Source organism: Danio aesculapii, chromosome 18, assembly GCF_903798145.1.
Source record: "Danio aesculapii chromosome 18, fDanAes4.1, whole genome shotgun sequence".
Taxonomy (NCBI): Eukaryota; Metazoa; Chordata; class Actinopteri; order Cypriniformes; family Danionidae; genus Danio; species Danio aesculapii.
The window spans coordinates 31,773,331-31,836,267 of record NC_079452.1 but is presented as its reverse complement, the minus strand read 5'-3'; the positions used below and the strand labels follow the sequence as shown (position 1 = coordinate 31,836,267).

Sequence of the window (62,937 nt, the reverse complement as noted above, 5' to 3'; positions counted from 1 at the left end):
TGAACTGCCAACTATTGCAGCCTATGTTTTACACAGCGGATCCCCTTCCAGTTGCAACCCGGTACTGGCAAACACTCATATACTCTCACATTCACACACACACACACACACACACACACACACACACACACACACACACACACACACACACACTACAGCCAGTTTACCTTATTCAGTTCACCTATAGTGCATGTCATTGGACTGTGGGGGAAACCCACGCAAAACTCCACAAAGACATGCCAACTGACTATTTTTGACTTGTTCAAAGTCTATTGAGTACTCTTCAAAAGAAGGTACTTTGAAAAATGGGACTTAAACCAGCAACCTTTTTTCTTTGAGGCGACAGTGCTAACCAGTAAGCCATCGTGTCACCCTGCAAAATAAATATTATTATTCAATTACACTTTTTAGTTTCAAACAAGTCAAATAATTTGAAGAAAGAAATCTATTTAGCTGTAACAAATTACAGGATTTGGTTTAAAATTGGTTTAAATCAAAACTATAATTTGTTAAAAGTATTTGGGAAACGATAAATGCAAAATAAAAATCTACGTTATACCAAAGTAAGAAAATATTTAGTGAAAAGTATAGTGAACAATTTTTTTTATTTTTTACTTTAAAATGTAATTTTTTGTTGTTATTTTTGACCACAATAAATGGTTTTATTTAGATATAAAATTAAATAAATAAAAATATTAAGTTTGAACCAAAGTAATTAAGTCATACTTTGAGAAAACTATCATTTTAGCTGTAACATATTACAGTAACTTTTTTTTTTTACTGGTTCAAATTAAAAAAATGTTCAGTTTAGGAAATCATTGGATTCTCAGCTGTTTGAAACTGGATAATCATCCAGCATGAGCTCAAACAGAAGTTCAGGATTCCTAGAAAACAGAAAAAAACGTGCACATTTTTCATTCATACATTTTGTTTCGGCTTAGTCCCTTATTTATCAGGAATTGCCACAGCGGAATGAACCGCCAACTTATCTAGCATGTGTTTTGCACGGCGGATGCCCTTCCAGCTGCAACCCTGGGAAACATCCATATAGCCAACACACTCGCATTCACACATACACTACATGGCAAATTTAGCTGCTTCAGTTCACCTATAGCGCATGTCTTTGGACTGTGGGAGAAACCGGAGCACCTGGAGGAAACCCACGCCAACACAGGGTGAATGCGCAAACTCCTCCTCAAAAAAAAAAAAAAGACAACTGGCCCAACTGGTGCTCCAAGTGACCTTCTTACTGTGAGTCGACAGCGCCACCCACATGCACATTTTAATACACCAAAATAAGAGTAAAATGGTAAAAGTGACAAAATTTGACTTTCATGATGTCAAGAAACGCTGTAAAATGCAAAATGTACCAAACATTTCAGGCTTTTGTAAATAGAAAAGTTTAGAAATCATGTTAACGAAAGAGAACCATTTCAAATATGGAAATAATGTGATTATGTTGTATTATGTACAAAATAAAAAACTACAAGCTTTTAAATAAAGAAATATAGCATAAACATTAGTTGTGTAATTTTACTGTTGTTAAAAAAAATAAAACCGTATAATAATAATAATAATAATAATAATTGCATTTAGATGCATTTCCCCGATTTATTATGGTCTATTTTTAATTAAATACTACATGATTCGCGTCCAGTAATAATAATAATATACTAATTTGGTTAGTGATATTTTTTCTGTAATTTGGCCATTCAATCCATTCATGACAGCGATTTTATTCCATAGACCATACATAAAGACTGTCAAAACATCGCCACCGATGTCACACGCGAAGGTCCATTTGTTCTGAGGTAAAGCCAATTCTCTTGTCATTAATAAAGATCTAATTTATAACCGAGTTAAAGCGGTGTAAATCTAGTCAAAATGATGCTCAAGTCTGAGTACAGTATGTAACAACTAATAAAAGTAACATCTCGCCACATCAGCTGCCAATTATGGAATAAAATCGCTGTCATAAGATTTACACCTATTTTATAACTGAGTTAAAGCGATCTATAATAACAAGAGAATTGGCTTTGCCTCGCAAAACAAATGAACCATCGCTCGTGAATTTGGTGGCGATGTTTTTGACAGTCTTTATGTATGGTCTATGGAATAAAATCGCTGTCATGAATGGATTATATAGCCAATTTACAGAAAAAAAATATCACTAACCAAATTATTATATTGTTACTAGACACAAAGCATGCAGTATTTAATTAAAAATAGACCAGAATAAATTGGGGAAATACATCTAATTGCAATTATTATTCTTCTTCTTCTTCTTCTTCTTCTTATTATTATTATTATTATTATTATTATTATTGGTATTATTATAAATATTATTATTACTACTACTACTATTATTATTACTATTATTATTATTATTATTATTGGTATTATTATTATTATTATTATTATTATTATTATTATTATTATTATTATTATTATTATTATTATTATTATAAGCCTAAATCGGAGTTTTGTTTCTCCACGGTGCGTGTTTGTCGTAGCACAGCGACCCCTGCTGGACTTTCTGTCGTTCAACTTAGTTTACTAGTAGGCCTACAAGATAGTTTAAGTAGGCTTCAAGACAACATAATTTATTTTAAATACCACAACTAATAATAATGCTAATTATGTGGACTGACAAAAACGAAGATACAACCTTACAAATAGCCAAAGCGCCTAAATAAATTTCAGGAGGGAGATAAATCTGAAATGTTTGTATTTGATGTTTGGTTATTTTCCCCTATACTGTTTTGTGTTATGTAGTGCTCTTGTACAGTGTCTATTAATTTTTGCTTTCCCCCATTGTCTACCCTTTCTGTCTTATTGTTTTATTGTTGACTATTGATTGTAAAGTGCCCTTAAGCCCATGCGAAAATTCTATATTTAGTAAGTTGCCTTTATTTGTCTCTGTAGGGAAATTTTATTTGCAGCATACACTCACAGAGACATCTGACATTTCACATTTGGCATTTATATAAATAAATCATATAAAAACATGGTACCTCTACTCTAAATATCCAGTCTACTGGCCATCAACTGATAGGGAGAAGCTGAGGGAGAAGCAGGAAGTAGGAGTGTAAATGATAATTTACATCTGGGTACACAATATTGATGACCTGATGGTAACAATGCGAAGGTGTATGATAAAGGGTGTCTCTCATCATTGACAATCATGACAGCCTTATTTAGTACTCTTTCTTTGTATATAATATCATTGCTTTTTAGTTTTATTCCCAACAACTTACTGGCTGTCGTTACCACCTTCCCCAGTGACCTCTTCTGGGCCTCAGAAGGATTTCCAAACCAACAGATCACACAAAATGTTGCAATACTTTTGATAAAAGCACTATAAAACATGATCAAAGCACTATAAAACATGATCAACTATGTGTTATCAACATTAAAAGGCAACAGTTTCTTTAAGAAGTTATTGTCTTTTAATGTTGACATGATAGAAATAAAATATATTATTATTATCATTATATATTATGCAAACATGGGAACAGAAACCAATATCATTGCATCAGAAATATTATTAGCCCCCCTGAATTATTAGCCCCTCTGTTTATTTGTTCCCAAATTTCTGTTTAACGAAGAGCCATTTTTTCAACACATTTCTAAACATAATAGTTTTAATAACTCATCTCTAATAACTGATTTATTTTATCTTTGTCATGATGACAGTAAATAATATTTGACTAGATGTTTTTCAAGACACTTCTGTACAGCCTAAAGTGACATTTAAAGACTTAACTAATTAGGTTAACTAGGCAGGTTAGGGTAATTAGGCAAGTTATTGTATAACGATGGTTTGTTCTGTAGACTATCGGAAAAAAAATAGCTGAAAGGGGCTAATAATTTTGACTTTAAAAGAGTTCATAAAAATTTAAAACTACTTTTATTCTAGCTGAAATCAAACAAATAAGACTTTCTCAAGAAGAAAAAATATTATCAGACATACCGTGAAAATTTTATTGCTCTGTTAAACATCATTTAGGAAATACTTAAAAAAGAAAAGAAAAAAATCAAAGGGGCGCTAATAATTCTGACGTCAACTGTGTGTGTATATATATATATAATTTAAACTGAACAACAAAAAAATCTGAAATAAATATAATTATGTGCATTTGGATTTAAAGAAATTTAGATAGTAATATATATTTATCAATACACTTTACATTTTACATCTTTACATATATTTTATATGGTCATAAAAAGCATTTAACATATAAAGCATAAAAACAAGCTAATGCGAAAATGAAAACAAAGGACAAACAGTAGAATAAAATTTAAACATAAAACTAATTCTAAATAATACAAATAAAATAAATAATACTAAACAGGCACCGCAGCAGTAATCTTTCTTTTGTTAAAGTTAGAAATATGGCGTATTTTGCATGAAGTTTATTGCACATATTATGACAGCATGACAATAAATAAATATATTAAAAAGTACAAAACACTAAAATACAAAAATAAAATTAGATACTATGCTAAAAAATGCAGAAATAAAAGCAGAAATAATTAAAAAAAACGTAAAAATAGATTTTTTTTTTCAGCAAACATACATAGAAAATGGGTGGATACTTTCTATTTTCAGACTATTTCTTGCGTTATTCCACCAGGTGGAGACAAGCTTGCAATGACCGACAGGAATCATGCATGAGAAGATTATTTTGGTTACTGTAACAGCACTGACTTCCTATAACGAGAACATGCATATACTATATATCTTTATTTTTGTTTAAATTAGTGGTTAGCACTGTCGCTTCACAGTAAGAAGGTTGCCGCTTCGAGACCCAGCTGGGTGAGTTGGCATTTCTGTGCGGAGTTTGCATGTTCTCCCCGTATTGGTGTGGGTTTCCTCCGGGTCCTCCGGTTTCCCCCACAGTCCAAAGACATGCACTATAGGTGAATTGAATAAACCATAGTGTATGTGTGTGAATGAGTGTTTGGGTGTTTCCCACTGCTAGGTTGCAGCTGGGAGGGTTATTTTTCCCAAGGAAAATTAATGAATGAAATTGTATTATTTTGCATTCACTGAAAAATGTATTCATGGATTTCATCAATAATTTTTCAGTGGTTGCAGTAAATTGATTTGATCTAGTTTGGTTGAACATACTTGATTGAACTTGGTTCATTTTATTTAGTTACCTTAGAAAATGTAATTTCACTCCATATTTGTCACAGTCTGTCATCTTCGTTGTGTATTGTTGTTCCATGCATGTGTTTGTTGTGTCTGTGTTGTGCTGTGTTATGTCATGCGATATCCAATGTGCAGTGCTCCCATGTGCTTGTGTGTATTGAGAGTGGGGAGAACCTGGCCTGTCTGTGGCAATAATCATGTAATTTTTACTTTGTTTGTTTGTTTGTTTTTATTTTTTTTATTTACTTAAAGTGTTCAAATTATCTACACTTCAAAATATATAGTTAAAAACAGTTTAAATGTAATTTTAAATATGAATCCAAGGGGCAGCACGGTGGCGCAGTGGGTAGCGCAATCACCTCACAGCAATAAGGTCACCGGTTCAAGCCCCGGCTGAGTCAGTTGGCATTTCTGTGTTCCCGTGTTGGTGTAGGTTTTGCTGGGGCTCTGGTTTCCCCCCACAAATCCAAAGACTTATGGTAGGTCAATTGGGTAAGCTAAATTGTCTGTAGTATATGTGTGTGAATGGGAGTGTACTGTATGGATGCTTCCCAGTGATGGGTTGCAGCTGGAAGAGCGCTGTGTAAAACATATGCTGGATAAGTTGGCGGTTCATTCCGCTGTGGCGACCTCAAATTAGTAAAGGGACTAAGCCGAAAAGAAAATGAATGAGTCAATGAATATTAACCCAACTTTTCTTTTTGTCCAGTTTTGACCCCCATTTTAGTAAACCAACCAAGCATATCTTCAATCTTTAATTTTAAACTAAACAAAATGTGAATTGACAGTATGAGAGATCCTTATTCAAAAACACAACCGTTTTAAACTCATATTTATGAATTACTTCATGGATGTGGAAAGCCATTGCTAATATTCACTCATTTTCCTTCGTCTTAGTCCCTTATTTATTAGGCATTACCACAGTGGAATGAACAGCCAGCTATTCTGGCTTATGTTTTACACAGCGGATGCCCTTCCAGCCGCAACCCAGTACTGGAAAACAGCTATACATTCATACGCGCACTTTACGGCTAATTTAGTTTAGTTTAAATTTAGTTTCAATTCTTTTTGCCATCGCCACTCATGAATGTTTGAATTGACATGCGCGAGGTTATCATAGAAATGTAAGTTGCTTGCCCTTTATTGATGTAACGATTCAAGTCAAACCACAGCATCACATATGCGCATTGGTTAAAAAGTACATTTATTGTAAACTGAGTTCTTATTCATTTTGCTGTAGAAAATACAATATAAAGGGAATTGTAATTGTATTTTCAATAGGAAACTGATTTCTACAGTTATAATTTTTAACTTTATAATATTATTGAAGAGAGACCGCTGGAGAGCCACGTATTTTTAGTCAAAGAGCCACATGTGGCTCCCGAGCTATAGGTTCCCTACCCCTGACCTATATGTTCGGACTGCAGGGGAAACTGGAGCACCTGGGAGCCAACACGGGGAGAACATGCAAACTCCACACAGAAATGCCAACTGACCCAGCAGGGACTCGAACCAGCGACCTTCCTGCTGTGAGGCGACAGTGCTAACCACTGAGCCACCATGCCGCCACCATTGCTAACAAAACAATTTAAAATATCTGCTATGCTTAAGATAAAAAGTAAAACACATTCAAGAAAGGAGAAAATTCACAATCCACAAAGCAGAAATTTCAGATGATCTGACTGTTAATCATACTAAAAGAAGCCAGTCTGCAATGATAGAAATGAAAATTAGGCCATCATTTACTCATCCTTAAGTCTTTTCAGATCTATATAATAATACTTTATCTCTTGCCAATGCAAAAGATATTAATTGTAATGATGCACTCTCAGAAATATAGATTTGAGAGCGGTCACTACCTTTTTCTTTCCAAAAGATACACATTTGTACTGTATATAGGCTCCTTAGTACCTTCAAATTTCAAGGGGTTTATATTTACAAGTTTACCAATTTAGGTAATTGAAAATCTAAGACCCCACTGACAGCTTTTGAACCTTTATTTCTGAACGTGTATAGAGATATTGTATCTTAATGGGACCTTCTGGTTAAATAAATATTCTTAATCACTTTGCATTTTCAAGGAAAAAATTTCATTCATTCATTCATTCATTTTTCTTCAGTTTAGTACACATTGGAATTCACCACAAGCTCTTCCAGCATATGTTTTACAGAGCGGATGCCTTTCCAGTCCCAACCCATACTGGGAATCCCATACACACCAATTCACACTCACTCATACACTAAGGCCAATTTAGTTCACCTGTACCGCATGTGTTTGGACTGTGGGGTAAACCGGAACACCCAGAGGAAACCCACGCCAACATGAGAAGAACATTCACTCTCCACACAGAAATGCCAACTGGCCCATCTGGAACTTGAACCAGCGACCTTCTTGCAGTGAGGCGATAGTGCTAACCACTGAGCCACAGTGCCACACCGCCAAAAATTTCAATGGAAGTAAATGGAATATCCCAAATATCTCCTTCTGTGGTCAAACCAAAAAAGAACAGGTCGAGCAGGTTTGTGAACACATTTCAGATCAACCTCTTTAATTCAGGGTTAAACCCTCTGAGATTTTTAATTGCCAGCATAAAAGAAAGGATTTCTTGGCTTTTCTCTGCTCGTGAGTCAGCTTTAATTCAGTATTGTTAAGCTTGAAGAGTATTGTTTACTCGCTTTCCTCACATTTCCTTCAAGGAATTTCCCAAATGATGTTTTATATGTCTAATAATATTTTTTTCTCTAGAGAAAGTCTTATTTGTTTTATTTCAGCTATAATAAAAGCAGTTTTTAATTCTTTTGAAACCATTTTAAGGGTCAAAATTATTAGCCCCTTTAAACTATATATTTTCGATAGTCTACAGAACAAACCATCGTTATACAATAACTTTCCTAATTACCCTAACCTGCCTAGTTAACCTAATTAACCTAGTTAAGCATTTAAATGTCACTTTAAGCTGTATAGAAGTGTCTTGAAAAATATCTAGTCAAATATTATTTACTGTCATCATGGCAAAGATAAATAAATCAGTTATTAGAGATGAGTTATTAAAACTATTATGTTTAGAAATGTGTTGAAAAAAAATCTTCTCTCCGTTAAAGAGAAATTGGGGGAAAAATAAACAAGGGGGCTAATAATTCTGACTTCAACTGTATATATATGTATATATATATATATATATATATATATATATATATATATATATATATATATATATATATATATATATATATATATACCCATAATATTTCAGAGTACACAGAAAAAAAATATTCAAAGATAATTCCTTGGATTTACTCAATTTTTTTTACATTAAGTGGTTGTAAACAATTTATTTGGGCTGAATTTAAACAAACAAATTAAGTTGAACATTGCTTAATTTAATTTGTTTGTTTAAATTCAACACAAATAAATTGTTTGCAACACTATTTCAGTGTATACAATATTTAAAGTATACAATAAATGCTATGTATGCATTTAAAGGATAGAGATTGTTTTATACACTGACAAAATTACAAACAATTGTAAGTGCTGTAAAAGAGCTGTTTCATTATCACCCACTTGTCAGATTATAACCACTGTAAAACCCGATAAGGTAACACAAACCGTTTAAGCAAATCGATTGCAGCAACCCATTTAAGTTCAAAAACAAATCCTAATGATTACTGTGAACTTACTCCATATGAGTAAATGAAGCAATTTGAGCACAGTAAAACCCAATAAATGAAGAGAATTCAAACCAACGGAGTACTGTAAAACCTAATAAGTAAGGCAACTCAAACCATTTGAGTTAATGAATCTATATGAGTACTGTGAACTTACTCCATTTAAGTTGAAGTGATGAGGTATTTAATTACCTCATTACTTTCAACACTGAGTTCAAAACTCTTTTCAAGTGAGTAGAATTATCTTTCAGTTCAGTTTGAGTTAACTACAGTAGGTGAGAGTTCAAAGTGGCTATTACCGCCGGGGCTTATACCGCCGCCGTTTGAAATAAATGCTGCTCTGTTTTTAGTGTAGGACCGCAGTTTGTGAAAAAGCCGCCAGGGGGCGCAAAGGGACGGGATGCGAACGGAAAGAAATAGCCTTTACAGCAGCTTTAAATATGCTACTGTGCTTGTAAATGATATTAAACAATAAGTCAAAGCATTATAAGTCCTTCATTAATCATTTAAAATTTGTTAACACACTTTATTGTAAACTTTTTAAGTGCAAAGAGGACTCGTTTTGGAATTGAAGAAATAAAAGACAACTAACATGACACACACATTCAATACAAATAAGTAGTCTTAAATAAATAAATAAAGCAGTCTTTTAGCCTGCTTTTAGTGTTTGCCGTTTTGATAGGACTAAGACAAGACTTTTTCATTTATGTTTTTATTTATGTTTTTATTTACATTTTCGTTGTTGATTATATTTTACTATCTTATTTTATGTCTGAATTATTGTACATAATAATAAACGAATAATGAAAATAAATTAATAATGAAAATATGCCTAAATAAATAATTTATTTAAAGATATTGCGGCGAAACACTGAGAAACGGTCAGGGGCATGGTCTAAAGAGCTTAAGTTGAATGCTGCTTCATCAAAAGCAAAAAAAAATAAATTGACCTACCTTAAGCAGATCACTAAAAGTATAATAAAAATAATTTTTTGCTCTCTCTCTCGCTCTCTCTCTCTCTCTCTCTCTCTCTCTCTCTCTCTCTCTCTCTCGCTCTCTCTCTCTCTCTCTCTCTCTCTCTCCTCTCTCTCTCTCTCTCTCTCTCTCTCTCTATATATATATATATATATATATATATATATATATATATATATATATATAATTATGTAATTATTTAATAATATATAATTATAAATATATTCTTAATAAACTTCCCAGCCACAAATATTAAAAAAACACAACTTGTATTAAAACTGGGCGAGGATTAGAAAGAATAAGATGCTTGTTATATAATTTAAAATGTTATTCCTCTTGTCCAATTTCTTTATGCACATTTTTTCACTCGCTACTCTGCCAGGAACTTCGCCGCTAGAGAGCACCTTCAAAAATCTCAATCTCATGGCTCATTCTTCACGAATATAGAATTAAAATAATGGCGCGTTTGGTTCATTGTGCATTCCGCAGGTGCAACCAACAAGAATTGTGCATTTTAGTTTAACTTTTTGAGTGTTAAAAGCAGTTCGGTGTTAGTTTTTATTTAAATTTATCAAGCCGAAACTAAACAGCGCATTCTCTCCGCCTCCTCGTTCATAACCTGCGGGACCGGGACGCAAGGCAAGGCTGAAGCAGGCAATAGAGAAACTCCGTCATTCATCATAATCTTTCTTAGCTGATGTTTCGGAGTCGAAAGAATATATTAAAGAGAAATGTTCTTTTAACAGTCCCTATATATTTAATCTTTTTCTTTCTTTTTTTCCTGTCATTTCTCTTCAGCAAATTATATTTTTTAAAGCTGCTTGATTCTTTTAAAACCGAAACCAGAGCCCGTCAATTGGTGTTTTTCCATAAGATACGTTTATCCTACGATAATTTATCCTCTGATCCTTTTGCATAAAGGTTTAAAAAAAAAAAACAGGTCACTTAAATACTTTCGATGTGCTAAAATATTTGTTAAACGAATGTTATTTTAAAAAAGCATATGCACATATTACAATTGTAAAATAGTCTAAAATGCATGGTCTAATCAGAAATAAAGGAAATTAGTTATATTTAATGCATAAAATAGGCTAGCCTTTTTATAAATTGAGTTTAATTGATTTGAAACTTTTAATTGCATTTTAACGTCCTGTATAAATAAAAAAAAAGTTGCATCAGATTGACGAAAAAACGAATATTAATACCTGCAAACAGGGCCACGGTTACTTTTTTTTCACTGACTGGCATGACTGGCAAACGCGTCAGAAAAAAAAAACTGCTGAATCTCTGCGAATATTTGGTTAACTTATAAAACAAATGTCTGGTTTAGTGATGTTAGTAATGCATAGAAAATGCAAAGCAGAATTCTCCTGAGCTCATTAAACCACTGATGACAGCGACGGAATCACTGGCCCACCACGTTCTTACGAACATATTTTATTTATTAAAGGTATTATTTCATTGACCTGAACATAACCATTTAAAATATAATTACTAACCCGTCGTCTAAAGCAGGCAACACTCTATTCAGCTATTTTCTGTGTTTTTACTCAATCATTGGTTATGCAGACCACTTTGACTAAAATATCAAAAAGTTCAAACGCTTTGATTAAACTAAAGCGAAACTGAGCTATCAATGGATGTTTGTCGTAAAGATTGATAATATAGGCTGCTCTTTTTTTTTTGATCATACAGTTAGCAAAGATTCAATATTCGAAACTGAATATTTCACTTTTATTTTATTTATATTACTATTGTATTTAACAGACCAGTTTGTGTTTTGGCCGCGGCATATAGCGGATCCTGAGGCACATCGCTTCACCTCAAAGTTTATTAGTTATTCTTGTTTATTTTGTAAATAACTGACCGACAAAAACTAAGGTACAAATTGTACAAAACAAAATTCGTTCAAAGAATATTTTTCTTCCGACGAAAATATATATAATTAATATATATTTTTGTGCGTCTCCATCCGCTACACTGTGCAGTGTTTGTTTTGCTCCACGGGAAAAAGGATTTAATTAATGCTCCCGTAATTGCTGCTACACAAACCCCTGTGATATATTAGCTACATATTTTTATAAATGTCTTTACACAAAATTACTATATGCTAAAGCCAACTTTAAATAAGTCAAAATATTTGCGATTGTTGACTCATCACCGTGGTCACAGCATGCGCGTCAGTTAGCTTCTGTAAAAAAAAGACATTTGACCAGCCTTTTAGCAAAGCCTATATTATTATACTGATATTCCTGTGCCAGTTTGACACTGTACATTAAACTGAGAATAGTTTAACTACTTCACAACACTCCATCACCTGAACTCAGCGCGAGGGCAAAGGAGAAAAGTGCAGCGCTGAGGTAAAATCATATTCTCAAGTCATAATCTTTAAAATAATTATACATTAGAAATAAAAGTATTCTTATTATTATACATTATTTTTATATACATATTATTATTCTTATATACATATTATTATTCTTCTAAATAATCTTAAATGTAACTGGAAAACAATGTTAAGACAACTGGAGTGATGCTAAGATCATTTAAGAAATTACTTTTGCATAAATATTAATTTCATTTTAATGAAATTCTATTGACAATTCAAATAAATACAGACTTGACACATGGCAGATAATTAGGTTTGTTAAGCCTTACCTCCCTGACTCGTCATCCCTCCTTTTTGCTTCATACAAAAAATCTATCAGGAGGCATGCTTAGTAAGATTACCATCATATTGTTTAAACTTTAGTTTTGTCCACTTGCAACACAAAAACAGCTGTTATGCTGGTTTTACAACGCATGAGCGGCGCGTAACAAGCAGGTAGCCGTCTTTTTTGGCATGCATGTTTACTACCGGGACTCTCAGAGCAGCGCCTGCAAAAGGCGCGCCTGTTCTTTGCGCACACGCGGAGATGCCTCAGTTTGCTTATTGATTTAAAAACTTGATATTATTTATTAATGTGTTATTAATGTGTTTTTGTGTTCTTCGTCTTGTACGTCGCCGTGTTATTGTGCGTCAACGTCACGTTTATCTGTCCTTAAGCGCGCATATAGTCGAACATTTCTGCTCGACATCGGTAGAAACAAACTTCACAAGTTAAACTCCGCGGACACTGATGAGCTGCAAGGTCTCGGCTTGCTCCGGATGCCTACCCATCCTCCGACCCCCACCTCACCACCTCGCCCTTAATGGAGGCGCTTCGAGCGGCGCGAGAGGAAGCAGAAGAGGGGTAAGCGCGGGGGTATCCGAACAAGGCTAGCGGCTAACCCCCACAAACCCGCTATCCCCTCCATCATTCTAGCGAACGTACGCTCGCTAGACAACAAACTGGACTACATCCGTCTACTTCGTTCATCACATAGGACTGTAAAGGACTGTTGTGCTTTTGTGTTGACGGAAACTGCACATTAGTGAGCAGCAGACAGCCCACCCCGATGCTTTTCTCATCCTGGCAGGGGACTTTAACCATGCAGACCTAAAGTGTTTCCCAAAATACAACAACACATAGACTTTCCAACACGGGGCAATAACACACTGGACACCACACAGAGAGGAGCTTACAAAGCCTTCCCCCTCCCCCACCTTGGTGGACCACTTAACTGTCATGCTAATGCCTGCTTACAGACCGATCGTTAAAGTCACCAAACCGGTTTGCAAGGAGATACAAGTGTGGCCAGAAGGTTCTTCAGAGGCTTTACAAGACTGCTTCAATACCACAGACTGGGATATGTTCAAACAGGCTGCCACTTACAACAACACCACTGACCTCCAGGAGTATGCTGAGACTGTTACAGCCTACATAAACAAATGCACTGAGGATGCCAAAAAATCACAGCAGCGTCTCTACTTCCTCCGCAAACTCAAAAGAGCAAGAGCACCAGCCCCAATCATGTACACCTTCTACAGAGGCACTATTGAGAGCGTCCTGACCAGCTGCATCACTGTGTGGTTTGGAACCTGCAATGCATCCTGCAGGAAAACACTTCAACGCATAGTGAGAACAGCTGAGAAGATCGTTGGTGTCTCTCTCCCCTCCCTTCAGGACATTTACAGCACACGTCTTACCCGTAAAGCCCTCTGCATAACAGCAGATGCCACCCACCCAATGCACAACTTCTTCAGTCTGCTGCCATCAGGGAGGAGACTGCGCAGTCTCCAGGCCAGGACCAACAGACTGAAAGGCAGCTTCATCCATCAGGCTGTCAGGAAGCTGAACTCTCTCCCAGCTCTGCTCCCCACTCCCTCCCCACGCACCTCCTCCACTCGCACCTCTGGACTCTGACACACATACATACATACACATACACATACACACACACACACACACACACACACACACACACACACACACACACACACATTAATTTATATATATTTGGTTGACAATAAATAAATAAAAGAAAGAATTAATGAATGAATTCTACAGTCTGCTTGTGCCTCTATGTTTGTTAGAGTTACTGGAGACATCCAGTAAGACACAGTCAAATATTCAGTCCAAATGCACTGGAGAGACCTGAAACATGTTAATTTTTCCTTATTGGCTATATGACATTTAGATGTTGCATATTATTCTGTGGTCTTAAGGAGAGTGTTAAGTATTTCAGCACATAAGAGCAAATATAGCTTATAGCCCATTTCGTTGCGCTCGGCAGCTTTTCACTAATAAAGATTAGATTTTTTATATATAGATTAGATTCAACTTTATTGTCATTACACATGTACAAGTACAAGGCAACGAAATGCAGTTTAGGTCTAACCAGCAGTGCAATAGCAGCAAGTGCAGGATACAGGTATAAGTTATAAAGTGCAGTTATAGAAAAACTATGGTGATATTTACAGATGGATGTACTATGAACATTATATACAGGTTGTATTAGCTATGAACAGATTTACAATAAATGAATATATGTACATGATACTATTAATAGCAGAGGTGTGCAGATAGATAAACATAATTATAAATGTCCATGTGCAGTGGGTGTGTACAGTTCAGATAAGTGAATCAGTGCAATGAATATGTGCAAACTTTAAATGTGCAAATGTTAAATAGTGCAGTGATTGTGAGGAGTATAAGTTAGAGGAGTGTGGGGGGTGTATTGGGGGGGCAAAAGAGTCAGTGAGGGGCAGAGTTCAAAAGGGAGACAGCTCTGGGGAAAAAGCTGTTCCTCAGTCTGCTGGTTTTTGTCCGGGGGGGCCTGAAGCGTCTGCCGGAAGGCAGGAGAGAAAACAGTCTGTGAGCAGGGTGAGAGGAGTCCTTAAGAATACTGCGTGCTCGGCGCAGACAGTGTTTCTTCTGGATGTCCTCTATGGCTGGCAGTGTAGTCCCTGTGATGCGTTGGGCAGTTTTCACCACCCGCTGCAGTGCCTTACGCTCAGCAACAGAGCAGCTTCCATACCAGACTGTGACGCAGTTGGTCAGGATAAAGCTCTTCATGTAAATTTCATTTTTCAGTTTTAGCACGTCATATAAAAACATCGCCCTTGCGCCCTCATTTATGATATCCTGCCGCCGGGCCTGCTATAGCGAAACTTTATTGTTTGAGAAGAAACAAAAACGGAAACTGTGCATGAAAACCTGGCTGGGAAGACGGCGATAACATGAATTTTCTGTTCTTCAACGAGAAAAAAAAAATCACACACACGACACAATGACGGCGTTAATTATACAACGCAGTGTTTACGATCATATTAACAACTAACATTAATATCAATAACTCCTCTCGCTTTAGACTTTACCTTTTAGAGCTTGTTCTTGTCGGCGCAATATAAGTTTATTGCATGTATAGCTACGAATCAGATTATGAAGAATGATTAAGAGCATGCTTATCCTTTATTTCATCCTTTTCGTAAGGTGTTTTATTTATTTATTTATTTATTTATTTATTTATTTATTTATAATTTTTAAAATAATGATGACAATATTCACTGTCTAAGCATTCCTCGGTATACTACCAACAAATTACGCCCCTGTACCCAAGTAGCCTACCTAAGTTAATTTACATTTCATGTAAAAATTTAGAAATCAAAAAAGACCAAAGTATTATGCTAAATATCCGTACAAACGAACATGTTTGTTGTTTAACTTTCGTTGATAAAACAACACAATACAGCCTATAATAATGTAGGCTAGTTAAATAGAAATAACTTTAACTGCTTGAAACAGTAAACGTTACATTTTAGAAACTTCACAAATACTAATCAATAATAATATAAATAGTAACGAAGAACAAAAATATTAGCCTAGGCTTATAACAACATAAGTCAGATGTTAAAAAAACTGCGTCTCTCCGCCTTTTGTTTTCTATTCATATTTTAAATTCTTTGCCAGAAAAACTAACATGTTGACTTTGTTCGGTTTAAGCGGAGACTTATTTGAGATTACAATGTTTCCAGCAGCACTGAGACGTGTGCCTGCAGCGCATGCAGATACTTTTTCGCAACCGTGGCAAAGAGGGTATCTTGCTCCGCCGCCTGCATTTCTCGGAAACCAGCTCTACATTGCGGAGCGGCGCGTTCTCAACTACCAAATATGCTGCTCTATTTCTCATCAACGTCTACTATTTATCAGTTTCTCTTTTGTATTTGGCCATTTTTGAAAAGGCCTCTCTGCCATACCTGGCTGGACTAGCTGGGCATTTGCGTTCAGTAGATGACACCGGAACTGGCTCCGCATTTCATGGGCTGGGTGACATGACCGCAGCTCTGGAGGTTCGACGTGTTTGTCCATTTAACACTTATTTTTCTAAACAAGCCCAACAAATAGCTTCATCCTAATTATTGATTCGCCTTTCTCGTTCGCCACGAATATAATAAGTAATATAAGTAATATAAGTTTTCCAGCGAGGTTCATGGCTGAACTTGAACTTGCTGTATCACGTCTAAGTTAACGTTATATTCATAAATGTATAGGCTACTTGGCAACAAAACAGAAAACGTGTGTTCTAGAGTGATTGTCATCACGGTGACCGTCACAGCCCTTACATATGACATTGCATACATGTTTTATAAGCTATAAAATGAAAGCCTCAGTTTGGTGCGGAGTTATCATTATAGCAAAATCAAGAAAATCTTTGGATTTGTTTGATTCGTAGATTGTAGGCTATTTTAAAAGCTGATATTATATAAGAACTATTAATAACTGTAATTTTCAAAAAAATAAAATAAAATAAATAAAAAAGGGGTTTGTTGGTTGTAGCCCATCCTAAATCATCAACAGCCTGCTTTTTTAAGTTTATAAAGCGGCTCCAGACAGCACAGAGGTGATTCGCTGGTTAATGTCACCTCTGTGTGAAACTGTGACCAGAAATATCCTTCTTTCAATTTGCTTCTTTGGCAAAATGCGTCTGTAGAAACGTGTGTTTGCATGTGTTACCATCCAACGAGTTAACAAATATTTGTTGTACATTTAGTGGCCGATCACAAAGCGCACGCCTTTACGTTCCAAAAACGCGCGGCGCACCGCGCTGCCTTTTATGGTTGACAAAAAAAAAAGAAGCCCTGCACTCTTTTGTATGTCACTAGAAAACGACTGAATCAGCTGGTGTGCGCGAGTCGAGTTGCTGTCGATGTTATAATTGTAATTTTAATAATATTGTGATATTCAAGATCTATAAATACAACTCTGGATAACTTGAAACAGCGACCACAAGTACTCTCCTCCATCTTTAAAAGTTTGCTATACTCACATTGACAACCCAAACCCCGCTGTCACCTCAACAGAAACCCTGCAGTGCTTTCATTTGACTGAACAATGAAACAGAAGTAACACGCTTTTCCGCTCGAGCACACAGCACACAACGGCAAAACTTGAAGCGCGCTGAGCGAGCATAAGATCATGTTTATTACTAAGAAAACTAAATCAAAATTATATTTTAATTGAACACATCTGATCACATAAGGTACGCACAGAAAAGTCTGTTTAGTGTTGTGGAAAGGCAAAGCTGAATATCTGTGGTTAAACTGCCACCCAGCGGTCAAAAGCTGCTGGCGCACCAAGTACCGCTGTCGCCGCGGTATGAATGGCGCCATAAGGAACACATTGAAGTAGTAACATCTGTACACTCATTTCATTTGATAAAGTTGACTGTTGGGTTTTACAGTGACATTAAAACTACTAATGAGTTTTCATTCACATTTAGAATAAAAATGTCATTCAGATCTCTTTTCGTCTAAAAATAACAAAAATATTTTCAAATATGTTTAGAGAAATTGTAATCCCGAATATTTGGAACAAACATTATCAGACCTTTATATAATAAGACAAATATTAACCTTGCAATCAAACATATAGTAAATAAACCCGGACAACTGAAAACTGGAACTTTAACGCAAATCGTAAAACTTTTGTTTTTAGAATTCATTGATGAATAAAAAGTTCAAAAGAATAATTCAGAAATATTTGGTAATATTTTTCATTTACTGTGACTATTATCTAATCATTTCAATGTGTTCTTGCTTAATAAAACCCTATTCATTTAAAAAAAAACATTTGTACGGGTGTTGTACTTAATGCAATATATTTTAGGTTGCAAAATTATCTATACTCTCATGCAAATCATGCAAAAACTGGCTAGAAAACATAGGAAATAACAATGTTGGCAAATATTTCCATGTTTTTAGTCACTTTTTTCATGATTTTTTGAGAGTATAGATAATTTTGCAACTTAAAAATATATATTGCGTTGAGTACACTACCATTTCTTAAGTTTCTAGTTTCTTAAATAAATCAATAAGGTTTAATAAGGAAGAAAATAGCTATAGTAAACAAAAAACATTACAAAATATGTACAGTTAAAGTCAGAATTATTAGCCCATCCCCCCTTTCTGTTTTTAAATAATTCCCAAATGATGTTTAACAGAGCAAGGAAATTTTCACAGTATGTCTAATAATATTTTTTTCTCTGGAGAAAGTCTTATTTGTTTTATTTTAGCTAGAATAAAAGCAGTTTTTAATTTTTTAAAAAACATTTTAAGGTCAAAATTATTAGCCCCTTAATTTTTTCAATAGTCTACTGAACAAACCATCATTATACAATAACTTGCCTAATTACCCTATCCTGCCTAGTTAACCTAATTACTCTAGTTAAGCCTTTAAATGTCACTTTAAGCTGTATAGAAGTGTCTTGAAAAATATCTAGTCAAATATTATTTACTGTCATCATGGCAAAGATAAAATAAATCAGTTATTAGAGATGAGTTAATAAAACTATTGTTTAGAAATGTGTTGTATCTCCGTTAAACATAAATTGGGAGGCTAATAATTCTGACTTCAACTGTATATATTATAGAAGGGTATTATAGAATTAGAATATATATAATTTTGCAACCTAAAAGTATATTGCTTTAAGTACACTACCATTCAAAAGTTTTACAATAGATTAATGGGGTTTATTAAGCAAGAACACATTGAATTGATTACATAAATAGTTATAGTAAACAAAAAAATACAAAAGATTTCTGTCTCAGACACACGGCCCTCCCATTAAAACCAACATCTTTTGACTGACATGAACTTTGACCAATCACAGCAATGGAATGTTGCCGAGGGGCGGGATTTCCTTCTGTTTCAGGCAGCGCTGGAGGATCTTCTGCAGCTCTAGGTGACACGTAATGAAAGGTGCGATTAGGCCTCTCTAAAACTAAGGTAATTAGTTAAAAAAGACTGCTTTTCATTATGTAGACAACTTCAGAGAGTGCGGACTAAACACGAGAACCGAATTTAACCGGATACGTTACTTTTCTAACTGCTGAACGTCTTTGGAAAACTTGGAAAACTTGAGGTAATGTTCGTTTACTTAGCCGCTGTCCGGGAATATAATGTTTCATGAGGAATTTCGGAGTGGAAAGCGTTGTTTCTTTGCTGAAGAGTGAAGATAAATTAATTCCCGGGAAAGTTTGTGTGGAGAGCAGGAGACCAGGGATAATGGGCAACGGCGCGTGCTCCAGGAAGCAGAAGAAGATTTTCCAGTCTCTTTTTCTGGTCACGGTGGTTTTTGCCATGATCTATGGAGGGATGATGTCTTATGAGATGCACAAACAGCTGAAGAGGACAGAAGAGCTGGCCGTCAAATATCAGCAGCACCAGGAGTCACTTTCGGCTCAGCTTCAAGGTACGGTAAAAACACACTTCGTCGTGATGACGTCACACTGCAAGAAATTCTTACCTCATTCTTACCACGTCTTTCTTACCTCAGTGTTAGACTTACTGATGTTTTTTCCATTTATTCTGATGCTCATGGATGTATTTTGTGCCTGAATTTATATTCAGGTAATGCTCAAGTACTTGCAAAAAAGTTGACCACACTTTACAATAAGGTTTTATCAGTTATTGTCTTTGCTAACATGAACTAATAATGAACAATACTTGTACAGCATTTATTAATCATAGTTCAACATTTACTAATGCATTATTAAAATCCAAATTCATGCTTGTTAACGTGAATGCACCGTGAGATAACATGAACTAACAGCTGTATTTTCATTAACTAACGTTTGCTAGCATAAACAAATACTGTAATCAGTGAATTGTTTATTTATTTACATTATATATATATATATATATATATATATATATATATATATATATATATATATATATATATATATATATATAAATAAATAAATAAATAAATAAATACACACACACACACACACACACACACATATATATATATGTGTGTGTGTGTGTGTGTGTTTATTATAGATGTATAGATATGTAATTTTACTTGTAAAATATGTCTTTTTTTTTTTTTTTTAAAAAAGCCTCTGTATTGTTCCCTAGAAAACAGTGTTGCCCACAACAATATTCGACCACAATGACCACATTTTGTGATTTACTTTATGTGTTATTGTTCTAAATTAAATTTTGGATATTTTTTATATTTTCTAATATTTTTTTGTATTATTTTTTTATTATTATTGTATTATGTATTAATTATTTTATTAATTATCCTCCTCTCCTGATCATTTCAAAAGACTCCTGTTGGGCCCCCTGGACCCCAGTTTGAAAACTACTTGTTTAGTGGCAAAATAAGAATATAGCTTATCGTGTCTTATTTTAAATTAGTGTCAAATGTAGCACCTGGTGGTGCAGAGTCTTTCAGAGTTCAGTTCCACTTCATGTCACATACCTGTAGTTTCCAAATAAGCCTGAAGGACTGGAATAGCTGGATCAGGTACTTTAAATTCTGCATTGCCATAGATTTCCAGTTGAGTGAAAAGTTTTGCATAAAGTTGACAATTTTGTCAAATGATCTCTTTTTACAAAGATTTGGAAAAAATGTGAATTTAGTCAATTCAATTTCAAATGCAGTACCTAGTGAGGCAATTTCGGGCACAGCCCATGTGTCTGAGCATATTGTAACACAGCAAAAAGATTTTTTTGTAACAGAAACAGTGGTGGTGTGTTTTGACGACACAGGAGTTGCGACTAGTGCAGCTGAGAAGGCCTTTCTTTCTTTCTTTCTTTCTTTCTTTCTTTCTTTCTTTCTTTCTTCTTTGCAATTAAGCTAAAAATATGAATAAATTAGACTGGATAAAGTGACCATAATATCCCCAATTACCTTACCCCCCCCCCCCTCGAATAAAAAAAAGAATAATTATTTGATTATTTGTCTATTTTAATAATGCTGTATGTATCTATTTCAGAGGCAACCCTGTTTTTCAAGCGACCCCATTCAGGGAAATAGTTTTAACAGTAAATAAAAGGCTAGTTTGATTGGTAAAACAAAGAATCGATAGTATCTAATTTAATAATTAAATCTAATGCCTTGTATGTAATGTGTTGATAGTGCTGTTTCATATGTACACAGCAGGGTTCAACGCTAAGAATTTTTTCTACTGGCCCGATCAGGTCAGTGGTTCAGATTTTTACTTCCCCTGCTAAAATTTCCATGGCCCTACCAAAAAAATAAGTTAATAGCTATTTCTTAGCCACATATTTTAAATAATATGTCAAAAGCCAAACATAATTGTCATACACTTTTTATTCAGCATAACTTTTCTTTAAATACAACTGACAATTAGAAATAAAATACAATTGTGATTTAAAAGATTATATATATATATAAGCGAAAATGTGCACTTTAATTTTAAAACCCACAGACATGGTCACCAAATATAAATCCCTAAAAGTAAGACTTTCTAATACAAAGCCTCATTTCTGTTGTCAAGTTTTGTAAAAATCTATCTATTCAATTAATCAATCTATTAAATGTTGGCTACTTATGTATTAAAGGATTAAATTATAGAGAGAAGTAACAGATGAACCGAAACTGCAGTCAGATCATGAAGCAGATCAATGTCGATTTTAAAAATGAAAAATTAACAAACAATAGGCCTAATACTAAATATTATAAGTCTGTCAAGTTTCCTAATGGATAAACAGCACTCTGTAATGTTTCTGCATGCTTTCACTTTCGCATTTAACATGCAACGCACATTTGCGACAGTATGGTGTTCCCTTTACTACACTGGGGCGTTAGGGCCCACGCAGACCACAGGTTGAGCGCCCCTTGGTGGCCTCACCAACACCACTTCCAACAGCAACCTTTCCCATGTGGTCACCCATCCAGGTACTGACCAGGATCAGCCCTGCTTGGCTTCAGTGTGTAAAAGTGGAGGAGGGGCGGGACAATACCACACAACTGTCAACAAATAATCTGCCAAAGATTTCTAACTTGTAACAGTACAGTGGGGGGAAACGCTCACAAACGTAGTGTCTTTAATTGTTTCTACTGCACAAAACCGCTTGAGTGGACACGCAGCCTTATTCTGAACAATATGGTGAATATGAATACACAAATAATGAAATGCATTGATTGCAGGAAACTTAAAAAATGCAAATCAAACAAATCCACCTAGTAGTTTTTGATGCTTTCACACATTAAGGTGTATTTTAAACAGATCTAGACAGAAATATTTGACTGTTCCTGTATCTTGAGTTGAAGTATCGAGAAGTGATTGATTGTCTCTGTGTGCAGCTACTGTAGTGAATCCCTGCACCCACTGTTTTTTTTTTTTTTTTAACCCAGAACATTTTATTGACTTATTTCATCCTGTGCCTTAAATCACAGTTTTGCATTTTTTTGTCCCGCAGAGAGGGGCTTCGCTATCCCAGCTCAATATGCTCGCTGCAGAAAGGCTGAAGCAATGCATTTAGAGTAAATACACAGAAAGCAGACCTGTGTTAAACTGTTGCCAATGATAGACCGCTCTGGATTAAACTAGAGTGTGTCACATTTCTAGCCTTTGTCCGAGTTCTTTTCTAATGTTTGGAGTTTCTCTGGGTTTATGTGTGCATATTCTTGAGCAAACAAATTTGTGTTTAATCAAGTGTCGCATAAATTTACTGAATACACACATCTGCTGTACATTTCAGTACATCAGAGTTGTTTGAGTTTCCTTTGAGTCTTCAGGTTTATTATTTATTCGCTTAAAGGCTCAAATGCAGCAATTTTTCTTCTTTTTAATACAATGGATGATTCTCAGTGCATGTTAGCTGATATTGTGCTGTTGCAATTAAATGATGACGACAAGTTAGACTGTATTAAAATCTGAATTTAAATGCTTGGGGTTTAGCAAGCTTTTTTATTATTGTTTTTTTTGTTATATATTTTTTTTATTAGTAAAAAATGTTTTATTAATATATTAAATACACTTTTTTTTATATTTTATGTAAAGAATCAATGTTTTTAAATCTTATTTTTTCTTGTTAAATATTAATTTATTAGCCATTTATAATAAATAGTTTTATATTTATATTGCTCAGATGATTTTATTTTTGGTAACACTATAATAATTTCACACTATGAATCATCTATTAAGCATTAGCAAATAGTGAATTCATTATCTGTTTAGCATTAACTCTACATTAATAAACGTTAGTGAGCAGTTTATAAATACAGCTAAATTGCTGTAATCCTGACTTATAAGCATCTGAATTCACTATTTGCTATTGCTTAATAAATGATTCATGGTGTGCAGTTAATATAAAGTGTTTTAAATGCATTGACATAATATATGCATAAATTAGATTTCTTTGTTGTTGTTATTATTATTAATTATTATTATTGTGACAGTCGTTTATTATAAATAGTTTTAAATTTATAGTATTTATATAACTACATGATTATGTACAGAATTATATAAATATACCAGTTGGTATATAAATGTCCTAGCATAACTAAATATCCATATAACCTAGTATATAGGTTTCTTCAGCCAACTAGCTCTAATAAATAAATGTGATTTTATTTATTTTTAATTAGTTCATTTATTTTAGTTGACACAAACTTCACAGCCTCCTTTTATCTGTAATACATCTCTATCATGTTTATGTAATGATGATTGTAATGAGAGGATACAGAATGAGACTTCCGGATCAGTGCCCCCCGTCCCCTTACATCTCTGTAGAAGTACAATTAGAGGAAAAACCAACATGCTGGATGAAGACAAATATAAGAAGGAACAGATCTGTCAGGCTTCGTTTCCTGTGGCATTTCAGTATTTGGAGGAGGGCCGCTGTTATACTCATTCACAGCTCCAGTTACGGATAAAAAGTCAGTGCACACCGAGAGCAGACAGGTCAACCTTTCAATCTGATGCCATTAGAGAGAAATTAAAAGGGCCGGATGTAGTACTCAACGGGTCAGTGGATCACACACTGGGAAAGTTCTCAAAAACAGCTTCGTTCACTTCACATTCTGACAGGTGCTGCAAAAGTTTCAGGTTGTTTGGAGATTTTTTTGTTTATTGGTTAATAGCGTTTTGATATTTTTTTTTTAGCATTTGCATGTTAACAGGATGCTAATCTGTTAGACTGAGAGCAGGTCACTTGGTGCGCGACGAGCCATCTTACCTCACCTATCTCTTTCCTCCACACTGTCCCATGATGACAATCACACATATGCATTTTTAGGCAGTAAATAAATAATATTTAATATTTAATACTTGTCTCCTATATAAGTGCATTGTTTTTTAAGGCGGTATAACGGTTGTCACGATCATCAGCGATCTACTACCTGAGATCACTGGTAAACACACTTACTTTCACATGAACTACAAATCGGCCATGTAATGGACTACAACACCCAGTCATGCAACCAAGCGGCAACCTCCCGCTCTCCCTCGGGAGGCCAATACGGAAGTAACAGAAACTGCAATTCATCAAAATTCCGCTAGTCCTGGCTCCATAATAGAGCAAAGTGCAATTGAGCCCACTGTTAGAATGGCCAACTTTACAGCAGAAAAAAAGGTGTTTACAGCCTGGTACAAAGAACGATGTTGGTTCATATAGCTATTATTACCCTCCATGACAACTGTGAGTGGGGTGAATTTTTTTACAACTCATCCATTTCCTTTATATTAGGTTATTTTAAGTTTGCATAATTAAGGGCGTGGCCACTTGAGTGACAGCTAGGTCTCGCCGGTCGCCGTCACTTCACCTCAGCTGAATCCGGCAGATTAGCCACTGATCTCGGCATATTCATCGTATTTTTGTGTTGTTTTATGTGGCTTTACACAGTCAGCTGCATTTTGGACTTATTTCTTACAATTATCAGATGATATGGGATGCTGTGTGCATTTAATTGTGCTCACAAACCGTTCACGTGGCCTCGTTTCCCATGTGAGTAAAGTTATATACTTGTATACCATCTCTATAAATGTATTTGTTTTATTTAAGATCATTTATCATTAATATTTTTCTTTAGACCCGTAAAGCACTCCAGAATGTGACAGATTGATTAGCTGTAGGCTCTAGAACAGTCATCTGAAGCGTTGTCATACAGTGTTGTGCTGGATTTTATCAATAGTCTTGCAATTACTAACACACACACACTATATCTGAAGCGTTTGGAAGTAATTCGCGTTTTCCTCCTGTAGAAAAACATCATAAGAACAATGTTTAGTGGCTCACTGTATTACTACAGTGTTTTTAAAAGTCTAAACACTTTATTGATATAGTGTACAGCCAAGCACATGTGGTCAGAACACAAACGAGTCGCGGGTAATAAAGTATTAAGCGTTTCTCCCAAAGTAAAGTCTGTCTGTCAGGTCTAAGCAAAGTGCCAGCAGGTGTCTGTAGCTCCGCCCACTTTCCGCCTCTTTGCCCTTGTTTGGTATCCCGCCGTGGGTGCGATGACGCGCGAACAAAATGGCGACGGTTGGCCGCGCCTACTTGTAGCTTCTTTTGCAGTGTTCAGAAACCTATGGGTGACGTCACGGATACTCCGTCCATATATTTTACAGTCTATGCATGCAACACACACACAAACAACCGGTTCCAGGTCAAGACTGATTACAACCTCACAGTTGAAGCTGCTCACGGATCACTGATTACTTGGATTATAAGAACACCTCTCAAACACACAGTTGTTGCTGAGTCATGTCTACTGTTTTAGTGACACTACAACGCGTTTTCCTTTGTCTTGTTTTGCCGTGTTTTGATCCTTGCCTTGTTTATCTGTGTATTCCTGTCTGCCGCCTGCCTTGTGACCATCTGCCTGTTCATTTGACTACGACTCTGGTTTGCCTCATACATCTGTTTGCCCTTGTGTTGACCATTGCTTACCTGACCTCGCTAATAAACCTGCATGTGGATCCGCACCGCTGTTGTCAGTGTCACATCCCTGGTTACAACGGTATTGAAACTGATACTGTTGCTATTTTTAGATCCCGCGGTATACCGTATTAACGTATTACCACCCAAGCCTAATAACCATTTACATTTAGACAGATGTTTTTGGATACTGTTTCACGTCTCATTCTGATCCTGAGTAATTATTCTGAAATAGTCAGTTAAATGGTGCTGTGTGTAAGTTTTTGACTCTTCTAAAGCATAAAAATACCATAATATGTTTGCATATATTTCAGAAACATGCTAAGTGAACATTCTTGAAAAACAATGCTGAAAAACAATGCTGAAGTCAGATATTCTGCTTTGAAAATGTGCATTACATGCTGGAATGACTGTCTTTGTTTTGGTCATTTAACCCACCCAATGTCAGTTTAGCCGATTATATTTCAGCTCCCTGGGTTGTCTTGATGGAAAACCGCGTATTTCATTCATTCAGAAAGATTCTGAAATCATGCGTCTGTGACTGAAATGCGACCTCTGGTGGACAGTAACAGACTCTGAAATGAGACGCAGATTCAGAGTTTCACATGAGGCTATTATTTAGCAAATAATATAAATATTATGAACGTAAACATTCGGTGAGCAGGTTACATTGTAACCCCATGTCCTAACAACATGCTTCGTGATGAGATTTAATACATATTAAACTGCTTTAACATTAATAAATGTGCATGCTGAATCACTGTTGTGTGTTGGCGTAGACTCACAGTTCTAAAGTTCAATTTCTGATGGTTTATTTTATTTTCAAGATCTGAGGTGAACTATCTGCTGCTGCTTTCAGTAGTATGGCAATAAATGTCATGTAAAATGGCATTGAAACTCACATTATTAACATTTAACACTGAATAAAGCACATGAGGTGTACCTGAGGTGATCATTGTCAGTTTTCTGTTGAGCTGCGAGAAATAGCAACCGTTTCCAATTTATCAATTCGAGGTGTTAGTTAGGACAAAACTCCTTTTAATATGTAAAAAAATTTCTTCTATCGGGTGCCGTTGCTTTTATTTAGAACACAATTTAAATCAATCGGTCATGTCATCAATCTGGCAACCTGCGCTTGCATTTGTTTTGATCCAGGAGTGCAATACCTAGTTTGACACCCAGTGGTTGAACTAGGTGTTGCATGCCTGGTTCAAAACTCAGGCAGGCGCAGGTTTCCAGATTGATGACACCAACATATCAGTCATTCAGCATGTACATTTAAGTGTTTAAGAGGTTTAATATGTATTAAATGGATTATAAATCTTACCATTTCTTGAGTGAGTGCATATTCTGTGCTTCTGAATGGCTGTATTTAAACTTTTGTCGTGTTTCGTCTGGTGCAAACATCCGAATTGCTTATCACAGCAAATCTTGTCACATAGCCTGTTGTTAGGACACGGGGTTAAAATGTAACCTTCTCACTGAATGTTTAAGTTTGCTAATAAATAACCTCCTAATATGGAACTCTGAATCTGCGTCTCATTTCGGAGGCTGCTACTGTCCACCAGAGGTCACATTTTTGGTCACAGATGCATACTTCGAGAGCCTTTCTGACTAAATGAATGAAATATGCTAAATGAAGAATATTCCATAAAGGCAACCCGGGGTGCTGAAATATAACCGGCATTGGGCGGATTAAAAGAACCAAAACAAAGACAGACGTTCCGGCACGTAACACACATTTTCAAAGCAGAATATCGGACTTCAGCATTGTTTTAAGATAAACAGGAATGTTCACTTAGCATGTTTCTGAAATATCTGCAAACATATATTATGGTATTTTTACACTTTAAAAGAGTCAAAAACTTACATACAGCACCTTTAATAAAATTCGTTTTGGTATTGGTCAAGTATTGGTATTTTAGTGTAATTTATAATACATTCTAGATTTTATTAATGTTTAACATTGTTTTTATTTTTATATCATTATGTTTTTACTTTAATTTAAGAAAATAATATTCTTATTGTTATTTGTTTGCTTTAGTTTTTAAGTTTCAAGTTAAAGTTTATGAAAGTGAGAAATAATTTTATATTAAACAAGATTTATTATTATTATTATTATTATTATTATTATTATTATTATTATTAGTAGTAGTAGTAGTAGTAGTAGTAGTAGTAGTAGTAAATATCATTAATGTAAGTAACAAAATAGTTTTTAGTTTTATTCCGTTAGTTAACTATAATAGCCCTGGTTTCAAAGTACACTGACTGACAACACAATGCTCATGGTGCCATACACTGGGAGAAAAAACACCACCCGGATATAAACATCCAGCTAAAAAACAAATGTTTGCATTTGCAACTGTAGCTTAAAAAGAACCAAGAAATATACAGATGAAATCTAAATAAGCTGTCGTGGCACAGACCTTTCATAGACTTACCAGTAAGATTAAACTATGTCTGCCTGGTAATACTAAATTGTATTATATTTTTAAATCATCTTGCTGATATTGGGTAGAACAAGATGGCTTGAAAGATTGAGACAACACTTGCATATTTAAAAAGTTAGTAAATGCTGTATTTTGGGGCTTAAATAATGTATCAATGTTGTAATATGTCATTCTTGTTCTAAATATGCCTGACAAGATGCTATAAAAACTATTGTCAGTTGCACTCAATGACATTTTAATACATCTTCTGTAAATTATACTAGGCCCAATTCTATTTCTTACCTCCACCCCTTAAACAGAGTGTAAAGGGGAAGGGCTTCAAATTTACCCCTAAAAATGTGACACCACCCCAACACCTGCATATCTCATATGTTATCACAAGCTCTTACTTCATACAAGATAATAATAATAGTAATAGTAATACATTTTTATTTGTATAGCACTTTTCCTACATACATGCAACTCAAAGCACATTCATTCACTTATTTTCCTTTTGGCTTAGTACCTTATTCATGAACCGACAACTATTTTGGCATGTTTTACGCAGTGGATGCCCTTCCAGCTGCAACCCAGTACTGGGAAACACCCACTCACACTCATACACTACGGGCAATTTAGTTTACCCAATTCACCTATAGCGCATGTCTTTGGACTGTGGGGGAAACCGGAGCACCCGGATGCAACCCATGCCAACATGGGGAGAACATGCAAACTCCCACAGAAATGCCAACTGGTCCATCCAGGGCTCGAACCAGCGACCTTCTTGCTCTAAGGCGACAGTGCTAACCACTGAACCACTGTGCTGTATTTGGTTCCATTGCATTCAGAATCGATTTCATTTAAAATGTTAGTTAAGCACATCTATCTGGATCTTTTATTCATCATTATGTATATATGTATATGTATATGTATATGTGTATATATATATATATATATATATATATATATATATATATATATATATATATATATATATATATATATATATATATATATATATATATATATATATATATATATATATATATAATATGGATAAACAAATAAAAAATAAAACAAATATATAGACAAATGGAGCAAAATAAACAGCAAATACTGTATATACTCAGAAAAATGCTAACATGTATTTACACACACACAATACAGCACATGTCTGTATACATGCACACACACACTGTACATGCATACAGACAAGATTGACGATGGCGCCTGCTGTAGTTATTCCAGTTGAGTGGCTCACAGTTATTTTTTGGTTGTTATCTTCAGGAAATCATTGAAAGCAACAATATCATGTTATCATGTTTTATAACTGTATTGTGTATTTACACAGTGGCCATATTCATGCATGTAAACACAAGAAAACAACATTAACATTATTTCAGATACTGTATAAAGCTCATTCACAGCCACTAGACTTTTCTGTGTCATCGAGTGACCGATTTGAAAGTATGTTGTGGGACTGCTATACAGGAGTTATTATTAGAGATTATAGATAGCAAAATTTAATTATTTTGTATTTATTTGATTCGATTTTTTTATTTTTTTTTTAAAGCATGACTGTAACACATGAACGCTGTTATGAATGTATTAAAACATATGCTTGTTTGTTGTAAAAATTCGTAATAATGTAAAAAAATACTTATATTTGTGCATCTTCTTACTTGTGTGTACAGCCATGTTTTTCATACCCCTTGGTTTCTAATGTGGTCCTGGAAAATCTAATTTTCAAGGGCTATCTAGCCTTTTCCTTTAGCCCTTGCTTACCCTTATAACAATTGCAGTTTTTACATGTATTCATATAAAATACCAATCCCAAATTTCTCTCTCTGTCTCTCAGTGGTGTACGAGCATCGCTCAAGGTTGGAGAAGTCTCTTCAGAAGGAGCGAATTGACCATAAAAAAGCCAAAGAAGGCAAGTTCCTTTTTAACAAATGACCGCATCACTGACTTGATACTAATGGCATCCATGATGGATAAACTGGTACAACCCAAAAGAGCTGGATTATGCCAAGATAGTAATACAATATGATCAGTGTTGGGTAAAGTTACTTTTAAAAGTTATATACTACAATCTTTATCATATTTAAAAATCTTAATCTTAGAAAAAACAAAAAAAAAAAAAAGGTAAACAAAACCTCAACGCAAAGTTAACAGCACACACTGGTCACTTTATTAGGTACACCTGTCCAACTGCTCATTAATGCAAATTTCTAATCAGCCAATCACATGGCAGCAACTCAATGCATTTAGGCATGTAGACATGGTCAAGACGATCAGCTGCAGTTCAAACCGAGCATCAGAATGGGGAAGAAAGGTGATTTAAGTGACTTTGAATGTGGCATAGTTGTTGGTGCCAGACGGGCTGGTCAGAGTATATCTGAAACTGCTGATCTACTGGGATTTTCACGCACAACTATCTCTAGGGTAGATTATTGTTGCTGGCCATGTCCATCTCTTTATGACCACAGTGTACCCATCTTGTGATGGCTACTTCCAGCAGAATAACGCGCCTTGTAAAAAGCGCAAATAATCTCAAACTGGTTTCTTGAACATGACAATGAGTTCACTGTACTCAAATGGCCTCCACAGTCACCAGACCTCAATCCAATAGAGCACCTTTGGGATGTGATGGGACGGGAGATTCACATGATGGATGTGCATCTATGCCATAATGGATTAAGGCAGTTCTGGAGGCAAAAAAGGGTCTAACCGGGTACTAGTAAGGTGTTTCTAATAAAGTGGCCGATGAGTGTACGTTCTCATTACTTTCCTTAAAAAGTAACTATGGAACATGTTTAGTTGCTTTTTAAGAAAATAAGTGAGTTAAGATTGTAATATATTACATTTGTTCAGATTTTCTATTGCAAAAAAACACTATTACAAAACAAATTGTTTTCTCTTGCTAAATTTTAGTTTTTAATAACTAAAAACGCAAGAAAGTGAAATGGAAGCAAACTACTGAATACTAATATTATACCATAACTATATATTTAAAAATATTGTCATCAAATATTGATGAAAGTACACTACCTGGCAAAAATTGGATTTTTCTGATGAATCATCTTTTGAACTGCATCCCAATCATCACAAATACTGCAGAAGACCTATTGGAACTCACATGACCAAAGATTCTTACAGAAATCAGTGAAGTTTGGTGTAGAAAAAATCATGGTTTGGGCTTACATTCAGTATGGGGGTGTGCGAGAGATCTGCAGAGCGGATGGCAACATCAACAGCCTGAGGTATCAAGACATTTGTGCTGACCATTACATTACAAACCACAGAAAAGAGCAAATTCTTCAGCAGGATAGCGCTCCTTCTCATAATTCAGCCTCCACATCAAAGTTCCTGAAAGCAAAGAAGGTCAAGGTGCTCCAAGATTGGCCAGCCCAGTCACCAGACATGAGCATTATTGAGCATGTCTGGGGTAAGATGAAGGAGGCATTGAAGATGAATCTAAAGAATGAATCTTGATGAACTCTGGGAGTCCTGCAAGAACTCTTTCTTTGCCTTTCCAAATGACTTGGATGAATAATAAGTGATTTAAGTCAATGCAGAGATGTACTGATTCAGTCCTCTAAGCTCAACCTCAATATTGATTCTTTTTCTACTGCACCATGACTTTATATTCTATGCTGTGCATTATTTCTGTTGAGTGACAAGACTTTTGTCTAAGCAAAGTCAGACCTTACTGTCCTAATGAAATAGTTAAAAATCAAGGCATGATCATATTTTATTTTGACCTTTTTCAGGTAGTGTACAATTAAGCAGTATAAAAATGATATAAATAATAATAATAATAATTGTACTGTCAGAATTTCAGAAAATCAGGCGGGCAAGTTTACTCTGTTTCTTTCCAGTTAAAGATGTTTACTGAATTCTTAAGCAGCATAACTATAAACTCTTGTCAGAAAACGGTTGCTCCGTCTTTTTCACTTTTCAATTTCATAATATAACTTAAAACATTCCAGTAAATGTGGATCAAACGATTACAAAGGAGTAGGAGTGAAATCACCAAATCTGCACATCATACCAACAAGTGTAAACTGTACATGAATTTGAGCACTATAATAAATTATATTAAAACAAATTATGGCTCTTACAATAATAATTAAAAATTATAATAATAAATGAACAGGTGGCAGAGTGCATTTCATAAATAGAGTAGTATATTACTTAAGTCACCTTACCCAACACTGTCTAAGGTTAACTGAACACATGAATGCATGAATGTTGTTGTGATGGGAACAAAATAATAGCATGCAATAGATCTTTAATTAGCAGAAACACTGTTGCATTAGCCTCTTATGTAATACATGCCATGACCTTTTTCCCCCTCACAGATTTTCTTGTGTATAAAATAGAGGCCCAACAGTCTCTCAACAAAGAAAAGGTAATTTGTTTGAAGACTTTATTTTGATTTTCACTGAATAAAAACTTCTTAGGCATTAAGCTTTCCTCTGTTATATGTGTTTTGAGACACTTGCCCTGCAGTCAGATATCATCTGTTTGCTTGTACGTGTGAATGGCTCACGTGTTTCCTCTATATCCTGGTCTGTGTGCCATGGCATTTCAAAGTATAATGGTGCCATGTTTACTGAATGATCTGGTTTGTTTTGTGTTTGTTTGCAGCAAGATTCGAGTGTCAGGTTTAATTCTTTGCATTCCCAGCACCAGATTTTGAAGGTCAGTTGGAAAATCATGTTTATTTTTAAAGTTAAGTTTGACTTTTCCTCTGAAAGTGGTCAAAGATTGTTATGCTGGCTTGAGTAAACCAATATGCTTGTTCTCCGATGGTTATGGCAATGGCGATTCATGCCAAAATATTGTTAAAACATGTTAGAAACTACTTATGTATGTTGAAAATGCTAGAAACATGTTACAAATATTTAGTCATGTGGTAAAACATGTTAAAAACTCTGTATGCTAATGCTAATTCACCATTAACCAAATTTCTAATATGCAAACAGTATGTTTATTCATGCTAACGATGTTAAAAACGTGTTCGTAACACAGTAGTTCATGCTAGCAACATGGTAAAACTTGTTTGTTGCGTGTTAAACATGTTCAAATGTGCTAACAACATTTTAACTAAAACAAAACATGTTAGTAACATGCATAATAGCGTGCTAATTTAAGATAATTATGTCTGTAATCATGTTAGCAGTGTGCTAAAACATGCTAGGAATGTTTTTCTCAAGCTAACATAATTTTTAGCCATATGATGGAAACATTGTAAACATGTTAGCAGCAAAGTAATTCACATTAATGCTAAAACATGTTAAAACATTTTGACTATGTGCTAATTCATGTTGATAAGATATTTAATCATGCTAACAGTGTGCCAAAACATTAACCAAATGTCTATTAAAACTGAAAAGAGTGTTTATTCATGCTAGCAATGTTAAAAACATGTTCATAACATAGTAGTTCATGCTAGCAGCATGGCAAAACTTGTTTGTTGCATGTTAAACCATGTTTAACTTTGTATTAAAACAAAACATGTTAGAACCATGCTTAACGGCTTGCTGATTTAAGATTGTAATGTCATTAATCATGCTAGCAGTGTGCCAAAACATGCTAGGAATGTGCTAAAAGTATAAATCTTTCTGTCTTTCTTTCAGCCTACTTTAATCCAAGTTACACGTATAACTTGCAAATGTTTTCTTTAACTAACATAATTTTTAGCCATGTGATGAAACATTGTAAACATGCTAGTAGTACTTAGTTAAAATGTTTTAAGCATGCTAATTCATGTTGATAAGATGTTTAATCAAGCTAACAGTGTGCTAAACATTAACCAAATGCTTAATGTGAAAACAGTATGTTAAATCATGGTAGCAATTTTAAAAACATGTTCATAACATAGGTTCATTCTGGCAACATGGTAAAACTTAGTAAAAGTTAGTTGCATGTTAAAAAATGTTTAAATGTGCTAACGACAGTTTAACTATGTACTAAAACAAAACATGTTGGAAGCATGTATAACGGAATGCTAATTTAAGTTGGTAAGACCTTTAATCATGATAGCAGTGTGCCAAAACATGTCAGAAATATGCTAAAAGTATAAATCGGTCTGTCCATCTTCCAGTCTGCTTTACTCCAATTTAAAAGAATAGCTTACAAAGCCAACATAAATTTTAAGCCATGTGATGAAACATTGTAAAGACATACTAGCTTAAATCAATGACAAAGTGTGTTAGCTGCATGCTAAAACATGTTAAAACATTTTAACCTAAGTACTTATATGGTCTTCTGAAAACAGTCACAGACTATCATGCTGGTTTAAGTAAACCAGTATGCTTGTTGTTTTTAGACCAAATTTTAAAAAGTATTTCCTCTAAGAGACTTCAAGCTTTTAGCAACATGGTAATTCATGGTAAATTATTGTTAAAAGATGTCAGAAACTGCTTGTATATGTTAAAAATCCTAGAAACATATTAAAGCCTTAGCTGTGTGGTAAAACGTGTTAAAATGTGGTAGCAGCATGTTAAATATTGTAAAAGACATGCTAGCAAAATGCTAATTCACATTAACCAAATGTCTAACATGCAAACAGTATGTTTATTCATGCTAGCAATGTAAAAACATGTTCATAACATAGTAGTTTGTGCTAGCAACACGGTAAAACTTGTTCGTTGCATGTTAGTGATGAATCATTGTAAACATGCTAGCAGCATGCCAATTCACATTAACACTAAAACTTGTTAGTTGCATGCTCAAACATGTTTAATACATGGTTAAAATGTTTTAACTATGTTTAGTACATAGTTAAAATGTTTTAACATGTTGTAAGCATGCTAATTCGTGTCTGTAAGATGTTTAATTATGCTAACAGTGTCAAAACATGCTAGAATATGCTAAAAGTATAAATCTGTATGTTTTTCTTTTAGCCTACTTTACAAATTAAAATGTAAGATTACGAAAGTTTTCTGAAGCCAGATAATTTGTTAGCCATATGATAAAACATTGTAAAGACATGTTAGCAGCGCGCTAATTCACATTAATGCTAAAACATGTTAGTTGCATGCTAAAACATGTTAAAACAGTTTAAATATGTAAAACATGTTATAAGCATTTAACATTCAGCATTTAACAAGCATAATTCATGTTGATAAGATATTTATTCATGCTAACAGTGTGTCAAAACATGCTAGAAATATGCTAAAGTTATACAGTACATCTTACAAAAACACTTCAAACAAGCAGTTTTCTCAAGCCAACATAAATGTTTGCTTCAAACAAACTTTACTATCCAGTTCACTGTTGTCTCTGTATGTTTATCATTAGAACCAGCATGACGATTTAAAAAAGCAGTATTACGAGCTGCAAGAGCGCCACCAGCTACAAGGAGATGAGCACAACAAGGCATTAGAGGAACATAAACAGAAGCTCGACCAACTTCATCTGAACAAGGAGTCTGAGATTTCCAAGCTTAAAGGTGTCATGTTTTTTCTTAGTAACAGTCTGTCATCCATCAATAGGCAAGACTAGCATCATGATGGTGTGATTTGCATAGGCTAACAGCACTTCTAGGGATTTTAAAGTCTAGTTTGACCTGTACTTCCAGGTTCTCACAGTGTTTTTGCTTCCGACTGGGATCTGTTTAGTGAAATTACATGATGAAAGCAAATAAGCTGACTCTCCTTTTCTTTTTCTTCTCTAGAGAGTTCATATAACCTGCGTGAGGAGAACAAGCAGCTGAGAAAAGCTCATCAAGACATTTATGTGCAGCTTCAGGATACCAGGGTAATGCTGAACAGTGCTTTAGTCGCAAAAAATTCACATTTAAATCATGTCAATAAATAAATAAAATACATATATACACTACCTGACAAAAGTCTTGTCGTCGATCCCAGTTGTAAGAACAACAAATAATAACTTGACTTCTAGTTGATCATTTGGAAAAGTGGCAGAAGGTAGATTTTTCCGATAAATCATCTTTTGAACTGCATCACAATCATCACAAATACTGCAGAAGACCTATAGGAACCCGCATGGTCCCAAGATTCTTATAGAAATCAGTCAAGTTTGGTGAAGGAAAAATCATGGTTTGGGGTTACATTCAGTATGGGGGAGTGCAGGAGATCTGCATAGTGGATGGCAACATCAACAGCTTGAGGTATCAAGACATTTGTGCTGCCCATTACATGACCAACCACAGCAGAGGGCAAATTCTTCTGTAGGATAGCGCTCCTTCTCATACTTCAGCCTCCACTTCAAAGTTCCTGAAAGCAAAGAAGGTCAAGGTGCTTCAGGATTGGCCAGCCCAGTCACCAGACATGAACATTATTGAGCATGTCTGGGGTAAAATGAAGGAGGAGGCATTGAAGATGAGCCCAAAGAATCTTGATGAACTGCAAGAACGCTTTCGTTGCCATTCCAGATGACATTATTAGTAAGTGATTTGAGTCATTGCAGAGATGTATGGATTCAGTCCTCCAAGCTCATGATGGAGTCAGACACAATATTAATTCTGTTTCCACTGCACCATGACTTTATATTCTATACTGTAGATTATTTCCGTTGAGTGACAAGACTTTAGTCTAAGAAAAGTCAGACCTTACTGTCCTAATTAAATAATTAAAAATCAAGGCATGATCATATTTTATTTTGGTAAAATAAGCATAATCTAGAGGCCTTTGCCTTTCATATAAGCCACTTCCGATATGAAATGATTAACAAGAAGTCGAGTTATTATTTGGATAGGCGACAAGACTTTTGTCAGGTAGTGTATAGACGCAGATATGATTTTTATTAATTTATTGACATGATTTAAATGTAGATTTTATTGCCACTATAAACTACACGTACAAATTCTGAATGTATTATTCTGAATAATTAGATTTTAGAAAAAACATTAACATTTTATTTTATTTCAGGTGATAAAAATGATTTTTAACAGTTTTCATGATATTCACCCAATTAAAACTCCCATTTAACCTAATGTCCATGATCTTATTTCAGATGAGTCTAATGTGTTTATGATCGTAATATAATATAATATTAACATAATATAGTTTTATCACACTATCTGTACTAATCTAGTCAGTGTGTGGTTGTCCTGAATGTTTGCCTGTGATGGTTCCTCTTGTAGCAACAGCACAAGAACTTAAAATCTGCCCATGACCAGCTTGTGTTGACCCTGGAGGACCACAAGAGTGCGCTAGCTGCAGCCCAGGTTAGGGTGTGAGTGTGTGTGTCTGTGTGAATGTGCACACTTTAAGTAGCTGCCGGAGTGTGTGTTTGCTCTGCATGATATCCACTGACTGATCAAATGCATGCAGTGCATGTTCTGCAAGAAAGACCAGTCCAGTTTCACATAGCTTTTGTAAGAAGCATGCAAATGGCAGATAATTATTTGAGCGCTCAGATTACAACAGTATGCAAATAACATTTCAGGGTTAACCCTGTTTTTTGTAGAATATGAAGAATTATTTTGCTGAAAACGTGGTAAACATTAGCGGGAAATGTATTAATGATCATTTATCTTTTGCAGTGTTTTGCTATGATGATGAATTTTCAAAATTATATCTTTTTTATTTAATAGATACAAGTACAGTTAGATAATCACAATTTAATTAATACTAGCTCAGGATGCTGTCTCATAGTCAGCTTTACGTACATGTGCTTTATTATGTGCACTCAGAAACCATATATGTGGAGTTTAAACTGATAAGCTTTTAATCTTTTACAGGGCATTCATTGAAATGCTCATTTGAAAAATCAAGGGGTAGTACTCCGGCTTAGTACAAGATTAATTAAATTTTATGAATTCAAACTATAAATAAGTATTGCAGTCATTAGCTACGTTTCCATCCACCTATTTTTATGCACATTTTGTATATGCACATAAATAGTTGATGGAAACGCCAAGATTTTTGATTTAAAAATAGATTTTTTTTTTACCTCATAACTCTTTGTACCATAATGTTTTAATTACTTTCCTTTCAGTAACATTTGTTCTCCATTTATTTACTGCAGAGGATACTGATTGTTTAAATTATTATTATTATTGTATTATTAGATGTATTAAATTCTAATCATTATTAGATGGGATGACAAATCTTTTCCAACTGGGATATTCGAAAAAAAAAAATCCTTAGCATTTAACCTTGAATAAGTCTAAAATTTCATTCATAATGGTCTTAAAAAGGTCTTAAATTTAACTTGGTGAAACCAGCAGAAACCCTTGATGGTAACCCTTTTACCGCACAAATTCCAGCATGCGCATTAAAAAAAGTCTTGTGATTTTGTTATAAGAGATCATGTGATGATAAAAATGTGTGTGAATGGACAAACCAGCAGGCTGAGCACAATGTAAAACATCTGAAATGTTGTTTTGGTCATTCTAAAATGTCAGTTTTAGTGTTATTATATTATTAATTACATCCAGAATTTTCAAGAGCATCTGTGCTCCGTGTCTCATGCCTTCTGAACCGCAAGTAATTTATTAAATAAAGAAAAGATTCACGCAGCTTCTCATACCGTAGCAAATTCCTTTTATTGTTTAGATTTGGCGCCAGTTAATCAGGAAGTGACGATTTTGTTCTCTTCGACTCGTTAGATGGAAATGCTGCTTTATTCGCACGTCCTTTATATGATATTTCAGTTTTGCACATAAATTTAAATAGCATTTTTAAATGGAAACATAGCTAATGTCAATGAAGTTGGCATATATCAGTGGTCCCCAACCTTTTTTAATCACCACGGACCGGTCAATGCTTAACAATTTTATCGAGGCCCAGGGGGTGGGGAGGGAGTTGTACGTAGATTGCGAAGTGAACTGTTTTCTCAGAGGCTGATAAGCTGACAAAACATTGCTGCAACTCTGATACAAGGTGAATTTATAGAGAAAATAAAAAAGCACTGAAGTTTGATTGAGATAAGTCTGCCGAAATGTGTATATTACATACAAAATATGCAACTGATCGGTCAGTTCTTCTCACGTGACTCGCGGTGTGCTCGTGGCTGAGGATGTTTTCAACTGGGTGTGCCTGGACTTCTATGAAAACTTCTATGAGAACTTCTTTCTACTAGAACTTCTATGTTAAGCTGCTTTGACCCAATCTACATGAATTGAATTGAATTGAATTGAATTAGAAGGCACAAGCACGTAACTTCCAATTTGCGCCCACAAGCCGCACACCTTTATTGAAAATAATGAACTTAAGACGCGATATGTGAGTCATTTGTAATTTCCAGCGGTTAATCTTCTTGCACAGACATGCTGGATTCACCTGATTTGTTGACAGATGGGTTGCAAATCCATTACTTGGCAGTTCATGGGTCCTTCACTGGGCCTTTTCCTCTTAGCAAAGAAACTTTCCAAAGACGTCTGTTTCCTACTCATTTTGCTGCTTGTGGGTTAAATTTTTGCGCTCAGGTGACCGAGATGTAACCTAGAGAATACGGTCATTTTTCAAAATAAAAGATTGTTTATTATACGAAGACTTGTATAATAAATAAATTGTAAATAATTAATGATTTCTTGTGCGTCCTCGTACCAATTGATCCATGGACCGGTACCAGTTCGTAGATCGGGGATTGGGGACCACTGCCATTCATGGTTTTTCAGTCGATGAAGGGTTTTAAAACACTTGCTCCACCTTCTTCTGGAAACAGGGCGGAGAGCAGGAGCTCATTTGCATTTAAATTAAAACAACTTTGTTTACTTCTGCCCAAAATGAGGCATTCACAGCATGATACAATAATAAATGTGTTATTTGAACTCCGATTTCACAGACATTCTTCAGAAACATGAACGTTTTATTAGATTTTCTAAAAAAGTGTAATATTACTTTTTATAAAGTTGAAATAATTTGCACTTAGTATGGGAAAGTTGAATAAAGTTTGTAAAATATTGATTTTTAGACCTTTTTTTTACTTTTATTTCCCTTAGAACTCATTACATTACTGCAATAATAATGAGATGTAAACATATTAATCATTAAAATTAGAATTTTTTTAGTCATTCATTTTCTTTTGGCTTAGTCCCTTATTTGTCAAGGGTCGCCACAGCGGAATGAACCGCCAACTGTTCCAACATATGTTTTCGCAGCTGATGCCCTTTTAGCCACAACCCAGTACTGGAAAACACCCATACGTTCTCGCATTCACACACATACACTCATACACTATGGCCAACTTAGTTTATTCAATTCACTTGTAGCGCATGTCTTTGGACTGTGGGGGAAACCGGAGCACTCGGAGGAAACCCACGCCAACACGGAGAGAACTTACAAACTCCACACAGAAATGCTAACTGGCCCACCAGGACTTGAACCTTTTTGCTATGAGGTGACAGTGCTAACCACTGTGCCACCATGCCACCCCTAATATGTATATAATTCATTTGATATTAATTAGTAATTGGCTAAACGTTATATACATATAATAAATGATTTCTTATTACATTATTACAGTATTTTATTCAGGTTGTTACTTTATAGAGTGTTGTACTGTTACCCCATTAACATTAATTGCAACAGTGAAACTTTTTGTGCAGTTTGTGCTGGGATTGTCATTTATATGGCATCTAACATCCCAAGCCAGTTGCTATGTAGGAATCGGGGCATGTACTAGGTGAAAAAAAAAACGCTATTAAAACGTTAACCCAGAAATCATGTTATTTTCTGCACAGCACTGCATATGAGTTATGCTGCAGAAATGCTGCGTGTGTGTGTGAAAGCAGCACATAATCTTGCTGATGCGGTAATGCTGCAGTGCCGCTGTCTCAAACAAGCCAAAGCCTGAATTTCAAGTCCGGTCGCAATCCACAAGGACATTATGATCTCTTGCACACATTCACTCTCTATCTCTCTCGTTTCTACAGAGCTTCTTGGCCTTGTTTAGTATGCTAAAATGTGCATGACTCTGATAAGCCATACATGCTGAACCTCCCGTTAACTGTGGCTGTGTGAAAGCAGATGTACAGATGCTCATTAATTAGGACTGTCTCTATCTGCTTTCTCAGGATGATAGAGAAGGATGCTGGAAGGCAGTGAGTTTAGTGTGCGTGTGTGTGTCTGTGTTTGTTCTACTTTCAAACCAACACATATAGAGTGATATTTTCCTTTTATATGCTTTCATATAACACTTGGTACTCGCACAAAAAAGTAAAAACATCATAATCATAGATGGTAAATTATAGCGAAGGAGGTGCCTGAATTTAAATGGTTTTAGTTTTGCAATTAATTTAAAACAATGATTAAATTTATTAAATAAAATATTAAATGCATTTTCCCTAACTTTAAAAGTTTTAACCATAAAAAATTATAACCATGTATTTATTAATATTGTATAAAATAAATACACAAATATTTTAAAGGTGCTGTATGAAAGTTTTTGACTTTTCTAAAGCATAAAAATTCCACAATATGTTTGCAGATATTTAAGAAACATGCTAATTGAACATTCTTGTTTATCTTAAAAACAATCCTGAAGTCAGATATTCTGCTTTGAAAATGTGCGTTACGTGTTGGATCGTCTGTCTTTGTTTTGGTCATCTGACCCACCCTATGCCACTTTAGCCAATTATATTTCAGCACCTTGGGTTGCCTTTGTGAAAAAAACTGTGTATTTCATTCATTCTGTCTGAAAAGCTCTCAAAGTGTGTGTCCGTGACCAAAATGCATCCTTTTGTGGACAGGAGCAGCCTCTGAAATGAGACGCAAATTCAGAATTCCACATGAGGTGGTTATTAATTAGCAAATAATATTAAAATTACGAATGTAAACATTCGGTGAGCAGGTTACTTTGTTAACCCAGTGTCCTAACAGCACGCTACGTGAGGAGATAAGCAGTGATAAGTAATTTAGCAGATTGCACCAGACGAAACACGACAGAAATTTAAATACAGCCATTCAGAAGCACAGAAAAGTGCACTCACTGCACTCTAGCAAAATAATAAGATTTATAATCTAATTAATTCATATTAAACCTCTTTAACATTATTAATGTAGATGCTGAATCACTGATATGTGTTGGCTTGCACCGAATCACAGTTCTAAAGCTCAATTTCAGATGGTTTATTTTATTTTCAAGATCTGAGGTGAACTATCTGCTGCTGCTTTCAGTAGTATGGCAAAAATGTCATGTAAAATGGCATTCAAACTCACATTATTAGCATTTAACAATGAATAAAGCACATGAGATGTACCTGAGATGTTCATTGTCAGTTTTCTGTTGTTCAGCTGCAAGAAATACAAGCTATTACATACAAGCTATATATACTATTACATTTCAAAAATATAAATTTCAGTTGTTGGTTAGGACAAAAACCACTTTTAATATAGAAAATATTACCCCTATGGTGTGCCGTTGCTTTTAGTTACAACACTGTTTCAATCAGCCTTAAATCAGCCTTTAGGCTCGATGGTCAGGCACACTCCTGTTGGTGTCATCAATCTGGCAACCAGGCATGCAATATCTAGTTCAACCACTGGGTGTCAAACTTACATACTGCACCTTTTAAATGTGACTGTAAATATAGCATATATAGTATAAATATATACATTAATAAATTTTTTGTTTTAGATTTTACTGAAATATTGCTTTAGCAACTAACGGAAATAAAATGCATTCATTTCATAAGTAATTATTATTTACATTTTATGCTTTTAATTTTTATAATCCTAACTTTAAGTTTTGGCTAATATGACTAACTTATATTAGTGAGTTAAATCTGTTTCAAATAATAAAGCTTTTAAACTTTTTTTTATTTTAAAAATGTATATCAAAATTTAAATAATTAAATGTAACATTCAATTAGCTTTCTAGTTTGTCAAATAAATGCATAGGTAATTTATTTAGCTCTTCATATAGATGTTTCTGGTTTTCTTTCATTGTGTATATCCCTAATCACTTATCTACTGCCTTACAGCATGTCTACGGTTTATTTCAGCTTGCTATGTTTGTTGCCTGTTTGACCTTTAACCACCAAACATCTTCAGTATAACTTTTCACTAGTGTAAATTAAGCTTTTATTCTGATTGTACTGATTCAGTGGTTCTCACTGGGTTCCAGGTACAGGTGGATGAATATAAACAACTGAAAGAAACGCTTGATAAGATGCCCAGTCTGAGAAACGCAGCAGGACAGCCTCAGCCACCTGGACAGCCTATCCAGAACAAGAACGCAGATGAACAACACCAACCCAAGCAAGAGGTAATACACCCTTTTCACATTTCCAGTAGGGCTGCACAACATTGCATTCAGATGCCAAAAACTCTCCAAACACTCACTTTCCTGACAAATGATTATAAAAAAATAAATGCATGAACAGATTGAGAATCAAATGGTTCAGTTTATGATGTCCTCACATTCATTCATTCATTTTCCTACGACTTACTCCCTTATTTATCTGGGGTCACTACAGCGGAATGAACCGCTAACTTATTCAGCATATGTTTTATGCAGTGGATGCCCTTCTAGCCACAACTCAGCATTGGGAAACACTACTCGCACTGATTCACAGTCATACACTACGGCCAATTTAGTTCACTCAATTCACCTATAGTGCATGTCTTTGGGCTGTGGGTGAAACTGGAGCACCCGGGGTAAACCCACACCAACACGGGGAGAACAAGCAAACTCCACACAGAAATGCCAACTGTTCCATCCGGAACTTGAACCAGTGAACTTCTTGCACTGAGGCGACAGTGCTAACCACTGAGCCAGCATGCCACATTTGATTCCATTACATTCTGAATCAATTTCGTTCAAAATGTTAGTTGAACGCATCTGTCTGGATCTTTCCTCCGTCAGGTGGTAAAACATGAGGAGGTGGAGGAGCCTCAGTTGCACCACCAGGAGGAGGATGGAGAGATGGGCGGAGCAGAGGAGAGGAGGAGAGAGCTGGCAGAGGAGGAGATGGAGCAGGCCGGACAACCTCAGAAACTGGAGGAGGAGTTTGATGGAGTGCATAATGAAGTGGAGGAAGAGGAGGAGGAGCCACAGGCCGGCCAACCAGATGAAAACGCACTCGAGAAGGAGCGACATCATGCTCAAGAGGTCTGAACGCTAATGAGATGCTGACAAATTATCAGTACACTTGTATTGGCTACATTATTCTTACAAAATAATGCAGTTACTTATTTGTTTTATTTATTTATTTATTAAGTTTGCGTGTTAATGAAATGTATTAATGTTTTGAAAGAATATGCTCAACAAGCTTGCGTTAATCTAACAAAAAAAAAGTATCAGCTGTAATTATGTGAAATGTCATTAGAATAAAAAAAATATTCTTTTTTTAATAAAGGATATAATACAAAGCTGAATTTTCAGTATAATTTTTCTAGTTTTCAGCATCACATTATCCTGTAGATCATTCTAACATGCTGATTTGCTGCTTTTTTTTGGTCAGTTGTTCATGTTAACTCATAGTGCATTTACTAATGCTAACAAACATGAATTTATATTTAAAAAAAATGCATTAGTAGTTTTAAACTGAGTAAAAATGAACTATGATTAGTACTGTAAATTCAGTACAAGTATTGTTCATTGTTAGTAAATGCATTAACAATAACTAATGAAACCTTATTGTAAAGTGTGACAATTATGTTTATATCATTTTGTTTTTGTCATGAAAATAACCAATGAAACTGGCATGGCAATTAAGTAAGGGATTATGTACATCCAGGAGGTTAATAAAGTCAGACAGGCTTATCAGCTGTTGTATAAGCCCGAAGGCTTTCATTCTGCAACCACCGGGAGACTTGCCACAAAACGTAAAAATTAGACACAGAAAATTGCTCCAAGTCATAATACACAAAGCTGACAAACAAAATGGCTGAATGGAGCATACACTAACCTACGTATTCAGTCACAAGATGGTGCCAAACAGCACTGAAATGATAGACTAAAAAATTTGGACGTAGTATCTATGATGTCATCCCTAGCGACAAGTGGGCATGGCCAACCGTCGCCATTTTGTTCACGCGTCATCGCTCCGACTGAGGGTAACAAACAAGGGCTAAGAGGCTGAGTGTGAGCAGACCTTCAGATGCCTGCTAGCATTTTGCTTAGACGGGCTTTTCTTTGGGAGAAATGCTTAATACTTCATTACCTGCAACTCTTTTTGTGTTCTGACCACATGTGCTTTGTTGTATATTATATCAATAAAGTGTTTAGACTTTTAAAAACACTGCTGTAATACATTAAGCCACTAAACATTGTTCTTATGACGTTTTTTTTTTACTGGAAGAAAATGCTAAGTACTTTCAAATGCTTTGATTATGGTCTGTGTTAGTAAACGCTATTTATGAAATCCAGGCATAACACTGTATGACAATGTTTCCAGATGACTGTTTATCCTACAGTCTATAGCCTACAACTAATCAATTTGTCAGATTTTAGAGTGCATTCAAGTTCTAAAGAAAATTATAAATGATCTTAAATAAAACAAATACATTAATAGAGATGATATACAAGTAGGCCTATAAAAATTTCACTCACCTGGGAAATGGAGACCACTTGAATGGTTTGTGAGCACAATGAAGTGCGCACATCATGCCATATTATCGGATAATTGTAAGAAATAATTCCAAAAAAAAAAACTGACTGTAAAGCCACTTTAAACAAAACAAAAATATGATGTACAGTTGAAGTTAGAATTATTAGCCCCCCTAAATATTCAGCCCCCTTGTTTATTTTTTCCCCAATTTCTGTTTAATGGAGAGAAGATTTTTTCAACACATTTCTAAACATAATAGTTTTAATAACTCATCTCTAATAACTGATTTATTTTATCTTTGCCATGATGACAGTAAATAATATTTGACTAGATATTTTTCAAGACACTTCTATACAGCTTAAAGTGACATTTAAATGCTTAACTAGGTTAATTAGGTTAACTAGGCATGTTAGGGTAATTTCCCAAGTTATTGTATAAAAATGGTTTGTTCTGCAGACCAGGGGTTTTCAAACTTTTAGGACACATGCCCATCCCCCCACCCCAAGTTTGTCCTATTTCACTCGACGTGGGGTATCAATAAAAACAACACTCTTCCACCAGTCCTTCATATTTGCGTCAAATACCCCAGTTTGTCACAGGGGCATGAATGAAATGTTCATGAGTGAAAGTTAAACTGCCGAACTGCAGTTAAAGTGAAGAAATTGAAGATGAAGCACCCAAAATTACATGAGACGTGAATAGCCTGGTGAAGCAACATTTAAAAAGCACTTCACGTAATTATTGTCTCATTCAGATTAAGGCAAATAACTAGATCACAGATGTCCATGTAAACTTAGTCAGTAGTGTTTTCAAAGTAAGTAAAAGATCCAGATGGGCATCCTGCTGATTTGATTCAGAAGGGCACTTTTTTTGTCAGACGGCTCACCAGTTTGACTTTCATTCATCCACCGTCATCAGTTTTAAAAATCACCCGCTCCATTTTATTTGTATATATTTTACTGGAACGCATAAACTCTACAAATGCCTGATAGTTAGCTGTGGAGCTAACGTTAATCATATTATTCCCTCTAGTAAACGCATAAAAATCGCCATCATATTTTACTCGAGTGCACGCCTCAATGTCTCGCGCCGCCCTTAATAGGTGCTGGCGCGCCCCACAGTTTGAAAACCCCTGCTGTAGACTATCGAAAAAATATAGTTTAAAGGGGCTAATAATTTTGACCCTAAAATAGTTTTTAAAAATTAAAAACTGCTTTTATTTTAGCCGAAATGAAACCAATAAGACTTTTTTTACTAAAAAAATATTATCAGACATACTGTGAAAATTTCTTTGTGCTGTTAAACACCATTTGGGAAATATTTAAAGTTCATAAAAAAATGTAAAGTGGGGCTAATAATTCTGACTTCAACTGCCGAGTTCAGCTGGATTCAGCTGAGGTGAAGTGACGGCGACCAGCGAGACCTAGCTGTCACTCAAGTGGCCATGTCCTTAATTATGCAGACTTAATAAAACTTAATATAAATAAAACGGATGAGTTATAAAAAAAATTCACCCCCTCACAGTTGTCATGAAGGGTAATATTAACTATATTCACAAAAACCGTTTTATGTACCAGGCTGTAAACACCTTTTTTTCTGCTGTATAGTTGGTCATTTTAACATTGGGGTTAAATGTGCTCTATTATGGAGCCCCAGGACTAGCGGAATTTCGATGAATTGCAGTTTCAGTTATTTCCATATCAGCTTCACGAGGGAGAGTGGGATGTTGCCGCTTGACTGAAACAGACAAGCAGATAAATATGGGTATGAGCGTATTCGCTGACAGTCGAGATAATTGAAAGTACCCAGATGAGCCTGTGTTGTTAGTTTCAGCAGTGTTTATGTGGAAATAACACATCTTGGAATATTGTGACTGACCAAATCAAAATCAAGTGTTCCAGAGAGCCGTTCACAATTTTTATATATATATATATATATATATATATATATATATATATATATATATATATATATATATATATATATATATATATATATATATATATATATATATATATATATATATATATATATATATATATAGTTTTTTTTATCTTGGCCATTCCTGCATCATCCTTTAACATTAACTCCATGCTCTGTTTTTGTCCTGTTGTTTGTCCTTCCCTCTTCTGCTCTTCCCGCAGGTGGCACCAGCTGAGGGTCAAGCGCAGGTGGAGCGGGTGAAGTCTGCTTATGAACAGCAGCAGGAGCAGCAGCGTCTGGCAGCACAGCTGGCGGAGGAGCGCAGACAGCTGCATCTGCGTCAGGAGGCCCTGCAGAAACAGCAGCTGCAGCAGCAGAAGGAGAGAGAGGAACGATTACGCCTGCAGAGAGAGAGAGAGGAGCAGCTGAACCGAGAGGCAGATCTCAAAGAGCAAAAACTCAAGCAAGAGATGCTCCGGTCAGAAATACTGCTAGTTATTTATTAAGTTATTAGCTACTCAATCTCCTGGTCCTCGTTGCCTCATGCTATTCAGTTCATTTTTATCTTTATAGCGCTTTTACAATGGAATATATTCCAGGCTGATATAAGCTTGGAATATACTTTATTAATCGGTGTCTGTTTATTTATTAGGAAAAAGGCACAATATGAAAACGTGGATGCTGATATAGTCCAGGGAGAAGAAGAGGCACAGCTAGCTGAAGAGAAAGGTGGCGCTTCATTGGTTTTGACTTCATAAGAATGCCGTTTTCATTTTTATTTTTGAGTGTTTTAATATCAGTGGATGATTTTCATGTGTTTCTGTCATTTGTAGAGGAGAACGCACTAAATGAAGATCCAAGGCAAGGTGAAGAGTACAACATTCACCATGAGCCGAAGGTATTTTACCTTATGTTGTTATAAACACATACATGCACCTATGTTCATATGAATAGGGCTTGAAAATGACATTTTTTTTCAAGTAGTGGATGTGCTCCTAAGTTTGAAAAATGTAGGAGTGCATTAAAAGTGGGGCAATAAAGTATATATTATATATAATAAATACAAATATTTTTTCTCAAGATCATTTATACAGTCTTTTACAATCATTTATTTATTTTCTTTTCAGCTTAGTCCCTTTATTAATCCGGGGTTGCCACAGCGCAAAAAACTTATTCAGCATATGTTTTACGCAGCGGATGCCCTTCCAGCTGCAACCCATCTCTGGGAAACATCCATACACCCTCATTCACACTCATACACTATGGACAATTTAGCCTACCCAATTCACCTGTACCACATGTCTTTGGTCTTTGGGGAAACCAGAGCACCCGGAGGAAACCCACGCTAACGCAGGGAGAACATGCAAACTCCGCACAGAAATGCCAACTTACCCAGCTGAGGCTCGAACCAGCGACCTTCTTGCTTTGTGGCGTTCGTGCTACCCACTGTGTATGAGTGTGAATGAGTGTTCATGTTCATGTGAGTGAGTTTCCCAGAGATGGGTCACAGCAGGAAGGGCATCCACTGCGGAAAGCAGGTGCTGGTTCATTCCGCTGTGGTGACCCTGGATTAATAAAGGGACTAAGGTGACAAGAAAATGAATGAATGAACCTTCAAATTCTTCTTGGGTCATTTTCATTCTCTAAAAGTTAAACGATGGATTGTCATTTGGAGTGATGCAAGACTTTGTGACTTAACACACATAGGCACAAAAAACTGGATATGAGTTTGTGTATGTGTCTGTGTGTGTTTGTGTTTTTAAAGCAGTTTAGACATTTATTATTTGATCTCAAAATGCATTCAAATCTGTGCAAATATCAATTTAAAAAAAATCTAAAAAGTCACATTTTTGGCATCTTGATTAGTCAAAAATGAGACTTTTAAATGTTTTTTTAAACACGTGAAGAGTTCAGATGCAAAAGCCGCCAAACACCACTTCCGCCAAAAAGCAAATGCATAAGGCACATATTGTACATGTTCAACAAATATTTTGGCTTCAAATCATCCAAATCGCAGTGTCAGCACATTCAGAAATGACCGTTTATTTGTAAAAGCCTCTAAACGGCACTTGCTTTTGACAGCAAAAGCCGCTATATCCCGAGAACCAATTAGAAGGCGCGAATCGAATCATATGTTTTTAATGTAATTGCACGCTGAGACCCCGGGTTTATGAGTTTTATTCCGCTTCTGATTTCGATTTTAAAAGATGGAGTTTGATGAACAGCATGAGCCTGTCCGACTGTCAGTGAATGGCAAATGAAAACACCCCTTACCTCCAAACTCTGTGCATTATAAGAAAAAGAAAACCCAATGTACAGTCGGAAGTGTAGCATGCATTCATAACGTTTTTTTTGCCCAGTGACGCTACTTTGAATGAGTCCGATTTACTATACATTAAACGCCAACTCTGTTTCACAAAAGACGAAGTTAAAATGCTGTTCTTTTATCCCACATGGATGCTATGAGGATAAACAAGAGACAAAAAAGAGACCAAGACATTTAGTATGGTGAGGATAAATGAATGACAGCTTCTACAAGTGTTTGAGAGGCATCCCCTTTTAGCCCAGTGGGCCTACCTTGTGTTTTATTTACTAATTTAAGCTATTTTTAAAAGATATATATAATGTATAAAACTATAGATTATTTATATTTCTTCATATTACCTATACATGTGATAAGTTTATTTATATTATTGGACAATGCACAGATATTGGTGTTTCACTATGTTTTTTACACTATATTATTTGAATTTACCAAGCTTAGTTTACAATGTTTGCAATGTTTACATTGTTCTACTTGCATTAAATCTAAATCCTGAATATCAGAAAGGACAACAGATTGTTAAGATATAATTAATGTCAATTTATTTAATGTTATTGATTAATGCACTTACTTGACAGATTTCATTCATTAATTTTCCTTCATCTTTGTTCCTGGTTTATCAGGGGTTACCACAGCGGAATGAACTGCCACTTACTTAACAGATTTATGCATTTAATGTGGTTTGTGTTTTTATGTTTGGAAAAATAATCTCATTGCATCTTTAGTGATTTTTCAACTAATTGCACCGTCTTGTCCCAATAGGTGGATTTAGAGGTTTTTGCATAAAAAGCACAAGTGGATTTAGCTGGTTTTGACGCAAAAAAATCTACCTTCTTAAAAACCAAAGAATTGTCTAAAGTGACATTTATGAAAAAGGGATATTTTATTTAATATTTAATACCCTTTTTTTAATTATCTATAAAATGAAACTTCTAAACCTAATCAGAGGAGCCTGATAGAAAATGCTCGTTTACAAAAAAGAGGCCTGATGGATTTTGCATCTGAACTCTTCATATATATTTTTAATTAGCAGTTCACACACAAACTTTCCATTCCAAAGAGACAGTCCAAATAAAGCCAGCTTGTCTAAACATGCTTACTGATGATTAATATAAGAAGGTAATGTACATATATATAGAACATTTATTATGCATTGCCACACAACCAAAGCACTTTACAATTAATTTATTATTTTGACAGTGACCAGCAGGCATAGGCTGCTATGATGATATGATAACCGTAGATGAAAATATCACGTTATTGTGATTACTGCTCTAAAATATGTTATTTTATTAAATGTCTTGGTGAAAAACAACATTTTCCCCCATTGAACATAATATATTTTAGTTTAAGAATTATTTAAAATATTTTGGAACCGTAAATATTTCAGGCTAAATATTTTAAATAAATCATTGACTTCTGCTTTCTTCATTAGTTTCAAAAACACAGATTTCTTTAAAACTTGAAAAGGCATCTTTGGATATTTTTCTTTTCTTTGGATATAAAATAAGCCTGTTCAAGTCTGTAGCATGTTTGCATGTTAATTTATAAATGATTTGTTTTTTCAGATATTTGCTGAATCATGCACTGATCAATAGCTTTTAATGCAGAGATACTGTTGCCCTAAAAAATGAAATACAATTGTTTGAAAAAAAAACTTGCATATAGTGTAGGAATGGTAAAGCAGAACATTTCAGCAGTTTTAAAACATTGACTTTTCCAAACTTCAGTAAACCTTGAAACCAGTTTTCATCCCATGCATAGCGACCAGTAGAAGCAGAAGTTGATCCAGAGGACGACCCCAACAACCAGGGTGAGGATGAGTTTGAGGAGGCAGAGCAGCAGCATCATCATGAGGAGGAGGAGGAAGAGCCAGTACCTGTCGGCCACCCGGACATGCACGCACATGCAGAGAATCAGCACCAGCCACCCGCAGAAGAGCAACTGGTGGTAAATGACAACTTATTTGCAGATGATACCATAATACTCCATTAAAAGTTTTAAATCTATATGCATAGAGTTGAAGTTAGAATTAAAAGCCCTCCTGAATTATTAGGCCCAATTTCTGTTTAATGGAAAAATATTTATTTCAACACACTTCTAAACATAATAATTTTAATAACTCATCTCTAATAACTGATTTATTTTATCTTTGTCATGATGACAGTAAATAATATTTGACTAGATATTTTTCAAGACACTTCTATACAGCTTAAAGTGACATTTAAAGGCTTAACTAGGTTAATTAGGCAAGTTAGGGTAATTAGTTATTGTATAACGATGGTTTGTTCTGTAGAAATTCGAAAAAATATATTGCTTAAGAGTGCTAATAGTATTGACCTTAAAAACTGCTTTTATACTAGCTGAAATAAAACAAATAAGACTTTTCTCCACAAGAAAAGAATATTATAAGAGATACTGTGGAAAAATTCCTTGCACTTTTAAACAACATTCAGGAAATATTTGAATAAGAAATTCACCGGAGGGCTAATAAACTGTATATGATGGCATATGATGATATGAGGGTATATGATGGTAGTCCAATGAGACTTCTCTTTTGGATGGAGCTGTATGGATCTTTTTTTTAGGCAAGGCAAGTTTATTTATATAGCACATTTCATGCACAATAGTAATTCAAAGTGCTTTACATAAACAATAATAAAAGAAACAAGAATTAAAAGAATTAAAAATGATTTAAAAACAGATTAAAATGTGTTAAAACGGGTGATAAAAGAACGAAAAAGGAAAAGACATAATAGTGCAATATTTTATCTGTTTATTAAACTTGCAGAAATATCAGGATAGTTTTACAGAAAAAAAGAAACAAATATTATTCCCAACCCTTCTCTCATAAGCAAAATGAAATTACAATTACACAAAGAATAAAATAAAAAATGGAAAAGACATCAAAATAAATAAAAAATTAAACAGCATAGTGTCAATTATGTATAAAATATATTTTGGATCGTATACATTTAGAGAGAACCCATGTACAATGTACACATGCACAGTTAAAGTCTGAATTATTCGCCCGCCTGTGAAATTTTTTATTTATTTATTTATTTATTTTTTTTTTTTTCCATTTTCAAATAATTTCTAAATGATATTTTACAGAGCAAGGAATTTTCACAGTATTTCCTTGAATATTTTTTCTTCTGGAGAAAGTCTTATTTGTTTTATTTCGGCTAGATTAAAAGCAGTTTTAAATTTTTCTTTAAACCATTTTAAAGTCAATATTATTACCCCCCTTTTTTTTTGATTGGCTACAGAACAAACCATCATTATATAATAATTGCCTAATTACCCTAACTTGCCTAATTAACCCAGTTAAGCCTTTAAATTTCACTTCATGCTGAATATTAATATCTTGAAAAATATCTAGTAAAATATTATTTACTGTCATCATGGCAAAGATAAAAGAAATCAGTTATTAGAAATGAGTTATTAAAACTATTGTGTTTAGAAATGGGTTAAAAATCTTCTATCAGTTAAACAGAAACTGGGGAAGAGGAATACAGGGGGGCTAATAATTCAGAAGCGCTTAAATTCTGACTTCTTTACGTCATCAAACTAAAATTATAAACTTAATCCACAGATACTTGTGCAAAATACTTCATTAAATTCACTCTGCAATTGAAAAACCTTTAAGGCTTAGATTGACCATCTTTAGACAATGACAGCAACACAATAGACCAGCTGATTCAGTCGTTTCCTATAGTGACATAAAAAAAGAGCACCTCGCTTCTTTTTTTCTTGTCAACATTAAAAGGTAGTGCGGTGCGCCTCGCGTTTTTGGAGTGGGAAAGCATGATCAGCCCCTGATGTGCAACAAATATTTGTTAACTCGCCAGACGGTAACACGTGCAACCACACATGCCTACATACGCATTTTGTCAAAGAATCTAAATGAAAGAAGGATATTTCTTGTCACAGTTTGACACAGATGAGTTGACACAAACCAGCGCTGATGCTGATTGCCTCTGTGCTGCCTGGAGCATAAACTTAATAAATAGGCTATTGATGATTTAGTGTACAGCCAACAAACCAACCATTTTTTTCCATTTGGAAAATTTGTTATTTATAGTTCTTATGTAATATCAATTTTAAAATAGCCTACGTAATCTACGAATCAAACAAATCCAATGATTTTCTTGAATTTTGAATAACTCCGCACCAAACTGAAGCTTTTATTTTACATCTTATAAAACATGAATGCAAATTTATATGCTATAGTAGCCTATACTTTACAAAAAGTCAACATACGAGCCCTAAGGTTCAAATGCACTGGCAGTGCGCACACATGAACCGCGAGTGAGACGGGGTAAGTAAGTCATTATGACATAATCTGTAAACTAATGAATGCTGTTCGCATGTTAAAATAAATCAGTATTTTAAAATATTTAATTCATCACAAAAAAGACACGTCAATATTTTTTATTAAATAATTTAATATTTCTCTGTTAACGGTTAATATTCGGTTAACGAGCTGCGGTTGTTTGTTAGTAAAATAAACCGAAATGAGCATCCCTAATTACAACATCGATGCTGTAAAAGGAACCTTATGAAATTGAAAAGTCACATAAAGCTCTCAACGGAAGTTCATCATTGGCTGAAAAACACTAGCTGTGCATAGAACCCATAGCCATTTATTGTAAACCAATTTTTTTGCATCTTGTTAAAATTCAGAGGAAACAGAACTTTTTTGTTGTTGTTGAGACTTGATTTAGTTTGAGAATGTGATATCTAGAGGATATTTATTATGCAGCAGAGCAAGTCTAAAATGATGAGTTTTGTTTGTTTTGTGCAGATGCCCGGAAACCCAGATCAGCAGGAAGACGCTCTGGATGAGCAGTACCAGGAGGAAGGAGATGATGAGGTCGGGAATCTAATGCAGTCCTAAAAATGAAGCTAGAATGGTTATTTGTTCCCTTACTGTGATTGCTTTGTGTCTCCAGGCTCAAGAAGAACTGGTAGACAATCCCAAGCATGAAGTGGTGCGAGAGGAAGAGGGAGACCCGTATAATGAGGAGAATGTAGAACAGGTACAACATATTCTTTTCAAATATAATTAATATTTCTGTTTATTAAAGAATCAATCCTGGAAAAAAATGTTTTTTACATATAAATTAAGCACTTGTAACTTGTACATTTAACCCTTGTGTGCTGTTGGGGATATTTTCATCTACTCTCGGGTGATTTGAAGTGTTAATTTGGCCACAACTTTCTCTGTTTTTCAGAAAATGGAATGATTTTGGTGACAAATCTGATTTTGACGCATATTTTGGGAATCAATAATACACTCTGGGCAAATTGACTACCCTTTGGTTATATTCAGTGCTGTTTTTGCCCCATTGACTTCCATTATAATGACTTTTTTGTCATTATAATAGTAAACATTATAACAACAGTAAAAATGACACATTTTACCTCTTTCCAACAGGGAAAACCAGCAACAATCAAGAATGCCTGATTATATGGTGTCATGGTATTGCACTCTAAAAATGTCATTATAATGGAAGTCAATAGGGGAAAAACAGCCCTGAACATAACGAAAGGGTAGTCAATTTGAGGGATAATATTGATGATGGGGATGATAATAATAATAATAATAATAATTGTAATAATAGTAATAGTTTCTTGTAAATGTGTCCCTGGACTGAAGAAAAAGTCTTTTGTTTCACAGTATATTTTTAGCAATAGCCAAAATTACATTGTATGGGTCAAAATTACTGATTTTAATTTTATGCCAAAAATCATTAGGATATTAAGTAAAGATCATCTTCCTTTTTAATATATTCTCCAACTTACCTACTGTAAATGCAGTGCTCAGCATATACAGTACACACCTCACAAATCTCTCTTGAATTCATATTTTTAACAGGAAGCTATTCAATCTTATATTTGTCGATGTACATTAGATTAGTCAGTACTGAGGCCAAATCTGAAGCTTATCTAACAAAATAACTTGCGATAACAGTCCAAAGACTAGTACACCCAAATTTCAAGAGAAGCTATGTTTGGTGACTAAAATATTATTTTAATAAATATATCTGTTTAATAAATCTGTTTAAAAATACATTGCCTATATTCACTGAGAAATGGATAAAAATATTCATTTTCAAAATGGGGTGTACATGTATATATTGAGCACTGTATATAAAAAATATATAATAACTTTTGATTGGTAATGTGTAGGCCCACATGGAAGATTTCCGCAGTTTTTTAGCCCATCTTTAAGTCTATTTATTTACTTGTGTAAATATATGTACATTTATATTTATTCAATTTTTAAAGTAATTTTAGTGATATTATTGACTACTGTGCAAATGTTCATATGATTTATTTACAGTGCAGTTTGTAAAGTAATATTTTCTGTCTTTTGGTAGAGATATTATATGAGAAACTTGCTTTGTTTACCTAATAATGGATCTTTTTTTTGCTTTGATTATTAGTTTTTTTCCAAGGTAAACACAAAGTACAACAAAGTACAGAATAATCTAAATAGATCTTTCATCCCCACACATACTGCCCCACACATAATGCCACAAATAAACCATAAATAAAATAAAATAAAATCCATGAATAAAACATTAGAGTCAGGTTCTAAGCATTCTATCCTGTTATACTCAAGTAAGAAATGAAGCTGCCCCAGTATTTGACAAACAAATGTTGCTGCTTTTTCAAACTAAACGCCGTTTTTTCCAAAGGCATATAAGATAAATTCACTATTTTGATGACAGACTTTCCACAGGTTAGTAGTAATTGCATAATGTAATTCTTAAATTCATGCTAACAAACAAATGATCCAAAGAAATATATAAATGCAATTCAAATATATAAATATAAATATGAACTGATGTTTAGTTTAACCATTAGTTATATTGTTTAAATTAAAATTATTATTATTTTTTTAAATTGTCAAATAAAAGTTTTTCTTGAGTCATTTACCATAATTTAGTGGCTCAAAAGTATCAGTATCGTTTTAAAAGTATCGATTTAGCACCTGTATCGAAATAACCACAAACGATACCCAACAAAGTAGTTCTTAGTTCTTGTTAACTCAGTGCATTAACTAATGATAACAAGCATGAATTTTGGATGTTAATAATGCATTAGTAAATGTTGAACTATGATTAATAAATGCCATACAAGTATTATTCATTATTAGTTCATGTTAGTAAATAAGTTAATGTGTTAAGCATTATGTTTTTGTTATTGACTTAAATTATTGTTTTAAAAAATGTGAAATATAGGAGCATAAATCCCTCTAGTAGAGCTGTTAGTGTAGGAGCGAGCACTTTTTATGGTCTCTGACACTGTAATGTATCACAGAGAGTTATGTAGTGCTTACGTGTGTATGTTTTCACTTATTCTTTTGTACAAGTCGTCGCTGTAACTGTAGAGCGCAGCGCCACAGTTGGGTGAGTCGGATCGATTGCGGTGTTCTCCGCGGTGTCCGCTTACTGCCATCAGTCCAGCTCTACTTTAAACATTCATCCTCCATTTTCACCTCTTGCTTTAGATTCAGGGGAATGTTTCATTTATGCTTGTGTGCTTTCAAAGAGAGCATTCGCTAGACAGCTTAACAGTGTGAAATAGAGTTTTTTATTAGGTTAGATTAGATAAGATTAGATTCAACTTTATTGTCTTTACACATGTACAAGGCAACAAAATACAGTTTAAGTCTAACCAGGAGTGCAATAGCAGCAAGTACAGGACATAGATTGTTATAAGTTATGTTATAAGTGTTATACTTATGTTATAAGTGCAGTTATAGAAAACTGTGGGTAATATTTACAGATGGCTATACTATGAACATGATATACAAGTCGTATTAACCAGAATCAGATATTTACAAATAGATGAACATACAGCCTCTATTAATAATCAGGGATAGGCAAATAGAAATGAACATAATAGGTTACATAGGAATAGGAACATAATGCAGGTTGTTATTTGCTATAAGCAGAATATACAAATAGATATGTAGTATGTAAATTACAGTAGGTCTATAAATATTTGGACATCAACACAATTCTAACATTTTTGGCTCTGTACACCAACACAATGGATTTATCTTGTGTGCTTTATCTGCAGAGTGTCAGCTTTAATCTTTAAGGTTTTGACATCCAAATCGGGTGAATGCTGTTGGAATTACAACAGTTTGCATATGTGCCTCCCACTTGTTAAGGGTCCAACAGTAATTGGACAATTGGCTTCTAAGTTCTTCCATGGCCAGGCAATATTTTCTGCTGATGTTAAGCCAAATGCTTCAGAACTCATCGGACGGTGCTACACAGTGCAGATGTAGATTGACCCAAAGCACACTGCAAAAGCAACCAAAGAGTTTTTGAAGGGAAAGAAGTGGAATGTTATGCAATGGCCAAGTCAATGAATCAGATTAAGCTTGCATTTCACTTGCTGAAGACAAAACTGAAGGGAAAACACCCCAAGAACAAGCAGGAACTGTTGCTGTAGAGGCCTGGCTGAGCACCACCAGGAAGAAAACCCAGCGTCTGGTGATGTCTATGCGTTCCAGACTTCAGGCTGTAGTTGACTGCAAAGGATTTGCAACCAAGTATTAAAAAGAGAAAGTTTGATTTATTATTATTATTCTGTCTAATTATTTTTGGACCCTTAACAAGTGGGAGGCACATATGCAAACTGTCGTAATTCCTACACTATTCACCTGATTTGGATGTAAATGCCCTTAAATTTAAGCTGCCAATCTGCAGTTGAAGCACATCTTAGTTATAGTTATCTTAGTTTCATTTTAAATCCATTGTGTTGGTGTATAGAGCCAAAAATGTTAGAATTGTGACAGTGTCCAAATATTTATGAAGCTAACTGTATATCAAACATTGACAAATGTATATGTGTAGTTTTAATGCCAGTGTGTGAACAGCTTGTACCAAAACCTAATAAATAACTTTCCTCAACATATTCTATAGGCTGTCAGTACATGAAAGCATATACTGTAGATTGATTTATTTGGAGGTTTCATGTTTTTGATGGGGAAGTAAAAAGCATGTAATGCTTATGCAGGCACATTTTTGTCATGTATTAATTTATGTAAATACTAGATCAGTGTTTCCCAACCCTGTTCCTGAAGGCACACCAACAGTACACACTTTCAACCTCTCCCTAATCAAACACACCTGAAGCAACTCATAAGAACATTAGAAGAACTCCAAAACCTGAAATGAATGGGTCAGACCAGGGAGACATCCAAAATATGCGCTGTTGGTGTGCCTCTAGGAACAGGGTTGGGCAACACGGAACTAGATTAAATGAAAGTGCTTTATGGAATGTCAGTGTGTAATTTAAAAACAAACGTGTTTATTCATACTATAGTCTCACAAAGCCAGATAATCTGTGTTATAAGTGTTATTTGTTAAACTGTCAGAACAGTGTAATTTTAATCACATAATGCTGTGAATTGCAGAGCTTGTGCATAAATGGTTATCCAATGATCACATGCTTTTTTTAACTGTTAAGCCCATTTTATATTTATATTTTTAAAATTTTATTTATAATTGTTATTATTTAATTTGATATTTATTTATATTTTAATTTTTTATATTTTTTAGATTTTACGATTATTATTACTTTTTATATTTATTTTATGTTTTATATTTATTTTTTTATTTTATTCATTATTATTTATCTATTTTTATATTTATTTTTTATTTCTTTCTTTTTATTTTTTTATTTTATTTATTATTATTATTATTATTATTTTTTTTTTTTATTTTTTATTTTTAATATCTTTTTTATTTTGTTTTATATTTATTTTTATATTTTATTTATCATTATTATTTATCTATTTTGTATTATTTTTTAGTTATTTTTATATTTTATTTATTATCATTATTATTATTATTTATGTCTATATTTATTCATTTAATTATTTTTATTTTTAAATTTAGTTTTATATATTTTTATATTTTAGTTATTGTTGTTATTATTATTTATTTTATATATTTTTTTATATTTTAATTGTCATTATTTATATATATTGCATGTTCTTTTTAATTAATTTTTTATTTATATTTATTTTGAAATATGTTAAATATTTTTATATTTATTTATTTGTATATTTTATTTGTCATTATTTATCTGTGTATATGTATGTATATATATATATATATATATGTATATATATATATATGTATATATATATGTATATATATATATATATATATATATATATATATATATATATATATATATATATATATATATATATATATATATATATGTGTATATGTGTGTATATATATGTGTATATGTGTGTATATATATGTGTATATGTATATGTGTATATATATATATATATATGTATATGTATATATGTATATGTATATATATATATGTATATGTATATATGTATATGTATGTATATGTGTATATATATGTATATGTGTATATATATATATATATATATATATATATATATATATATATATATATATATATATATATATATATATATATATATATTTATTATTATTATTATTATTATTATTATTATTATTATTCTTAGCCATACTAAAATAAATAAGATTTTCACCATAATAAGAAATACTATGGAAAAAATAGCCTTGCTTTGTTAAACATAACTTGGGATATATTTCAAAAACAATTTACATTTCACAGGAGGGCTAGTAATTTTGTCATCAACTGTAAATAGTTTTCTAAATGGTGCTCTCGTTTAGATGTTTATTAATTGCTGTTAATCCCAAACCATCACAAACAGCAAACAGGTTTTGATAGGAAACAACCAGACTTGATGGGTGTTTGTGCACCTTGATGATTTTTACACAATTCTGTTTCTGGTTGTGTCTACAAAGGAAGATCCCCGAGATCATGGAGTAGCAGTGAAGCAGGACAATCAACCGGCCCAACATCACAATGAAGAAAACTATGAAGACGAAGAAGAGGAAGAAGAAGGAGGTAACGGGGATAAACCACCCATTCGCAGGGCAGAAATGTGAGGTGGTGGAAAGTAAGGACAGTCAATGGCTGCCACTTATATGAATTGGGATTTCTCAATCCATTCTCATAAACTTTGTGCCAGGTTTAAGGGTTCTTTTGGGTCAATCGGATGAATAGGAAATGAATGAACTGTGTGACTAAAAACAGAGATGCACCAAAACGCCCTGCAGTCAGCCTGTCATTTAAGAAATGCCGCATAGATCCAGAATACTGCTTCATCTTTGATTTTTTTCAACTGGATGCACAACAACCTCTTGCACTGAAAGATTTGCCATTTTTGATCACTAACGGCTCCATACGCAAGATAAGTTTGGAAGTAAAGACTCAAATTGATGCACAGGCAGCCATTAAATGCTCACTTTGTTGTTAATTCATCCATCTTTGGTTGATGAATAATGCAGTGCAGTAATATTGCATGCTGGGTGAGTTTGGACGCTCTCGGGTCACTATGAATGTTTACATGTAATTCAAGCCGATAACTGTAGCTGTTTTTTTTAAATGTTGTACTCTCTTTGCATATTTACCATAGTGAGATTACTGAGTAGACATAAGCCAAATTACATGAAGCAGTTACATGATTTTCACCAAGTGCCTCTCTAGAGATAATGAGAACTTTCTCGTGTTATCGATCTTTGACAGGATGATCTGTTTCTGATGTCTTTGTTGAATTTTGTCTGGATTTCTCTGTTTTTAAAGTCATTACTCTAGTATAAACCTGTACTAGTGTTCTGCGTGCTACTGGATCTGAAGTCGTATTGTCGATGTATTAAACATATGACATAAGACATTATAGAAATGAATGGCGCATTGAAAATTACGATGCATAATATTCGGATGTAGAACAAATTAGATTAAAAGATTTGCGAGGAATGTACTTTAAATCACTACCGTTTTTAAAAACCTATATATTTATTTTGTCAAGTATTTACTTTGTTTTTTATATATATATTATAATATGAAATCACCTTTTTTATTTTTGGGGGTATTCTTTTGATTTATTATTTGATGTAATATTGGTGGAACCAGCTTTTTCTGTTATTTGTTCAGCTTTAATACGTTATATTTAAAATAAATATCTTTATATGTACAGTTTTCTTTCTAGTTTTGTTGATGATGGCAGGCGACGTGAGCAGAATAAAAATTGGAGAAGGATTTAATGCTCATCCGATGTTTTTAATCATGCACAAAGTCTGGCAGCTGTGCTGATGTTTTGATATTTGCTGACCTTGAGTTGAGGGGGGGAAATCTTTTCATCCGACATAAATGTAAAAATTATTATCCCAAAGCAAAATAACACTGAGTGCCCTGCTTTCATCCTGTAAGGATTCCTGCAAGGCTCATGATATGTAGCATAAGGTCACCCAGAGGTAATGTGTAGATTAAGGCCACTGTATATATATCTAGTCAAGCCTGAAATAATTCATACC

General features: G+C 34.3%; 1 protein-coding gene across 2 annotated transcripts; it reads left to right on the top strand.

The window, feature by feature from the left end:
* The first annotated feature begins 19,362 nt into the window (after positions 1–19,362).
* LOC130245726 (Golgi integral membrane protein 4-like) lies at positions 19,363–62,662 on the top strand. 2 transcript variants are annotated; one of them, XM_056478485.1, is made up of 16 exons: positions 19,363–19,912; positions 30,649–30,723; positions 33,155–33,204; positions 33,444–33,497; positions 36,102–36,252; positions 36,478–36,560; positions 37,909–37,992; positions 43,839–43,979; positions 44,580–44,825; positions 48,411–48,667; positions 48,842–48,918; positions 49,023–49,087; positions 52,277–52,462; positions 55,320–55,388; positions 55,468–55,554; positions 61,366–62,662. In XM_056478485.1, exons 1-16 carry the CDS (start codon positions 19,627–19,629, stop codon positions 61,507–61,509), a joined length of 2,055 nt encoding a protein of 684 aa, XP_056334460.1. In that variant the 5' UTR covers positions 19,363–19,626; the 3' UTR covers positions 61,510–62,662. The 2 variants fall into 2 exon arrangements, with proteins under 2 accessions (XP_056334460.1, XP_056334461.1); XM_056478486.1 differs by lacking the exon at positions 37,909–37,992.
* Positions 62,663–62,937: the final 275 nt, after the last annotated feature.

Bases quoted from the DNA above. Each gene is read 5' to 3' on its own strand.
- LOC130245726 (XM_056478485.1), top strand. From the start codon at position 19,627: ATGAGGAATTTCGGAGTGGAAAGCGTTGTTTCTTTGCTGAAGAGTGAA. The intron at 30,724-33,154 runs GCAAGTTCCTTT...TCCCCCTCACAG, and splicing joins CCATAAAAAAGCCAAAGAAG to ATTTTCTTGTGTATAAAATA. The intron at 36,253-36,477 runs GTGTCATGTTTT...TTTCTTCTCTAG, and splicing joins TGAGATTTCCAAGCTTAAAG to AGAGTTCATATAACCTGCGT.